Here is a 60,948-nt window from a genome sequence, read left to right as displayed (position 1 = left end):
CACACACACACACACACACACACAGACACACACACACACACACACACATAGCAGGTGTTTCCCAACCAGAAGCCCAGGATGAATTAGAATTTACAATTTACTAAGGACAAGGGTATCTAAGGCCAGGGATCAGGATCTTTACAAGAAGTCCAAGCACAACCTGCAGAAGGCCATCTAGAGGAAAATAGAGACAGATGTATGCCAGCCGTGAGAGGGAGTGCAGGCTATTACAGTGAGGGCGAACACTATAGATGGCCGTGATACATCATTACTCGATGAGCTGAGCACCTTCTATGCCTGTTTTGAGAAGAAAAATCAAACAGTCCTTACTAGAACCCCTGAAAAGGCTGAGAACCCTGTGATATCTGTCTCTGAGGGTAACATCTGAACATCATTCAAGAGGGTGAACCCTCGCAAAGCATCAGACTCTAACAGGTACCTGGCAGGGTACTGAAAATCTGCGCCAACCAACTCGCCAGAGTCTTCACGAACATTTTCAACCTCTCATTGGTTCAGTCAGAAGTTCCCACCTGCTTCAAAAGAGTATCAATCATCCTGGTAGCCAAGAAGAGCAGTGTGAGCTGCCTCAATGACTACAGCCCAGTAGCACTAACGTCCACTGTGATGAAATGCTTTGAGAGGCGGTCATGGCCAGAATTAACACAGACCTAAACAAAGATCTGGACCCACTGCAACTCGCTTATTGTCACAATGACTCCACAGCAAATGAAATATCTCCACTCAGCTTTGGATCACCTTGAAAACAGCAATTCATACATACAGTTGCTCTATCATCGACTATTGCTTAGCCTTCAATACTATTATTCCCTCAGTGCTAGCCAAGAAGCTACAAACTCTAGGCCTCTGTACCCCCTTTTGCAACTGGATCCTTGACTTCTTCATCAGAAGACCACAGTCAGTACAAATTGGAAACAACATCCCCTCCTCACTGATTATAAACACAGGCCCATCCCATGGATGCATGCTTAGCCTGCTGCTCTACTCGTTATGCACCCATGACTGTGTGGCCAAGCACAATTCCAATGCTATCTACAAGTTTGTTGATGACATCACAGTTGTTAGTAGAATCACAAGCGACAATGAGGAAGGGTAAAGAAAGGAGATGGATCAGCTCTTTGAGTGGTGTCATATCAACAACATTGCGCTCAACGTTAGCAAAACGAAGGAGATGATTGTGGACTTCAGGAGGAAGTCGGGGGAACATATCGAGGAATCAGTAGTGGAGAGGGTCAAGAACTTAACATCTCTGAGGATCTGTCCTGGAATCTCCATGTTGATGCAATCACAAAGAAGGCTCACCAGTGGCTATACTTTGTGAAGTGTCTGAGGAGATTTGGTATGTCATCGAAGGGTCTCAGAAACTTCTACAGGTGTACAGGAGAGCATTCTGGCTGGTGGCATCACTGCCTGCTATGGACTTGCCAACTCTCAGGACAAGAATACATTCCAGAGGGTTGTTAACTCAGCCCTGCGACGTCACAGACACCAAACTTCACTCCATCATGGATGATGACATGAGGTGGTATCTTAAAAAAGAAGCCTCTGTCCTCAAAGACCCCCACCACCCAGACCATGCCTTCTTTAATCAGTTACCATCAGGAGGGGAGGTAAAGGAGCCTAAAGACGAGCCCTCAGCAACACAAAGCCAGGTTCTTCCCCTCCGCCATCAGATTCCTGAATATTCAATGAACCGAAGACACTGCCTTACTTTTCCTGCACTATATGTTTTTGATAGGAATGTTGTAAGATGGTTATAATAGGAATGTTTGCACAATGATGCTACTGCAAAATGCCAAATTTCATGACTTGTTCATGACAATAAATCTTGATATTGATGTCATGTGCGTCTTCTGACAATAAATCTGAACTTAGAACTTTATTTTCTTTGAGAAACGGCCATCAGGCCCTACAACCTTCCCAATCATGGGCTGTCACCACAAGGGAATGAGCTGTTCTCTGAACAATTCTTCTTACATTATGATAACTGTGAATATTAATTATCTGCATAACATTTGTATTTTTAAAACAAATGCATAGTTTTTCATTGTATCTGGGTTTTTTTTAGCTCCAGCAAATAATATGAATTTAAACGCACAAGGTATAGGGACCTTATCGTCGTCCTCCAGCAACTCGCCTCGGGTGGGGGGGGCCATCCCAGCCGCGCCTGCGCACTCTGCGTTGTTTTTCAGCGGCAAGTGCGACAGAGAGGGAAAAAAATAATTCCGGCCCCGCGAGCTGGCGACCGTTTTATTTGAAAACGCAAACCCGTTCGCCGCGCTTGCGCACCGTGGCGTCCTGCCGCCTGAGGGCACGGCAAGGACGGGGAGATCGGCTCGCTGCGCCTGCGCAGTGCGGAGAAAATAGGTCGCGAGGACCGGGTCTTTCCTCCCTCCAGCTCGTCTCTGTCGGCACGGAAGAGGCGTTTTTGGGAGAGAATTCTCCATCAGACCAAACGCAGCACGGTGAGAGCGCAGTTGAGGAGTCCTTGGGGAGGAGAGCGCCGCCCTCGGGATTGTCAAACGGCCGTGTGAAATTTTAAGTTTCAGTTAAAGGCGCCTCGCCGTCGAGGCCCAGGGACTCCGGCCTGCCTTCTGTGGGTGACGCAGACAGAAACGATCGCAGTTTTATTGCCGCTCACGGTCGCCGCGTGGCCCATAACCTTGGCGGAGAATTCTTGGTCAACTCGGGAATGTTTGTTGGGGAGGATGGGCCGCCTCTGCCCGCCTGCTTCATGAAATGGCGGCCGGCCGCTAAGATGGCGGCGGGCATCCTCCTCCTCCTCCCCCCCGGCCTGAGGCGGCTGCACCACTGACCGTCCCCCGTCTTCTCGGGCACCTTTGTTTCACCCCGTTGAGCTCTTCTCTCTCCCCCCTCCTCCAAAAAAAAAGGCCTGACTTTGTTCGATTAAGGATTTGGGGCTTCAGACTTGACGAAGGGCGCAGGCCCGAAACGCTGCAGACACCTTTGATTGAAGTAAAAACGCCAAGCTGGAGAAAGTCAGCATGTCAGACAGTGGACCATTTACGGAGCGGAAACAGGCCATGTTGGCCTTTCGAGTCCGCACAGGTTCACTAGCAAAGATTAAGGTACATAACCAACGATTCGAGCTTGAGGCCTCCCTTCACCAAGTTGTCTGAAGGCATCTGATGTTCGGGCACCTGCCTACGACTTGCTCGTACCTTGGTGAAGACCCCCAAGCCCGAAATGGTGGCTGTGTTTCTTTAATACTTAACGTCCACAAACCGTAAGCAGACGAGTGTGCACTTTGACTGTGATGCTATCTGTAAACACAGTTTTACATTTGCGATCGATTTACCCAGTTCTTTTTGTGCTGTGTACTTTTTTTTGCATAATCAATTAGTGATAATTCTGCTGCGTCCAAAGGGAAAAGGAATCTCGGTTGTATGTGATATTTCTGACAATAAATCCGAATCTGTATTATCTGGAAACATACCCGATTGTTTGGCTTTGCAGGGCTTTGAACTTGGCACAGTTCGTCAACGATCAGGACTTCGAATCCTGTGCTGTCTGTCAGCAGTTAGTGCACTCTCCCCGTGTCAGCATGGGTTTTCCCCGGGGTTCTGGTTTCTGTTTGAAATGTGGTGGGTTAATTGGTGTAAATTGGGCAGCTTGGACTTTAGGCCAAAATAGCCTGTTACTGTGCTGTATGTCTCAATTGAAGTTAAATTAAAATAATTAACATTGAGTTGCTGGAGGAACTGGCGGGTAAGATACAGATGCAGGGTCCTGAAATGGCAACTGTCTATTTTTCCCATGTTCTTCAACCTGCTGAGTTCATCTAATTTGCTGTAGATTCCATCATCTGCAATCTCTTGGTTCTTTCCACTCACAATCCACTTTAAGTAATCTCTATGCCATTGGTGCTCAGTGATTAGTAAGGGATTGCCTAAGGTGAGATGTGAGTGGGAAGGGAAGGTTGAGAATCACTGCTCTGGACCCAATTGTTTTTGCTTGAGGAAAAATTGTCATTGGCCCATTTCCTGTGGAGTTGTGAAACTACACATAACGAGTCAATTAGGTACAATTAAAACAGTGGTTTTCGAACTTTTTCTTTCCACCCACACCCCACCTTAAGCAGTTCCTTACTAATCACCGAGCACCTATGACATAGGGAATGCTTAGTGGTATGTGAATGGAAAGTAAAAGGTTGAGAACGCTGAGGTAGAAATAATTAGCTATCCTTCCTTGATATTAGCTATTTGTATCTGCCCTGATCCTTTTTGCCTTTTGGCTTTTAATGATTGATGGTCTGTGAGTTTTTGTCACAACTTGAGATAATTTGGATCCACTGAAAAATAGCTATGTTAATTTGATTTGAATTGAAATCATAAAAGTAAAGAGAAACAGCTTACTTGCAGAATTCTTTAAATTAAGGTCAGTAATCATATTCAGCTGAATGGCATTGGACTGCTTATTTATACAACCATGGTATAAAGATGAGGGGTTAGTTGGGAAACTGCAAAGATGTTGATATCCAGCCTGAAGCAATATTCAACTGTTTCCACATAACCAAGCACAAAAGCTGAAGACCAGCTAACCATGACCAGGATACTGATGTTGCCCAACAAAATGGATCAATATCAGTTAACACATTAAAAGTATCAAAAACTTAATAGCACTTATTTCCTTAACTTGTTTAATTGAAAATGACATGTATTTCAATAATTTTGGTTCTTGAATTGGTTTTTAATGTTTGTTATATAACTGTTTAATTCTATCTAAGCCAATTTAAAACTGCAATTAAAAAGTATATTAATATGCAATTATTTCTCATTTTGTTCTCAAATCTTTTTATAGACTGCAAAGCAGTGAAATGTATTTTAAAATGGGGATAGAGTATGCAATTGATTTTAATATTTGATTGTTTTCCTAAGCAGCCATTTTGAAAATTTTGTTAAATCATTTAAACTGGAAAGTACTACTGTTCTAAAATGAAAATCAGTTTAACCTGTTGACAAACCCAAACACAGATAGTTTACCTGCAGTTGTTTTATTTACTGGTATTACCTGGTATGATTTGCAGTTGCATAAGTATTTGCAGGAATTGAAACCCATCACTGTTAAGTTTTAAAAATAACAAGCTTATTTATGGTACACAATTTTTATTAGTCCTATTGGTGAAATAAAGTAGGTTAAATGGAGCAGTAATAAACTTTTTTTTGTTTTGATTGCATTTTAATGGTTATAGTTGGCATTTTTTGAACTGAACTTTAAAATGTATTTATCCAGATTTTTGTCTTCCTCTCCAGAAAAAATGTCTGATGAAGGGAAACTTTTTGTTGGTGGGCTAAACTTTGACACAGATGAACAATCTTTGGAACAGCTATTTTCCAAGTATGGTGAAGTTCGTGATGGTAAGGTTTTTTGTTTTTCTTGGACAGTTTTAATGTAACCATTCCCTTGGGGTGGGGGGTGCAGAGAGAGCAAATATTAGCTACCAGGAATTGGGATTCTCAATGAATTTGGCATTTAGATGTAAACTGCTTGCGATAGCAAGGTTGGTCGCTAGATAGCAATTGTTGTCTTTAAATAAACCCCCAAATCAGCAAAGTATTTTCTTAGTAGTTACTTTTGGATTTAACATCCAAATACTTGGTTAATGGGTCTTCTCCAAAATGACCAAGTCCTAGCACCAAGTAACATAACATAATACAGAAAAGATTAATATCTGTGTTCTGAATATTCAAAGCCCCATAATAATGAGCATTGGTACTTGGCCTGTTGATTGCATATCCACTGGGTAGCATGGCAGGAAGTAGAAATAATTAGCTATTCTTGCTACATTGTACTTGAATCCTGAATCAAGTGTATGCATGGTGGGCTGGGAGATGCAAATACAAAAAAAATTGAAAGCAATTGCTGGAGCATAATGTGTACTTAAGAGGTGACTGAAATCATGATTAGTGAAAGAAAGGGAGAGAAATAACCCCAAGTTTTAAGCCAACAAGGCTGAAGCACCTGTAATTAATTAACTGACAAATAAGATGGCTTGGGACAAGCCTCAAAAATTTTGTTTTTAATTGAATGGATTGTGGCTAGGACAGATGAAACTGAATCAGTGGATGAGCATATTTACTGTGGACCTAACTATCGTAGGACAGAATTGGGATATCCCACACTTGCTGGCTAGTTTGAGGACTTGTATATGTTGCATAGCTTCAATAGAAGTGATTGTCAATTTTCAAAGCAGCAGATTTAACTGGCCTCCTATGATGAAACTGGCAGCCTGCCTTCCTATGGGACAGTGACAGCACATTATTGCAGGCAGGGTACATTTTAGTTTTTTGCAAGACTAATTGTTTGAATTGAAAATTTACAGTAGCTCATTTGTTTGTCCATGTGCCCATAAGATGGGCATTCATCACCTGCAGTTGAATTTTGAATTTGAAAATTATGATGGATGCTGCATTGTAAAGAAGTGCACGAGGGATACTGTGCTGGGTAATATTAGAAATGAGTGGCTTTGATGACTATAAAAAAGGCATCTGTGCAATGTGTTATTGTTCTCCTTTAGCAAGTGGCCAGATTAATGATTGAAATATCTTAAATATTGTTCTGATGGAAGGTTATTTTCTTCTAATGGGAGATTGTTGAATTGTCAAACCATAAATTGTATCCAGGGTATGCTCCTTTTTAATTGCAGTGCTAGTCTAAAATCACTTAATAAATTCCGTACTATGTTGCTCAGTTTAGCAATTTTAATTTCATGTCTTGAAAGGTAAATTCTAATGTTGTTTTCTTTTCTCCTGGAACATATTCAGTGCTTGTGATCAAAGATAAAGACACACACAAATCTAGAGGATTTGGTTTTATAACTTTTGAAAATCCTGATGATGCAAGGGATGCCATGGCCATGAATGGAAAGGTATATATATATTTCCAGCTAAGGGTCAGTTAAAGAATAGGTAGTAGATGCAAGTTACTCAAATTGAAATGTTCTAAATATTGAAAAATTAACGTGAAAGAATTTGCATAGTAAAATGGTGCCTTGTACACTATTACATCAATCTATCAAATTATATGTATTCCAAATTTCTTTATTGCTGTAGTCTTTCACATTGTGAAATAAATGGTCCACTTATCTGCCTTCTGGTGTTTCCATATCTTCATTATTTTCTACTCCACTTTCTTGCATCTATTAGCAGATGATGCAAAGTAATACTTATTTTTCATTGTAAACCGTGAAAAAACATTTAATTCTTGGGTGTTATTATTGAAAGTGCTATATTCTGAAGATGATTCTTAATTCTTTTGATGTATGTCAGTCGGTTGACGGTCGGCAAATTCGTGTGGACCAGGCAGGAAAAGGCTCAGGGGGTCGATCTCGGAATTACCAAAGTGGCCAGTCACGAAGTTACGGATTCCGTGGAGGAAGAGGTGGCCGTGGATTTTACAGAGGTGATTTACTGTGATGTAGACTGCTGGTCTGTGACACTAGTTTTGCAGTCTAAAAGGCATGAATTCAATATTGCTGTTAGTTTGAAATTGAAATTGGTTATCTTGTAACTTGTACCTGCTATAAGGTGTTGTAAAAGTCCAACATACCTGCCAGACCATAGACAACTCAGTTTTGCAACACATTTTCACCTCCATATCCTTGAGTCGCTCAGTTTCAAGGTAATAATTACATTATCAATGTAAAACATGATTCCTTAAATAGAAAGTGGGTTCTGGCATTGAGCACTCTGCTCTACAGAATTCTGAGAAGAATTTTGTGGTTCTGCTTATCAGATTGTTATCTTGTGGATGGATCATTGTGTATTACAATTTGATAATCTGGTTTAATTAATCCAGATGTTAAATTTCTCCCACTTAATTGAAAACCACTAACTTGATCAATTTTCCATAGATGGTGACAGAAGTGGACGAAACAATTACAGAAATGACTACTATAGTAGGTAAGTATTTACTTCAGACTCATTTTAAGGCTTGTTAGTTTTGCAAATGCTGAATAAGATTTTGTTTAAATTCTAGAAGTCAAAGCTCTGGCATGTATGGCTATAATAGTTCGTCTGGAAGGTCCTACCGGGATGATTATGATAGTTATGGTAAGTATATTTATAACATCTCAAAAAGTAGGTTACTGTTATCTGCCACCAGACGAATGAATGCCTGATCAAAGTTTCTTTGCATGATGTTTGCATTATAGTAATAGGCTATATCCATGAGCTTCCAGTGCGGTTGGAATTTAGCACTGAAATTATTTTAAGTTAGTAAAGTATAATGGCAGTGGTGTTCCTTGACTATTAAATCATCTATTTAAGATCATTGGCAATTTTCCTGTCATGCCTGTTTCCTTGTTGGAACTCTATTGAACTTTGTTTTGCATGTCCCATTCTGTTCACTGTCTGTACAAACTACAATAAGATGATGGAAGTCTTTTTCAATGTTCTTTTGCCTTTTTCCAAAAGTACTTTGACATCAAGTTGTAAATGCAACAACTTTTTCCTTTGTCTGACCTGGATAATTGTATGCATTGAAGCCATTCTATTTGAATTGTAAATTTGCTATTGGAAGGAGTTACCATGGAAGCTTCCGTTGCTAATTTAGTGACAGTGCTGTCAGTGCTAATATTCTTTCATTGGAAATTCAACAGCTGTACTAGTCAGATTTCCAATTATGTGTGATTCCACTTCATGCAATCACACTTGGGTTTTTGGAAATGCATCCCTCTAAACTGTAATTGGAAGTTTAAGAAAGATAAAATACATCATTCCTTAAGGGCTGCTCAGGTTTGATTAAAAATAAATCATCGTACGAAGAGGAGTTGAGAATTCTAGCGGCCAAACCATATTTAGGATTGCTACACATGATTTGGTTTTTAAAGAATGGAAGAGCCAATATTTTGTAAAATAAAAATCTCAGCTCAAGTTATTTATAATTTTTAAATATTTTTTAAAAAGGTACAATAGAAAGTACTAAATCTAAAATGTAAAATTCAGACATAGGGTATCTTTATCTACACTTTTAACTTGTTTTTTCTGCCTCAGAGTTCAATTTTCACAGTTGAATAAATGAGTATGCATGTTTATAGGAAAATACTTTTTTTCCAGTATTTATCACAGGATTCTGCTTTTCTGTAAATGTTCATGAATCCAATTCCATAATATGTAAACATCATATCTAATCAACATAATTGATAATAGAAATTTTATTAAAATAAAATTTTATTGTTTGCCAAAAGCTGAATATTTTGTTCGGTATGCATTTTATTTGTCTTTTAAGGAAAATAAGATCTTAAAAATAAATAAAAAATTTCTACCCCATTATTTTTGACCATAGGTGCTACTTGTAGCTGAATAATTTTTAACTGAAACTTTCTAGATAAATAACAGTATTGGAGTTTTTGAGCCTCATTAACTCACTGAGAGCAACAAAAGTTGAGTGTCAAAAATGATCTTTAACCTCTTCCACTGAATTTATTTCCCAAGTTAGCATGCAATTTTCAAAACTTATTTGATGTATAGTTAAAGTGCTCCAATAAAGCCTTCTATATGTTTTCTATTTTTTGAGTAAAGATTCTTTCACTTTAGCACCTCTTGATCTCTCTTCTACCTTTTTTTTTAAAAAAAAAAGCTTTATCATAGCTGAAGGAAGTTGTCTTATGGATTGTGCTATGTCTTCAATAGCATTTGTCATCTTTGGAGATGGGTGTTTCATCTGCTAGCTGCATTCTATCTCTTTCCATTCTGACCTCAAAGATTGGCAAATTTAACTAAAAAGCTTATGCATTAGACTTCCAATGGAATCTTGTGCCTGCTACCCACTAATTTAAAATGTGCTTGTGTTGGAGCTTTTTCAGTTCTGGCACCTAATGTAGTGTGTAGTTGATTAATGCAGTTGTACACAAAACAAATACCTGTCCATTGCATTTTTTTTATAAATCTTAAAATATGGAGAAGCTAAATTTAAAAATGTATTATGAATTCTTTACTTTGTCCCTGCTTCTCCTCCTCCAGCTACAAATGAATAATCAATCTCCTTGAATCAAGATCATCATCCTTTTGGCTCTTGAGTTTGGAACTACAGAAAGCATTTGTCTTCTGAACTTGTTGTCTGTTTAACATTTATCAAAATTAATGACAGTGATAACTTCTGACTTGAATGTGCATTTACTTTTAGGTCAACAACGACCTTCTGAGCCTATTTATTGCATTTTTTTAAAACTTTCAGGCCTACAGCTATAAAGATAGCCGTGATCATTTTTTTATCCTGTTGAAATCTCAATACATTTTTTCCCTTTTTATCCAGTGACTTTTTTTTAGCTAATTTTTGATGTTTTTTCTTTACCCTCTGCTGCCTATAATCAGTCTGAGCTGCAGAGAATTGAATATTAGTCTGAAATTTAATTATACACCAACTTTCCTGATGGTAAATCAACATTCAGTCGTTGTCATTGAAAATTGCAGTAGAATGTTCAAATCTGCTGGATTTTGAGTACGTTAACATGGAGAGTGTTTAAAGTGTTTAGAAAGAACTTTCAAAAATGCATTCATTTCTAATCAAATAATAGGCTTGTTTTTGGAAAATTATATGCCAATAAAGATGGTCATTTGTTCATGCTGTATTTCATGCTCAAGGATGAAACTTTTTTTTGTATAAATTTGGCTTTTTGGAAACTGATTAAAGAACCTTATGCAAAGATCTTGTTGCTTTGAATCCATAAATTTACAATGAATCCTGATAACTGAAGTCTGTGCAATCTGGATGAATAGTGACAAAGTAAATGAAGTTTCATTGATTCCTAATTTTTGCATATCTAATTGTAGTGAAAATTTATTACTTGGTACATAACAATTTGCCAAAGGTACTGGAAAGCTATGTAAAAATCCCCATAAGGCAGAATCAGAATAGAATCAGAATTTTATCATTAACAAGTCACAAAATTTGGTGTTTTGCAGCAGAACGATAGTGCAAACATTCATATAAACCACCTAAAAACAATAAAAGAAAAGTAAGGCAGTCTCGTTGGTTCATTGATTATTCAGGAATATGAGAGCAGCAGGAAAGAAGCTGTCCTCGTACAGCTGAGTTCTCATCTTTAGGCACCTGTACCTTTTTCCCGATGGTAGCAGAGTGAAGAGGATGTGGTCTGGATTGAGGAGAGGTTGCTTTTTTTTTAAGACATGCTCGATGGAGTGAAGTCTGGTGCCTGTGATGTCACAGGTCGAGTTAACCCTCTGGAGATTTTCCTTGTCCTGGGAGTTGCCAGAATGGTCTCCACAGTACACCTGTAGAAGTTTCTGAGAGCAATTAGGTTATGTTTTAGCTCTTTGCTTAAAATCTTTTTTGGAGAGATTCAGATTTAGAAATGACTAAGTAACCTTCATTTTGAAGCAGCGAGAACATCTGGAGTTGTATATGAGGAGAAGATGAGATCATACTTGTTCACTTTAGAAATTATTTTCTCTAGATCCTACCCTTTCTAGGCTAGAGAGAGAGAGTGAATTAGTGTTTTTTAATTAAAAGCAATCTTAAAATGATACATTAGTGTAGAAAGCCATTTTAGTTTGAACTAAAAATCACTGCTACTTAGAAATGCAGTTTTATAAATTGTGATGTATTTGGAGTATTGTGTGCAGTTTTGGTCCCCCAACTCCAGGAAGGATATCAGTAAGAGAGTGCAGAGATGATTTATTATGATGTTGCCTGGACTTCAGGAACTGAGTTACAGGAAAAGGTTAAACAAGTTGGGACTTTTTCCCCTGGAGCTTAGAAGAATGAGGTGAAATTTGATAGAGGTATTTAAAATCGAGGGGTATAGACAGTAAATGTAGGTAGGCTTTTTTTTCCCACTAAGGGTAGGTAAGATGCAAGCAGAGGACATGGGTTAAGAGTGAAGGGAGAAAGGTTTAGAGGAAACTTCTTCACAGAGTGTGGTGGGAGTGTGGAATGAGCTGCCAGCTGAAGCAAATGCAGGCTAAATATTGACATTTAGGATGAATTTGGAGAGGTTCATGGATGGGAAAGGTATGAAGGGCTATGGACTGGGTGCAGGTCACTGTGTCTAGGCTGAAAAATGGTTCAGCACAGACGAGAAGGACCAAAGAGTCTGTTTCTGAGCTGTAATGTTCTATGCAACTTAATGAATTATTACTGATTAACCATATTACTTTGAAGTAAAATTGGACTTGGTTTGCATAGCTGTCCAAGGAATTATCCTGGAGCAAAAGTAGCCATGTGACATTTGGGCATCTTCCAGCTTGAGGTGAAAATGCTACATCAGTGATTTACTTCAAAATGCTAAGGGTTTTTTTTTAAGTGGTTCTAGTTAATGAGACCTTGAATTCTTCTACGTTCTCTTCCCTTACTAAGTACCTTAGAATCCTATCTGAGGTACTTTCTGCTTGTGTTGACCTTTAAACCTGTGCAACAATGACTAAGATATCAACACATTACCTGTCAAAGATTTTCATATACTTCACAAAATCAAGATTTTTGGCTGGCTCTGATGAAAGTAGGTGGCATTGAAGAATGACGTATTCCTCCTGCAAAGACACTTCAACTGGTTATGACTAATGCACCAATGGATATAATCATAGCCTCGAGGTAACTCCTTTTGCTCTTGCGCTATGTCCACTTTCCCAATTTGTTAAGATGATCCATTTTACATGTTACTGGTTATGTGCTTGGAATAAATGAGTGGTTTTGCTCCTTGGGCCATTTTATAGGGGTGTTCTTCAAACAAAAGTTCTCCTTTTGCATGTAAATAGACTTAAATTAACCGGCTTCCATTGAATAAAGGTCAAAGCAAGATTTGTATGAAATTGATCTTGCTGACGTCCTGAAATTGTGATACTCAATGATATGGATGTTGAGGTCAACTACTGTTCAGTTGAATAAGGAGAATTTGTTGAGACATTTGATTCAAATGTTCCATTTCCTGTGTATAGCATGTTATTGCCAATGTTATACAGCAGAGGTTTCCAGACTGGTTCAAGGCCCTCCAATTTCAATCTGAGGCTGCTTCCCATAAGTGGCTTGTACTGTGTTTTAGAATCTTGTCATTGAATTTGGATTTGTTCTGTAAGTATATTGCTTTTTTTTTTGGCTTACCAATGTTAATTTTAGGAAGTTAGAGTGTGGGGTCTTTAGGGTTGAACATTTGCAAAATGACATCATGATTGAAAGACTGCATACTTGTGAGTTGGGTGCCTGGAGATTTCTTTACTATGCTTAAATTCTCTCCTCTTCTCCCTCCCCCCCCCCCCCCTCCAGTTGTATTTAAAACCACGCTACCTCTGAAGGTATTAATATAGGTTACCTTCTGCTCTCAAATGGACAAAGGTCCATGGGATTTTCAAGAGCAGTGGGGTTGTCCTTTTTTGCATATTCAACATTCATTGTTGCAACCCTGCTTGAGCAAGGTTGCTGTGTGTAGCAGGCTCCTACACTATACTGCTCTTTTTCAAAACTAAGTCCTAATGTGTTTTGGGGCATCCTTAGGTTGTGAAGTGTGCTGTATAAATAGAACGATTTTTAAAAAAATTGGAGGTAACTCTTTAATAAGCTGTACATCACTCCGAATTTGTAATATTTTTTAAAAATTGCATGAGAACTTGATTTTTTTTGTAACTTTGTAGTACATTAGTTCTTGTGCAAAAATTATTTTGCTTGTTTGAATACTGATGCACTTAAAATTTAAGATTAACACCACTTGTTCTGTTTTTAGAATGAAATAACCTGATGAAAGAAGACTTGTTTTAGTTTTTGGGAGTAATGAGGTCTCATTAAATTAATGTAAGTATTTCATAGTCTTAACATTTTTAATTGTAGTTTGAATTTAAACATTAACCTGGGTTTTGTAATTTATTTAACTGTATAATTTTCCATACTTCATATTAAAACTTCATATAAAGCATCAGAACTTCAATCTTTTCTATGCCATCAATCTACTCGTTTATAGATGACACTGTCAGCACAGTCAAGCAATTGTGCTTTTGGGTGCTGATCTAATTGTACATCAAAGAAAGTCAAATCTGTAGAACTTATTTTTAACATGGCAATTGATCCCTGAATTTTCTGTATTAATTCCATCAGCATAATTGGTTGGAATTTGGGAAGAGGACAATTTTGCTTTTGGGGAAAATTTCCCAAGTTACTAAACATTGATTACTATTACAAAATTTGATTGGTTTCTTTAAGTTGAGTCTTGCTCCAGGTTGGCACAAAGGTTCTGACGAGAGCAATAGTGCATGTAGTAAACTCCTTCAGTGATCTGTGTTCCATTCTTGTTTCTGGAGTTGGCTTGAGTTTGAACATTATTTCTGCAACTGGGTTTTGTCAAGGTGCTCCAGATTCCTCCCACATTCCAAATGTATGCAAGCTTGTAGGTTAATAAGCCACTGTAAATTGACCCCACTATGTATCTATGGTAGAATCTAGTCACAAATGAGAATGTGGGATAAAATATCAAAAGGTTTGTTTTTGACTGAAAATGGATGTTTTTCCTGTACTGTGTGTATGCCTATTTGTATTGAGTGAGTGAATTGATCTAGGTCAAAATGGGAACATTTGAAGCTTTTAATGGTCTATTTACTTATTTCAGGCCGACCCATCTGTTGGGAAGAAAAAGAAGAACATTTGGGGAAAAAAATTAAAATAGTTGATGTTTTTAGATAACTTGCAGAAGACTTTTCAATAAAATTGTGTCCACATAAATTTTCTTGTTATAAATTGAAGTTGGGAAGATTGCAAAACTAATTGTTTTCGCTAAAATGTGTAAGCATTTCCTAGCTTTAAAAAAAAACTTGAACTGTTTGTACAAACTTTGAATGTGATAAATTATTCCTTAATTCTTCGACATCATTCTTTCTCCTGAGATGTTCTCTAGTTGAATGTACCTAACCAAATTCTCATTCTACGTCACTGATTACTTTAGAAAACAAGAAAAATGTACTGTAAATGAAAGTATTCCTTGTTGTTTAAATGTATTTTCATTAAATGTTTTAGTTTATTCAAAGTGGTTAATGTTATCATTAAAATCATTGATATTTTTGATGAAATCTTAATGACAAAAGAAAATAAGGAAAAGTATGGCAGACTATTATAGGAAATCTGCCCAAAGCTCCTTCAGCTGTTCATTATGTATGAACTTGGACATGTTTTTCTTCCAAGCAATCCTTTTGCTACAAAATGAGGCCATTGCAAATTTTGGCTAGTCTAGAAAAATTCAGCAGTTGAGAGAATATGCAGAAGATGGCTACATACATGAGTCCTTCTTTGGCTTGGCTTCACGGACGAAGATTTATGGAGGGGTAAAGTCCACATCAGCTGCAGGCTCATTTGTGGCTGACAAGTCCGATGCGGGACAAGCAGACACGGTTGCAAGGGAAAATTGGTTGGTTGGGGTTGGGTGTTGGGTTTTTCCTCCTTTGTCTTTTGACAGTGAGGTGGGCTCTGCGGTCTTCTTCAAAGGAGGTTGCTGCCCGCCGAACTGTGAGGCGCCAAGATGCACGGTTTGAGGCGAGATCAGCCCACTGGCGGTGGTCAATGTGGCAGGCACCAAGAGCTTTCTTCAGGCAGACCTTGTACCTCTTTGGTGCACCTCTGTCTCGGTGGCCAGTGGAGAGCTCGCCATAGAACACGATCTTGGGAAGGCGATGGTCCTCCATTCTGGAGACGTGACCTACCCAGCGCAGTTTGATCTTCAGCAGCGTGGATTCGATGCTGTCGGCCTCTGCCATCTCGAGTACTTCGATGTTGGAGATGAAGTCGCTCCAGTGAATGTTGAGGATGGAGCGGAGACAACGCTGGTGGAAGCGTTCTAGGAGCCGTAGGTGATGCTGGTAAAGGACCCATGATTCAGAGCTGAACAGGAGTGTGGGTATGACAACGGCTCTGTATTCACTAATCTTTGTGAGGTTTTTCAGTTGGTTGTTTTTCCAGACTTGTGTAGTCTTCCAAAGGCGCTATTTGCCTTGACGAGTCTGTTGTCTATCTCGTTGAACATACATGAGTATTGCATAATCAAATACCTTGGTGGTCTCAATTTAGATAAAAATTAGTATATGTAACAAACTGGTTTTCTGAAAGTGACATTCCTTTGGTATTTGTATTCAAAAAGGCAGTCCTTTTCCTCGGTGACAAATGGGTTGGGTTGCACTCTTAATGTATGTTACATGACTGTTTTGAGATTTTTCTTTTGTCGTATTTCCTTGGTTGCTAATGCAGCCTTTCCATGTTTTCTCAATCTTTTAAAGCTATTTGATCTATTGTCTCTTTCTTGTGTGTCCCATTTCCCTGAATTCTATTATTGTTTACCTGCCAATTAACTCCAATTTCCCAGTTGCTTACCTACTTCATTAATCTGCTGGTATGTCTTGAGAGGTGATCAGAGAATGGGGAATTTTTGATGTTCAGGGAGACTGGAAATTCTATTAATTGTGGGAATGAACTCTGGTTACAGTCTCTATGCAGCTGCCGTAGTAAACTTTCCACCACTGTGTAGTCTTATCATTTAAGATCAATATTTTTAAATGGTGTGCAAGATTGGAGAGCTAGGTGTAATTAAGATTAAATTTGATGAACAAAGAGGGTCTCCATAGATAGAAATGTTCAGTCAAAATTTCTGCTGAGAACCCTTCATTGACAGTAAAGTAAGAAGTGATATCCACGATATCGAAGTGGGGGGCGGGGGGGTGGTGGGAGAAGCTAGGGAGAGACAGGTGATTGAACAGAAAAGGTGGAGAGATGAGAAACCACTGGAAAGTGGGGGGATGTTAGAGATAAAAACAAGAATGGGAATAGGCAAAGCAGTAATAGATTAGTGGAATTTGATTTTCCTTTGTCTCTTGTTTATGCAAGATTTTATAAAGTAACTGTAAGCACAATGTTATTACAGTGCCAGGAACCGGGATTCGAATCCATTGCTGCTTAAGGAGTCTGCATGGGTTTTCCCTGGATGCTTCAGTTTCCTCCCACCCTTCAAAATGTATACAGGTTGTAGGGTATTTGGGAAGGGCCTTTTACTGTGCGGAATGTCTAAATTAAATTGTCAGGTTTGAGTTGTACTGGGATAATTTCCCTTGATGTAATTGATTGGAAGATGTCTTCACTAATGTTAAGGTCCATTATGTTTGTAATTGAACATGGATTTTTATTGATGTGACAGAGTTGAATTTTCTTTAAACCTGTTTCCATGGTAAATGTGGTTTCAAGTTTGATGATTCAAGGAGGTTGCAAATTTTCCTGCCTTGTTTTGCATTTGTTGCTCAGCTATTCCATTGAGGATGGAGATGCTCATCCTGGGTTGCTTAATTCTTTGTTGGTGAACTGGGTTTTTGAAGCTTGAAAATGATAGAAGCAGGATGCACCAACATTTTTTTAAAATCATGGTCTTTCCGTTGAATAGACTTGAGTTGATACTGGAAACAAAAATTTAAATTATCACAAGATAATGTTTCATGTGTGTGCATAGTTCAATAGTTTCAGACCTCATGCATACATGGATAGTTTACAATTGTAAAAATGAATATGAATTTGTAAAATGAAGCATTGGAAGTATGTAACTAGCCTGATACTAATTTACTAGTTAAGGATTTCAGGATGGTTTTAAGATTTTAATGTATAACCCCTAATTAACAAAGTATGGGAAATATTCTGCAAGTGCATAGAATCTTACATGTGCAATGTTTTGGGGTTTTTTTTTCCAAACGGAAAACTAGTTTTTATTTCCTGCAGGGTTTTTGATTTCTGGCACTAAATTGCAAGCTTTTATTTTATCCTGCTGTTTGCCTTGTTAGATTGAAAGGTGACAAGAAAAAAGTTTAAAGCAAAGCTGAAAGAAGCTGGGTTAATGTTTATTCATTCAGGAATAGAGCTATAAAGTGCTCAGTGAATTTTTTTCAGTTGAGTGGTCTTTTGAAATAAATTTGTAATTAAATATTCAATTTTGAATTAAATTTGATTTTAATACTATTGTAGAATTAACGCCCTTGTATGGGTTTTGGTGTTGCTTTTTTAATCAGATCTGCTAGGTATCATAAGCTGAACTGACAAAGGGTTCATTAAGCAACCAACGTCCGTCCTAGACGTTGCAGAAAGAAATCCTAAGAGTAAACAATGATATTTTTTTGGATTGTCATGACAGTCTCAAGATTTGCTTTCTGCGGGTGTCGCAAAGGTTTTCCCAGGTGAGCAATAGTGGTGTGTGATTTGGGGTGAGGAGATGGATGGAGCTGATGGTCTTGAGCAGATGCTCAGTGTTTACCTAATGATGCAAGACTATTGGTTCTTTTCCTTTGGCGGACCTGAACCAGTAACTTGGAATGCATATTTTCCAGTAGAATTTGAACGCATCGTTGAATCCATATCTTAAATTTCTCAATAGCTCTGTGGCTCAAAACTTTAAAATGAAGGACGTTGCCATGCATGCCAATTGTCTTGAGTATCAGAACTGAAATTTAGACGAAAAGGTAGTGATATTTAATGAGCCATTAAAATATCTTGTTGCTAACAATTTTGGAGTACAGGGAACAACAGGCAGGAGTCGCCATCGGACTAATCCGGTGCAATAGAGCCCTGGCCATTTATATTTAGCACGTTCTTGGTGTCAATACCTGCCCACTCTCTTTCCAAGTAAGGTGTCCGCCTCCCTGCTTCCTTATCAAACCCCAGGCGATTTCGGATTGTTTTTGAACAGAACGGGCTTGGGACAAATGTGCGGTGAACCTGACTCCCGTTGCCCCACGTCGAACCTCCGAGCTGCTGCAGGCGGCTCCTGCAGCGGGGGATGTTGCCAGCGGCTGGAGCATGCGCAGAGTGAGGGGGGGAGGAGGAGGGGGCAGCAGCGCCTACAAATAGTGGGCGGTATCGGGGCGCGCTCTCGCATTGCCGAGCTGGAGGTCGCGGTTGACGGTGGTTGCCCGTGTTGTGAGTGACTGGTGCCCCCCTCCCCCATCTTCCCTGTAACGGGCCGACCCCCCACCCGATATCCGTACAAACCCCACGGGCCGGCCTCCGGGGGTGCAGGGGGGGGGGAGGCCAATGCCCCCCCGTGGCGCCGAGACCCGGATCCTGCCGCAGTGCGGCGGAAGCTCGGCAGGGAAAGGGGGGGGGGGGGGGGCGCCTCCCGAGCCTTTGTTCCGCCGCTCATCCGATGCTCTGTCTTCCACCCCTCCCTCCCCACCAACCCAGGTGAAGCAGAATGTCGGACGAAGGCAAGCTTTTTGTTGGGGGGCTCAACTTCGACACGAACGAGCAGTCGCTGGAATCCGTCTTCTCCAAATATGGGCAGATCTCTGAAGGTGGGTGCTTACCGTTAGCCGCCGCAAATAGAAGCAGCCCCCACCTCCTGCTCCCTGCCGCCCCTGTCCTGTTAGCTGGGCTTCACCCCTCCTCCTCCTCCCTGCGGCCCCTGCCCTGTTAGCTGGCTTCAGCCCCCCTTTCTCCCTGCTGCCCCTTCCCTGTTTAGCTGTGCTTCAGCCCCCCCTCCTCCCTGCTGCCCCAGTCCTATTAGCTGGGCTTCAGCCCCCCCTCAGCTGCGGCCCCTGCCCTGTTAGCTGGGCTTCAGTCCCCCTCCTTTTTCCTACTGCCTCTGTCCTATTAGCTGGGCTTCAGCCCCCCTCCTTCTCCCTGCTGCCCATGTCCTGTTAGCTGGGCTTCAGCCCCCCCCTCCCCCTCCTTTCTCCCTGCTGCCCATGTTCTGTTAGCTGTGTTTCAGCCCCCCTCCTTTTCCCTGCTGCCCCTGTCCTGTTAGCTGGGCTTCAGCCCCCCTTCTTCTCCCTGCTGCCCATGACCTGTTAGCTGGGTTTCAGGCCCCCCCCCCCTCCTTTCTCCCTGCTGCCCCTGCCCTGTTAGCTGGGCTTCAGCCCCCCTCCTTCTCCCTGTTGCCCATGTCCTGTTAGCTGGGCTTCAGTCCCCCCTCCTTTTCCCTGCTGCCCCTGTCCTGTTAGCTGGGCTTCAGCCCTCCCTCCTTCTCCCTGCTGCCCATGACCTGTTAGCTGGGTTTCAGGCCCCCCCTCCTCCTTTCTCCCTGCTGCCCCTGACCTGTTAGCTGGGCTTCTCTCCAACCTGACCGTGACATTCCCAGCCCCATTAGCTGTGCTGTAGCTGCATTTTCTCCTGCTGGGAAATGTTGGAAGCGAGTCCTCCTGTAGAAACCTGGCCCACTGATTTCAATGGGACTTCTACATTTGTATGCACTTCAGTCATGCATAAAAGCCCAGGGTGATCTGTTTGGTATGAAAATAAAATGGAGTGAGTTTCCTGTTACTGTAAAACATTTTTGTCTTGTTGGTTTGAGGCAGCTTTTGGTAATCTCTTTTTTTTTGCTTGCCTGCTTTAGTTATTGTAATTAAAGATCGGGAGACACAGAGATCGAGGGGTTTTGGTTTCGTCACCTTTGAAAATCCAGATGATGCTAAGGATGCTATGTTAGCTATGAATGGGAAGGTACGTTTTGTACTGTAAATTTGTTCATCTTTAAGTGTCTCCCTTGAACTGGTCTTGTTTACACAGAAGAAATTCAAGAGGGAAATTCGAGAGAGCTGAGCATGACTAACTGGTGAAGCTTACTGAGAGGTACTGGTCTTTGTATAAAGCAGACCTTGCTGTCTCTTGGGCATAGATGAGGTGTACTGGAACATTTCTGCTTAATTATTGGAATCATTTTTTTTGGCACCAATCACATGAAAGGTAGTTGGGGATCTATCCAGGATCTTCCTGAGGTGATCTCAATTGCACTGCTCTTGAGACATTTTCCAAACCAATATGCACCATTAAAATTGCTTTCTTTAATCTCTGCCTGTACCTCTTCATTTTTTTTTGCAGTTTTAATATGCTTCGGTTTTTATTTGTGGTCACATTAGCCTGAATCTGATTTTGTATCTCCTTCAATTTGTTAATTTACTTCAGATTCCAGTTATGGTGGAAGTTATTAAATCAATTCTCAATGTATAGCTCTGCTATTATGTATGACTCCAGTTCATTGTCTACTGTATCTTCAGTTCTTTGGTCCTGGAATTTGTTTTTCTCTCCATCTTTTGATTTAAGGGGAACTTTTTTTTGTAAATCCCATGAAGCATCTTTGACACTTGATGGTACAGTTTTTGAAATCTAAATTTGAGTTCCATGGTTCACTTCTAATAGCATCCACAATTCAATAGAAATTAAAAATTAGATGTAGCTTATTGGTTGGAATATGATGTGAAGGCTGAATGCTGAACTGTATTTCTAGAATAGAAAATTGTGGCGGGGGGGGCGCAACAGTATACTAGTTGAAGCTTTATATTTAACAATGAAACCAATTCCTAAAACCATAACTTGTGATGTTCTTCAAACTCAGTCTATTGATGGGCGTCAGATTAGGGTGGATCAAGCTGGAAAATCTTCTGGTGACCGTTCCCGAGGTTACAGGGGAGGAAATGCGAGCAGCCGTGGATTTTTCCGTGGTGGGTCTGGACGTAGAGCACGTGGGTTTTCTAGAGGTATGTAACTTGATTTAACGGTTTGTAGAGCATAAGAAATGGGAGTAGGAGTAGGCCATCCAGTCCTTTTGAGCCTGCTTCACTATTCAGTGAGCAGAATGGAATGATCTTCCAGAAGAGATAGTTGCAGCAGGGTCCTTTCTGTCATTTAGAGAAGGTTGGATGTGTACATGGATGTGAGGGGGTTGGAAGGATATGGGTGGAAAGTGGGAGGGGGGAACTAGTGGAGTTGTTCAAGTGAACAGCTGTGGACTCGAAGGGCCAATATGGCCTGTTTCCCAGCTGTAAACTGTTACATTGCTGATTCTATGATGAGCTCATCTCCACCTCCCTGCCTTTTTTCCCCATATCCTGCAATTCCTTTACTATGTAGAAATCTATCCAACCTTATCTTAAGTACAGTACAACTCTGATTGTCTGAAATGGTCAGGGCCGGGCCTATTTCGGATGAACAATGTTTTTGAATAACTGGTCATTTAAAAAAAAATGGCCCAGTAGCAACAGCAAATCATTTGTAACAGTGTTGAAACAATGACAAACAAGGGAAGGCTTTTTAAAGTGTGAAATAATGTTTAATTCTCACCAAAAAAACAACCTGAACAAAAAGATAAATCCAACACCAAAAACTCTAAATTCTATTCGGGGGTTTTTCCAAAAAAATTTTAACCGACGATGTCATTTTGGCTCCAAAAATAAATTTGGACAACTGAGGGTTTCTGATTGTTTCAGATATCCTCATTTATCCAAAATGTTTTGGAGGCAAAATGAAATAATTTCAACCTGAATTTTTCAGATAAATGAGGATTTCTGATTTTTCTGAAATCCCCCATTATCCAAAAACAGATGTCATTTCCGGGTCCAAAAAATTTTGTTTTGGATAACTGAGGATTTTGGACAACAGAAGTTGTACTGTGTACAGTATTTACAGAGGTAGCCTCCACTGCTTCAATGAACAGCAAACTCCATAGATTCACCACCCTCTGGGCAAAGCAGTTCTTCCACATTCTTTGTCCTAAATTTACTATCTTGAATCGAGGCCTATATCCCTTAGTTCTGGTCTCCCCTAGCAATGTAAATAACTTGCTTACCTTTATTTTTATCTATGCCTTTCATAATTCTGTATGCTTCTATACGATCCCCTTTCATTCTTCTAAATTTCAACAAGTACGGTCCTAGACAATTCAATCTCTCATTGGCAAACCCATAATTCCTGGAATCAACTTGTTGAACCTCCTCCAAAGCCAGTACACTCTTAAGTAACGAGACCAGAACTTCACGCAGTACTCCAGATGCGATCGCACCAGAACCCTGTGCAGTTGCTCTTAAATTCAATCTCTCATTTATCCACTTCAATTTCCAGTTCTGGTGGAAGTTAAATTGATTTTCATGATTGCCATTTACTTTTGTTAGATTCAACACTTAAATGATTGGCCACCCTGTTTTCTCCCGGTGCACTGAAAACTTCTAATAGATGATAGCATTTAATGTGTTTGAATTATTCTCGTTCTTTGAATGTACTCACCTATTCAATTGAATTCTTACTCAGGTGGTGGAGACCGAGGGTATGTGGCTCGCTATGATTCAAGAAGTGGTTACTCAGGATCAAGAGATTATTATAACAGAGATAGGTAAAATTGTTTCTTTATCAAATGTCTATATTTATGTTTAGATGATGCATTTTCACGGTTAGTTATGTGCTGTTAAATGATCTGGAAAACACTACAGGGATATTTTTATTCCTAGGAGTCAAGGGAGCTATGGCGGTGGTGGCTCTTACAGAGACAGTTATGACAGTTAAGGTAGGTGCTGTTAAAAATAGAAGTGAACTAGTCACCCGGGGTTGTCTTTAGAATTTTTTGAAAGGGCAGTTAACTTGATTGACTTTAGGGGGAAATTGTAATGTGAAATACCAACAAATAATTCACTTGCATGATCGTATTACCCAAAATAATGGGGGTCATTTATCCTTGACCTGAAAACTGAAAGTCATAAATAATAGACTGCTGTGCATCATTTTTCCTATTATTCCAGTCAACAGTGCATCTCTGGGGACAGAAAGATCTACTATTGGTGGGTTCTGTCCTTGAAGTTCTGTTCAATTTGGTAAAAGAACCAGTTCTTTGTCAGTACTACATCTTTGCTGCCACGTTCTATAGGTGAATGACAGCAGTACACTAAACCGTGATAGCAAACTTGCCCTAACTTAATGCATTTTGTTGCATCAAAATATTGGCAGAGCTTGCCTATTGCTCTGCACGGGATATACTTTTCAGCTATCCAAGTGACAGCAAAGGACTTCCCTGCTGTTTAAGAATCCGTTTTAGTGTCAAACCATTTTGAAATGAAATCAAAGAAGCAGCTGTTTTAAATTTTCAAAGATTTCAAGGCAGATCATTGGACATAATTTATTACAGATTATAATAACCAGTTCCTTGCTGTCTTCCATACATGTTCCATTTACACTGACATGAGTGCAAATGTTTTAATTTTCACTGTTGCATTATGCTTCAGATAATCTAATGTACACCAATAGTACTAAACTGTGATCACCAGTCCATACCACTAATTAAAAGTAGGAAGAAGAGCTATGATTACTGTTGCAGTCTTTAAATTGTACCTGCTTCTTGTTCTCAGCTACACACAACGAATAAATAAATCTTCTTGACTCAAGATCGTCCTTCCTATGGCTGTATTTATAAAGATTTTCGGAGCTTCGTGGAATCGCATTGTGTACTTGTATTCTCATATCTTGTAGTATTTCAGTTTGGCCTTGTTAATCACAGCCTGACAGCTTCTAACATGAGGATGCACACTTAAGTGTTGTCTCAGTAATTTTGGAATTAAACAATCTAACAAACGTCAGCATTCTCAGGCACTTGACATAGCCCTCACTATTTTGTTTTAGCAATAATACAAGGTTTTCATTTTAGTTTAGATCAGTTTATTTAAGTTAACATCACTTGAAACACTTCCCAGAAAGTTTAGCTATTTCTGAAATTGAAGTTGTGGAGTTGACTGCAATTCTGGTGGGCAAAAAAATATTTGCAAAAGGGGTTATCAGTGTGTTCTCAGTCTTCTTTATGGTAAGCAAACTGATGTTTTATAGAAGCTGAACAAGCTGTGGTCTTTATTTCAAAATGAAGGCTTTTATAGCCATTTATTCTTGTAAACGTTGTCATTTGAAACGTTCCTTTAGGGTAGCAAGGTAGGAAAACAGCATGGGAACAGAAGATATTGCCTGCCTCAAACCGCCTTGATACTGCTGAAGAGAAATGGCTTCATTTTTTTTACGTAATTGGACATGTGTGCATCTTTCAGTAGTTTCAAGAGTTCTGTACACTGTAAACAACTTTAATCATGTTCCAGATTCTTCAAAATTAACAAATGAAGTTCTGAGCAATGTATCTTTATAAGATGGACATGTACTGGATGAGATATATTGGAAATGACTTTTTGTGTTGTATGTTCAAGTGGTTTAGAGTTGACCTTTTGTACTGGAATGGGCTTCACGAAGCCTCATTAAAAGAAAAACTTGACTCATAACGCTGATTTTCCTGTAGTTGGATTCTTGCGGAATGGTATATAGTAGAAAGTATAGGAAGGAAGTAACTATTGCACTCTATTGGGAAATGCAGTGGGGGGGAAAGATCATTATAGAATTTAAACTGCAGGGGGGCGTGGGGATTTTAGGAATTGACCCTGGAGTCGGCAGTAATTTCAAGTATTTCTGTTCACTTGCAAATTCAGAGCCATTTCTCCACTTAATCTTGACAACAAAACTAAATGAACAAATTTCCTATCGAGTTCTAGATGCGTCGCCTTGCCTTTCCTGTAGAATATCATAAAGTGTTAAAGTGCAGTATTAAATAATCTATCTGCACTAACCTCTCATCTGTCCCTTCACAACAGTTGCTCACTTTCTCTTCTGTCTTCCATGCACAAGGTCATTGCCAGTTCTGGTGCTTAATGGATCTGTGAATGTTTCTCTTAACTCTTATTCCTGAGCATTTATTTTTAAATGCACATAAGCTTTAAACGTGTTTGCAGTGCTGCACACTTAACTGCTTCATTTTTGGGGGGGGGGGGTTAAATTTTGAAGTGGAGACATGTACTATTGCCAAATTTGTTAATACCATTTGACAAAATTCCAGAAAGAAACTTGCACTTTTTTTTTTTTAAAAGCCTCCCATCTTGTGTTCCTCAAAGGCCTGGTGGCTTTGCATTAACGTTGAGACCCAAGGAGTTAATTGATAACAAAATGGAACATCCCTATCCTGAAATATGCTGCAAGTATAACATGGTAAGACTAGGTACTAAGAGCAAAATGGTCTGCATTAGGTTGAGTATTATCAGAGATACTGTGATGCAACAGTTCAAAAATTTTATTGAGAGAAAACAATTGGGCAATTTAAATTTTGTGCAGTCAGTTGTTCAGGAAGGTGTTCCAAGTCCATTAAAGATCTTTATAACAATTCACAACTTCTAAGGATCTTTGCTAGCATTTGGAAAGAAATGGCCTTGGAGAACGAAGTGCTGTACCACCTTCAATGAAACCTGAGATGAAAACAGTACATGGCTAAATGCAAATGTGGATATAGCCCTAGATTTGAGGTAACTTATTTTAAATCTCATGGGCAGTTTACATTGACTTCATTCAAAACAATTCTGAAATTATGTGCTTGCAAAATTTCATTTATTTATTGGATTAGTTCTCTAGAAGAATCCAACTCTTAAATTGAAAACCACAGCAAAGCTTGTTATAATGCTTCATTTCCTGATCTTTTGTTCATTAAACTGCTTGCTGTATTCTGTAACAAAGGGAGTAATCGAAAACATTACTCTCTTGGGTGGGGGGAAGAAATTGAACATTGCACTGTTAGATGTATCTTTAAATAGGATTGATTTGCTCGTGATTCCGAAAAAATGTTTATTAAAAACATTAATAATTACCATGTTAATGTAATTAGATCCCTGCCTTGGAAAAGGTTGTGTTGCCAAATTGTTGCAATCATCCAAATATATATTTTTTTTTTCATCTTGCAGAATGAAACAAATGACTTCACGAATGTCCAGTGATAGAAGGCGAATACCAGTGTGGTACGTCTGACTTCACATTTGAACTAGTTTGCTCATTAATACTATTAAGTTGATACAAATGTTGCATACCTTTTTGTTGTTGCTAAATGAACTTCTAGCTGAGAACAATTGGCACTTCAGGTACGATGTAATTAATCAAGAAAGTTGCTATACTCTAGTTACCTGCTTTTTTTTGGTAAAAGATAAGTCTGTTCCATTTCACCAGGTACCCTATATGTCAGCGTATGACAACCCCAGATTTCCACCTAAAATGTAGGTTTTGAGCTATACCCTTTGCATAGGACGACCCAGATTAGCACTTATCACTTTCCATTGACCAATGGAGTAATGCTGTCAAAATATTTTAGTATCAAATTACCCTGTAAAGGTTTAAATTTTATTTGTTTATTTTAAAATAAAGCAGTCGGACTGGCCAGATAGACCCTGCGGGGGAGCACTGAGACTTCAGGACATGCGCAGGTTAGCCGCTGAACTGGCAATACCCCTCTACGTGTGCAGAGTTTATTTAAATACAATCCCATACAAAATCTTTGAATTCAAGAGTAGGGAGGTTATGATGAAATTGTACAAGGCATTGGTGAGGCCATATTTGGAGTACTGTGTACAGTTTTGGTCACCAAATTATAGGAAAGATATAAACAAAATAGAGAGAGTACAGAGAAGGTTCACAAGAATGTTGACAGGATTTCAAGGTTTGAGTTGCAGGGAAAGGTTGTGCAGACTGGGGCTTTTTTATCTGGAGCGTAGAAGATTGAGAGGGGACTTGATAGAGGTGTTTAAGATTTTAAAAGGGACAGACAGTAAATGTGGATAGGCTTTTTCAATTAAGAAAGTGGGAGATTCAAACTAGAGGACATGGTTTAAGATTGAAGGGGGAAAATTATAAGGGGAACATGAGGGGAAATTTCTTTACGCAGAGGGTGATGGGGATGTGGAATGAGCTTCCGGCAGACGTGGTCGAGGCGGGATCATTGGTTACATTTAAGGAAAGACTGGATCATTATATGGATAGGAGGGGACTAGAGGGGTATGGATCAGGTGCTGGTCAGTGGGACTAGGAGGGTGGGGATTTGCTGCGGCATGGACTAGTAGGGCCGAACTGGCCTGTTCTGTGCTGTAAGTGGTTATATGGAGTATTTTCATCTCTTCTACAAAATTACATAGAGAAAATTGTAGGCGTCCTTTTCCTTGTCTCCATTTGCATGGAGGTGAGCCATGCTGTCAGCATGAGGAAGTTAGCCTGAACGGGGCAATTGCATTGGAGCTGGAGGGATTGAATATAGATGGGAAGATGGCAGTGGTGTCAAGGTTTGGATTTTAGATCTGGCTTATAAGACAACCCCTGATTTTTGAGGTGACATTTTTAAGTTTTGAGTATTGTCCTATTCGCTGACATATACAGTATATAAAAGATAAAAGAATTACTTTAAAATGCCCCAGAAGCTAAAACTGGTTTTACATGAATTAAATGTGCTTGTAGGTTAATTTCTTTGTAATTGTGATTTGTATTGCAACCCACATGAATGTTGTAAAATAACTTGGATGTACATGCAAGCAGCACTTTTTATGTCTTCTATGTATGTTGTGTTAGTCAAATAATGCATTGTGAATGGTTTTGGATGCTACACTTCCATTATCCATGCTTGTTAAAATTCTGTAGCTTTATTCCATGTTGAGTTATGTACAAATAGCTGATATTTGGAGAAGTATTTTTACATAGTCTATTTAAATATTCTCTCCCAGTTTTTCCACTTACTTTGGATTCTAGTTTTAGTTAATCTTGGTTGATAGTTGCCTTTGGGCTCGCTGTTTGATTTATTGTTATTTGTGTGCAGTAATACTGAATGGAAACTTTTTCTTTGAAGACCGACCTTAGAGCGAAGTTGAATTTCTTTTTCTGTATTGTTTCCAACAGGAATTAGTTAATCGTAGTGGATTTTCGTGTTGATTTTTTTCACTTATGAATTGCTGTGATTTTTAAAAAATTATTTTTGTAGCCTGGGACTTTGTGTATAAAGTGGCAGTAGCAATTCTGACTGCTTGTTTTAAATTAAATTTAGACATGCAGCATTATAACAGGCCCTTCTGACCACCAGCCCGTGCCCCTCCATATGCCAATTAACCTACAACATCTGTGCATGAACGGTGGAAGGAAACCAGAGCACACGGAGGAAAGCACACACACAGGAAGAACATAGAAACTCCTTTCAGACAGTCACACAAACTGTGCCACCCATGGTGGTAAGGGGGGGGGGTAACAGTAACAGCTATTACAGGGTGGCACAGTTGGCGTAGCAGTTAGCGCAACACCTTTACAAAGCCAGCAATCGGGACTTGGGTTCGAATCCTGCCCTATCTGTAAGGAGTTTGTCCCTTCTCCCTGTGTCCACGTGGGTTTTCCCTGGGGCCTCAAGTTTCCTCCACTGTTTGAAATGTACCCGGGGTGTAGGATAATTGGGTGTAAATTGGGCGACACAGACTTATGTGCTGAAGTGGCCTGTTACTGTAGTGTATGTCTAAATTTTTTTTTGAATTGTAAGTAGCCAGCTGGGAACTCTGGTCTAAATGGCTATTTCCTTACTGATTTTGTGAAAACTTGGAATTATTGTTAGGTGTCTGAATATAATTAAAATAGTGTTAGCTGGGAAGTATTAAATAATTTTTGTTTAGGTTCAATGTACTAAAAAGTGGTGCTGATGATGTGGCCTGGCCAGTCTTGTTTTTCCCATCAACATCGGTTTTTTTAAAAAAAAGTATCACACAGAGTGATTTTACAATTGGAATTTAGGATGAGCTTATGAAAAACAAACTTTTTACATTTTGTTTTGAACTTTGTCCACTTGCAGCTTAAGAGACGAACCAACATCCTTGCGAGCGAGAGAGCTTACTGTCTGCAATACTGCTGGCTGAAAAGCAAATCTTTAAAGGAAAAAAAACTTCAGAAAATACAAGATGGAAACGCTGTATGCAAGTGTCAAAATATTAATGAAGTGCTGAACTAAACAAGGAAATGTTGGTGACTGCAGAGAAAGATTCTTTTGGGGTAAGAAATTCCTACATTTTAATTTCTGATTTAAAAAAAAATAATAATAATAATTTTCACCCATAAGCATGGCAATAAATGTAGAAAAACACATCTGACTTAAAATAATTTTATTTGGCATAGATGTCAGGCATGCAGTCAACAAAATGGGAGACATTCTGCATAAAATCAAAGTATTCTGTCTGCATGAAATCAATAATAATAATAATGTTCATTCAATGTAAAGACCTCAAATAACTAGTTTTGTTGCCTCATTCTTTTAAATTGTTGACCAGAGTCAGTTTTAACCGGGCAATGGTCATGGAGAACTGAGAAAAGTGTTTCAGCCAAGATGTTGCTCCAAACCAGCTTTCTATTTGGCTTTTACTCAGTGCAGTTCGTAGGTCCTGTCTTTAAATTTTCTCCCCTTTTTGTTGTGCCTCATGAACACATTTAAAGTGGATCGTTCAACTTTCCTGTTTTTTCTTTGGCATTGTTATTTCAAATATATTCCCACATAACTTTACTTATTTTAATGTGCATTCCACAATTGAAATATATATTTCAAGTGTTTGTAGAAACATTATTTGCAAATAAAAATTTTTAAAGTAGATTTAAAATTAAATTATTTATGACAGTTTTTCAGTTAAGAAGTTCTCTTAATTGTAAAGGTTCTTTTTTTTTCTCATGATGAGTAAATGTATTTTACAGGGACATTCTGCCAGGCCACTGGATTGCAAATTAAAGTTGATGCATTACTTTGGAGAGATGGGCTAAAGATCGTACAAGGATTTCCAGAATACAAATGGAATCAAGTAAATTTTGTAAAGGCAGGGGGAAATTGGATATTTCTACATATGCCGTATGATGCAGATGTACATGTTAAAGCAAAATGTTGAAGCTTTTGCATTTTTAAAAATTATTTATCCTTTGTATACTTGGACTCTTAAATGATGAATAAATAAACCACTTTGCGCATTGATTTGAATCAGTGAACTATATTTTGGACTTTGAACTCCAGCCAGTTCATCAATATTTGAATGATGTGTAGTGCCACTTTCTCTCTGCAAATCCAATTAAACAGTTTTGGAAGTTGGTTTATTGGTGAGAAAAAAACAGGGTTAGTGCCCGCTGCAGTACATTCTGAATGTTTTTTTTAAATAAAGAGCAACTAAATTTTAAATTTAAACACCACAAGGTAACAGGCCTTTCTAGCCCACAGGCTTGTGCCACATCCTCCAATGAACTTTTGAAATTTAGAGTCCAAGGTGAATGTTTCTTCACTCTAGCACCATGTTCTTGGTTCTATAGTTAATTTCACAAAATAAAATAATTGAAGCAGTATCTTTAACATCAATTAAAGAAAATCTTACCATTTTCTATTGCAATCAAATTGGCTCACTGGAACTACTCCTGTAAGTCCAGGTGCGAGTTCCTTTCTTGAGATGTGTGAATAAAATGCAGCTGACATTTTTTCGAATTTGGATTCATTCCAGTGGGAGATGTCTTTCTTGTGAGGAACCAAAATGTTCAGGGCTTCCCAGGCAACATGTCATTCAGTTATTTGAAAAGCCTAGTTTAGAATCCTGGCTAAAAGGCTCCAGTGCATGTCACCAAAGCAGACGATCAGTTTATTTTTAGGATATACTGTGCACACATGGATGAGGGCAATTGCCGAGATAGGAATAGTAACATGCTTGAAATAACTATCAACTGAGACACACTTTATGGTATTCTTGGGCAGAAAAGGTACCAAATTAATGAAAAATAGTCAAAAGTTTGTGCTCAACCAAGGAGCTGGCCCGTGGTTTCTCAACTTTTTTTAAAAACCCATATCTTTAACAACCATGGCCCATCAGGGTGGTGGGAGGTTGCAAGTGAGTTTCAGTCTCTTCCTGCACCATGAGGATTTTTTTGTTTTATTTTCATGGGAACATGATTTTTTTTGTGATCAAATTTGCACCCTTGTTTTACCTATTTGTTGCATTGTTAATGTCTTTGCCATGGATCCCCTTTCACAAACTCATTGACCGTTAGTTGAGAGATATACTAGAGTACGGTGATATTGCTCTGATTGAGAAGAGTGTTGTCAGGAATGAGGACTTATAAGGGCAGATTGTATTGTCTAAATTTATTATTAGAGTGATGAGAGGCAAAGTTACAATCCAAGGGAAAGTGAATCTAGAAATAAGAGAGTGCGGGTTTAAGGTGAGGGGAGAAATTTGTGAAGTGAGTGGTAAGTTGCTGGAGGAAGTAGAGGGAAATAGAATTACAACTTTTAAAAACTTGCTTGGACCTGAACTCCATGCAGAACTGATCTGAATTTTAACTTTTGACCTGGCTTGGTCTTGTACGCCATGTCATCAGTCGATCACCCTCGGGTTGGTAATTTTCAGTGAGAACCTTGTTCCAGCAGATTTTTGAGGGAGGACCAAGATTATTGCACTTTTGTTCCTCAACTGAAGAGCAGCAATCTTGAGCTGCTGTGTTTTAAAAGATTTGTTTTTTTCCCCTTTGTCTCGATACAAGTGCCATTCTACCTGCTTGTGCTCCCACTGGGATTGAGTACAAGATGATGGAAATGGGTCACAAGTGGCTTTGTGCTATAATGGCCTCATTTATCAGGACTTTTAAGTTGTTCTGAATGCTGATTAAAATCCTTTCACTGCCATTTTTGATGGAGCCACAGACATAATGTTGACTCTTCATTATTTTCACACTTGGCTCTGAGTTGAAGGCATTGATAATAATATGTAACCCAAGTCTGTCTTGTTTTTCTCAAAATAATCCTCCATTAACCTAATTAATATAGACTACAGTACAGTAACTGGCCATTTCAGCCAAGGTGTCCATGCCACCCAATTAACCTACAACCCCCTCCCCACCCCGAACAGTGGGAGGAAACTGGGGTCCCCGGGAAAACCTATGCAGATAAGGGGAGAACATGCAAACTCCTCACAGAGAGCATGGGATTTGTTGGTGCTGTATAGGCCACTACAACAACCGTGCTTCCCCTCAACTATGATATTTATACTCAAGTTTAAACTTGCTTTTGCTCTTCTATCTCTTACTACCTGCAGGCTGCAAAAAAATGTAATTGCTGAACTATATATGGGTTGATGAACTGGACATTTGCAAAACAAACTTTCTCATTACCTCAGCACACTTCAAGTTTATTATCTGATTGTACAAGTACAACCCAACGAAAGTATTCTCTGGTCCTCGGTGCAAGCACACAACCAGACAATGATACACATGCAATGCATATATACAGATAAAAATAAATATTGTTCAATAAATAGTGGCATCTAGGAGGGTTGGTATGAGCAAATGAACTAAATTACTTTTTCTCATCCTTAAACTTGGAGGAAATACCTCGTACATATCAGCTTTGCATTTTGCAATCTTTGTTTCTGTTCTTGTCTGAAGCTGTATTCTTTTCTCACTTTAAATATTTGATCTCTAAATTCTTCCTACCTGAATGTAACATGGGTATGGATTTGGATAGTTTTCAGTTGCACTGGATCTCTCTCCTTATTTTGGTGCTGCAAAATTCTGCCAAACATGGTGCTTTCATGCCTTTTGACCCAGTTTTGTGGGCTTTGGATGAGAAAATCAAGTTGGGGTGTGCTGATGGGAGGTACTTGATCTCCTGATGGTACCTTCCCTCTTGTCTCTCTATGGCAAATAAACAGGATTATGCAAGGGCTTGACCAGACTTTCAGGACTCACTATTGTTTCAAGTTTGGGTTTCTGAGAGTGGGTATAGAAAGGCAGTCAAAAAGCAGGAACCATAGAAAACTACTGCACAGAAAACAAACCATTCACCCCTTCTAAATTGCTGAAATGGTTCTCTAGTCCCACTGAGCTGCACCCATTCCATAACCCTCCAGACCACTCATTTTCATGTATCTATCCAATTTATTCATAAAATTCAAAAGTAAGTCTGTATTTACCACGTCAGATGGCAGCTCATTCCAAACTCCCACCAGTGAGTGTTCCCCTTAAAGCTCTCCCCTTTCACCATAAAGCCACGTCCTCTTGTATTTATCTCTCTCAATCTAAGTGGAAAGAGCCTACTCGTATTTACTGTTTATTCTCCCCATAATTTTGTAAACCTCTATCAAATCTCCCCTCATTCTACTCTCTAAGGAATAAAGTTCCAACCTGTTTAATTTTTCCCTGTAACTCAACTCCTGAAGACCAGCAACATTCTGCTCTGCACCCTTTTGATCTTACTGAAATAATTTCTATTGTTTGGGGACCAAAACTGCACACAATACTCCAAATATGGCCTCCAATGGATTTTTTACAAAACAAACATCCCAACTCCTGTACTCAGTACTTTGATTTATACAAGGCCAAGATGCCAAAAGCTTTCTTCACAACCCAGTCTACCTGTGATGCCACTTTCAGGGAATTATGTATCTGTATTCCCAGATCCCTTGGTTCCTCTGCACTCTTCACTGCCCTACCATTTACTGTGTATGTCCTACCTTGGTTTGTCCTTCCAAAATGCATCACTTGTCTGCATTAAATTCCATCTGCCATTTTCTGTCCCATCTTTATAGTTGGTCCAGATCCCTCTGAAAGCTTTGAAAGCCATCCTCATTATCCACAACGCCTCCAATCTTAGAGTCATCAATAAACTTGCTGATCCAATTTCCAACATTATCATCCAGATCATTGATATGGACAACAAACAACAATGGTCCCAGCACCGATCACTGAAGCACAGCACTATTTACAAGGCTCCAGTCTGAGAAGCAATCATCCACTACCACTTGATCTTTTCCCATTCAACTAATTTCAAATCCATTTTACAACCTTTCCATGGATACTTAGTGTCTGAACTAACCTCCCATGTGGGACTTCGTCTGAAAGTTTTACCAAAGTCCATGTAGACAACATCCACAGTCTTTTCTCTGTCTACTTTCCTGGTAACCTCCTCGAAAAACTAAGATTCATTAAACACTGTCTACCACTCCCAAAGCCACGCACAAAATTGGCCATCGACCATTACAGCACAGAAAACGCCCCTCAGTTCTAGTCTGTGCTGAACTATTATAAATCTAGACCTACAGCATGTTAACGGGCCCTTCCAGCCCATGAGCCAGTGCTGCCCAAATACACCAATTGACCTACAACCTGTGTATGCTTTGAAGGGTGGGAGGAAATTGGAGCACCCATGGGAAACCCACAGAGACACGAGAATGTAAAGATTCAAACCCACTTTGCTGGAGCTGTAACAGACTTGTGCTGACCTTGCTGCCCTTCGGCCTAGTCCCAATGACCTGCACCTAGTCCATAACCCACTTCTCCTTCATCCATGTACCTGTCCAAATTCATAAATGTTAAAATTGAACCCACATTCAACATTTCAGTTGGGAGCTCGTTCCACACTCTCATCACTCTCTGAATAAATTCCTCCTGATGTTTCCCGCTTTAACCTACATCCTCTGGTTTGTATCTCACCTAACCTCAGTAGAAAAAGCCCACTTGCATTTACTCTATCTGTACCCTTCATAATTTTGTATACCTCAAATCTCACCTTACTCCAGGGAATAAATTGCTTGTACAGTTGGATGATAATAAATAATAATATTAATAATAGAGTTACAGTGAGAAAGTTGGTTTTGCAAAAAAATCCAGCATGTTAACCGATACATAGTTCAACAATTAAAAAAACTTTACAGCCTGCAGGTGAAGAGTTAGAACAGAGCAATATCAAGTTTAAACTTGACTATAAAATCCCAAGGTGTTTAACCTTTCCCTGTAACCCAGTTCCTGAAGTCCTGGCAACATCCTGGTAAATCTCTGCACTCTTTCAATTTTATTGTTCCTGTCCTTTTCCAGTTTCCTTTAGAGAGGAGTTGAGTCGCATTTTGGCCAGATGAAATAATGATTTCTTTCTCCTTCAACACTGACACAGCTATTTTATTAAAGGTTGATTTAATTAAATTTAAATTCTCCAGCTCCCACTGTGAAATTCAAATTTATCTGCATTGTCCAGATGCTTGCACTATGTTAAGATTTTCCGGCAATCGACGTTGCTCCCAGCCACCACTGTCAGAGGAAATAAAAGTGATAATGAGCTTAATAACATTGTACATTTGCATTGAAATTCTTGAAGCTGGGTGGGTACTTTTAAATTTTTAATATTTTATTTTAAATTTAGTCAAAAAATACACTAACCTACAACCTTTATACAGTTTTTGAATGGTGGGAGGAAACCAGACGGAGCTCCTGGAGGAAACCCATGCAGACACAGGGAGAACGTGCAAACTCCTTTCAGTCAGTGCTGGATTTGAACACAGGTTGCTGGCGCTGTAATAGCATGCTAATTGCATCACCTTACAAAACAACTGCAGTAGTGTTCTTAATTGAATGATAACAAAAAAAATATAAATGGTTAGTGAATCTGACAAAATATATAAGCACCTTATGTCCCCAAATTAGGCCACATCAGGGGTGTCCACACTATGGCCTTTGGAGTCTATATGGCTGCTGATCCACCACATTAGACTGGTACCATCATGCCCACCAGTTAAAGGATCCATGACTTTAAAGGACAAGAAACAAGATTACCCTGGTGTTTGTAGTAGAGTCAGCAATCCATTTATTGATCAGGCCTAATTTCTACATTCCAGATACAATCCCCATTAAGTATAACAAAAATCTGCAGACCCCGCGCTTGACATAAAAAAAATGCTGGAGAAGTTCAGCTGGTCAAACAGTGTCCTTTCGTAATGGTGGAAATACATAAGGGCTTGAGCCCTTCATCAGGTGTGAGAGAATGGCAGCAGGCATCTGAACAAAAGGGGGGGGGGGTGTGGCAAAGCCAGGAGATGATAGGTGAATGAGGAGAGGGGACAGCAGCCATGGGGGGGGGGGGGGGAGGAGGGGAAAGACAAGGTGAGGAAATTAGCAGAGGTGGAGAAATCAATGTTCGTGCCATTTGACTGGAGAATGCCCTGTTGGAAAAGAAGGTTTCAGGCTCGAAACACCCGTAATATACATTTTCCACCTATGGACGCTGCGTGACCAGTTGACCTTCTTCCAGCATCTCTGTTTTTACTACAATCACAGCATCGGCAGAATATTGTGATTCAAGGTTTTCAAAGTATGTTGAATGGGGTAACTCAGTGTTATTGAAATTTTAATATTTTGTTGAAAAAGCGCGTAACGTATTTGGGTTGGGCTATTGAGAAGCACAGAGCTAGTACCTTTATCACTTCACTGGTTGAGTTAGAATTGGGGTAATGCATTTTACTTTCAATGGAGTCTTGAGTTCTTTTGAAATCAAAAAGAAATCCCTATTCTTTCCACCAGCTGGCACCAAAAGACCATGTTTTTAAAACAGGGAATGTAAATAATTGCCCTCCTTGAAAAAGTAAAACTACAAAGTGCTGGAGAAGCTCAGCAGGTCAAACAGTATCCTTTGTGTAGCAAAGGGAAAGAGCCCTTCATCGAGGTATGAGAAAATGACCGGTGGGGGGTGAAGGGGGTGGCAGAGGCAGGAGATGATGGGTGGAGGAAGGAGGGAGGGAACAGCAGCAATGAGGGGGAGGGGGGAATGGCCTGGTGGGTGAACTGGAAAGACAGGAAAAGACGATGAAAACACAATGCTGGAGAAACTCCATAGGTCAAACAATGAACTTTATATCGCAAAGATAAAAATATCTAGCCAACATTTCAGGCTCGAACCCTTAGCTGGGAAGGTAACTTGGCTGTGGAAGTGAGTCTGGGTGAGAACATGGTCATATAGAGCTTAAGTGCAGCAGGGATTACAGATGGGGAGCAGTGAGCAAGAACTCTCTTCGGAGAGCAAAGGAGAACTTTCTCAGGATCACCATCGCTTGGACTTGAGCCCGAAACTTTGTTATGTATCTTTCTCTTTGCTATATAAAATACGTTATTTGACCTGCTGAGTTTCTCCAGCATTGTGTTTTTGCATGGGTGAAATACATTTTGGATATTTTGGTTTCATGCTTTCCAGTACCTGGTACATGGCCTCTGTTGTAAAAAATGTTCATACCTTCCTCCTGAACGAAATGGTGGGGAGAAAGGCAGGGGGACGAGCACAGTCCCACAGACAGAAGGTAATAAGGGATAAGGGAGGTAATAGATGGATAAGGGAGGGAGATCATTCCAGCAAATGGGGGGGGGGGGGGGGAGGGAATGGCTCTGTGAATGGATAGGGAAGGGTTTGGAAGAAAGGAGTTAAAGGGTTAGGGAAGAGAGGGAGAACAGGGAATCGTCCAGTAGAATCTGGAGAATTCGATGTAACTGCCATCATTTTAGAGAGGGCCAAGACAGAATATTATTGCTCCTCCCATTTAGGGGTACCTTGGTTTGGCAGCACATGAGGCTTTTATGTTAGCAATTCCACTTATCGAGATTCATTGTAATGAACAGCAGCAAGGGGAGCATCCACTCTGTGTATTCTTGGAGTATGCAGTAGGTCACGGAGGGACCTACTGCATACTCAACATCCAGCAGAGGTTCTATAGCTTAACTTGCTCTTCCCTCAGAAACCAACCAGGCCAGTAAATAAATCGAAATTCCAATAGGTCCGGAAGTAGCATTGATTTCTGAAGTCTTTTCGTCTGTGCTTTAAGTGATACAGAGCCGATTGTTTTGACTGTCAAATGATTAATCCAGAGAGGAAGGTGGGAGCATGGGTTGGAAAAGATTGCTTATCAGGTAGTGAATAGATTTTGTACGTCATCATTACAAAGTTGCTACAGAGTGTCTCTTTGATCTAGATTTTTTGCTGAAGTATCTTCCTTGAACTTGTGCCAAAATTAGAGAAAATAGAGCTTTTGTTGTATTTATGCTTTTGGAAGGGAATTAAATCCATGGGATCTCAAATTTCCTTTTTTAGTCACAGTCATAGAAGCAACGACATGCAACAGGGTCCATCAGGCCCAACTCTTCCACGCCAGTCAAGTTGGCAATTAGGGTTAGACCCATTTACTTGCATTTGGCCCATATCTCTCTAAACCAGTGGTTCTCAACCTTTTTCTTACCATTCACATACCACCTTAAGTGATCCCTTACTAACCACAGAACACCTATGGCAAGTATGCGAGTGGGAAAAAAGGTTGAGAACCACTGTTCCAAACCCTTCCTTTTTTTCTTTTTCAATCTTTTTATTATTATTATAATTTATAAACACATACAGTTCAAAGAGATATAAAAAAAATACATAGTAAGTAATGAATTAATACGGAGATATTAAACAATAATATTACAGAATAAAAATATATCATAAAAAAAATTTTTTTGATCAGTTTAGGGTGTGAACTATCTCTAAAAAAAAGATATAATTAATAACAATATATGAAAAAAGAGAAAAAAAACCCAAAAAAGAAGAAAAAACAAATCTGAATTAAAAAAAACTTAAATAAAAACCCTACAGATATAGCTAAACCACTCCGATCTCATCTTACAGCCCAATTATCATACATAATCATAGAAAGAAAACAGAGCCAGATCAACTCACCACAAATGAAAATATTGAATAAATGGTCGCCAGGTTAACTCAAACTTAGAAGGGGATTCATAGACAGAGTTTCTAATTTTCTCTAAATTTAAACATAGTATAGTTTGGTTAAACCATTGGAAAACAGTGGGAGGATTTACCTCTTTCCAATTTAATAGTATAGATCTTCTAGCCATTAGTGTAAGAAAAGCAATCATACGATCCGCAGGAAGAGATAAATAAGTCAAATCTATCATAGGTAATCCAAAAATTGCAGTAATGGGATGTGGTTGTAAATCAATATTCAAAACAGTAGATATAATGGAAAAGATTTCCTTCCAATAATTCTGTAAAGAGGGACAGGACCAAAACATATGTGTAAGGGAAGCTATTTCCAATTGACATTTATCACATATAGGATCGATATGAGAATAAAAGCGATGGAGTTTATCTTTAGACATATGAGCTCTATGAACAACTTTAAACTGTATTAGTGAATGTTTTGCACATAGAGAAGAAGAGTTTACCAGTCGCAGAATTTTATTCCAATTTTCATTAGAAATATGAAGGTTGAGTTCTCTTTCCCAATCATTTTTAAACTTTTCAAAAGTCCCAGAATTTATTTTTGTAATTATATTATATAATTTAGATATCACACCTTTTGGAGGGAATTTTGAATATAGTATATCCTCTAAAACAGTCGTAGTCTCCCGATTGGGAAAAGAGGGTAAAGTCGAAACTAAGAAACTCCTAATCTGCAAATATCGAAAGAAATGAGATCGAGGTAAATCATATTTCATGGATAATTGTTCAAATGACATGAAAGAGTTATCCAAGAATCCAAACCCTTCCTATTGACATAACTGACAAAGTGTCTTTTGAACACTGAAATCCACCTGCATCTTGAGATTCCTGTGACAACTCATTCCATGTCTGCTCAGCTGTTTAATGGAACTGCCCTCTCAAAGAAAAACTGGCCCTGTAGTCCCTCTTGAATCTCTCCACTTATACCTTAAACCTGTGCCCTCTATTTCTGGAATCATCTACGCGGGGGAAATGACTGGGTATTCACTTTATTCATGCCCCTCGTGATTTTATATACCTCTATAAGGCCACCTCTCAGTCTCCCATGGAATCAAAATCTAATCTCATTAGCCACACTGTAACTCAAGTCCCTGGAACATCCTGGTGAATCTCTCCTGCACCCTTTTCAACTTAATAGCATCCCTCGTATGATTAGGCAACGGGAACTGCACTCTCTACTCCAAGTATGATCTCATCAACAACTTGTACAGCTAGATCAAGGTTTCTCAACCTTTCTATTCAAATCCCTGCTCACTTAGATGCCTCTTCATCACTGTGTCCACCTAAGCTGTCACTCTCAGGGGATCATGCGATGTTGTCCTCTTTTCTACAACACCCTCCGGACTGCTCCATTTATTGTGCAAGTCCTTTCCTGGTGGGGCTTACCAAAGTGAAATGCCTTCCATTGTCAGAGTTAAATTCCATTCGCCACCTGATCAGCTGATCTAAAGAAATCCCATTTTAAACTTAAATCTCCTTCTTCACTTTCCACTATACCATTGATTTTGGAGTCATCAACAAATTTATTAATTATTATCCAAATCGTTAATGTAAGCAGCAAATATCAGTGGATCAAGAGAGGAGGAGAAGTTCTTCAGGGTAGGCATCCCTCGCAGTGGAGCAGTGGACCCAGTAGTGACCCCTGTGGCACCCCACTGGTCACAGGCCTCGAATCACAGAAACATCTTTCACTAAGCTAGTTTTTAATTCAATGGGCCAGTGCCCGCCCCCCCACACCACAATCCCCTTGGATCCCCAATGAACTAATCTTCTAGACTGGCTTGCCATGTGGGACCTTGTCAAAATCTAATGCTGGATTAGGTTAAATGGGAGAGCACAGATTTGGTTTATCTTATTGCATCTCTCCACGACTCTCATGTTCGATATTCAGTATTTTTGTATTCACCAGTGAACAGTAAGAACCCAGTTTAGCCTCTCTCCGAAGGACAATGTCACCAACAGCGAAGCATGCTGTTTGTGGACTCAGCATTACATTTTCTGTAATTGGGCTTTCACCAACAACTATGTTTTGTCACTGGGCAATGTGAGTATCACTGTTTGTGAACAGTTATGTTGACCCAATGAGAATGTACAATCAGTATTTCCCTCTTTCCATTCAGAACAGACGTCAGCTATCATCATATATTGGTTCAGTGACGGGATACTGTGTCTTCCATTCAATTCTTACTTCCTCCTGTCCTCTTACGTTTTAAGATATTTGGGAAAAGAAAGGGAGGAAAGCAATTCTGTGCCAACAGTTTGTTAGGATTTGGGTTGATTGAAAAAAAAATTGATTGATTCTCCAGAATCAGAATTTATTGTCATGAACATGAGTCATGAAATTTGTTGTATTGCAGCAGTACCACATTGCAAAATTGCTATAAATTACAGTTTTAAAAATAGTGCAAAAGAAGAGGAAAAAGTGAGGTCGTGTCTGTGGTTCATTGTCCATTTTAAAAATCTGATGGCGAAGGGGAAGAAGGTATTTTTGTTTCGTTGAATGTTTGTCTTCAGGCTCCTGTACCTCCTTCCTGATGGCGGCAGTATGAAGAGGGAGGTCATGGTCTGGGGGTGGGGGTGGGTGAGGGTCCTTGAGGTTAGAGGCTGCTTTCCTTGAGACGCCACCTCTTGTGGATGTCCTTGAAGACGAGTGAAGGTGAATGCCCACGCTGACCGAGTTCACAACTCTTTAGCCTTGTCCTGTGCATTGGCACCTCCGTACCAGACAGTGATGCAACCAGTCTGAATGCTCTCCATGGTGCATCAAGATGGAGTCTCTCACTCCCACCAATGTTCTGTGCATTGGGTTAAACTTTCAATTCAATCACTATTCCCACCACCCCTTAAAAAATTAACTGCCACTTTTATAGTGTGAAAAATAAAAAATTTAAAAAAAATAAACTGCCACCAACACAATGCCACTTTTTACCCTGAATATTTTACACTGAAGGTAGAAAATTTCCCTTAAATAACGGAAAAAATAACATTTTCACAGTTCTTCTATAAATTCCCACCAGAGCTTCAGTGGGTAGTTTGTGAGATGCTTGAGAATTGATTAAATTTGCTGTGGTCCTGATCACTTAAACTTGTTGAAATTCTTCATTAGAAAAGTGGATAGGCAAGCTTCAGGAAGCATTCATTTGCTACACTTAGCCAATGAGATTTTCTGTATTAATGAAGATTGGTTAAAACTCTCAACATGTAGCATTAAATAGTAGTAGCTTTTTCCACTGCATAGGAATTTGTCAGCCACACAAATCCTAGCTACACAAAGCTGATTATGCAGCTAACGTATCGCATTGCAGACCAATCCTTTAAGCATTTTCTTTGGAAAATAGTTTCCATCCATTACCAACATACTTAACTGTGGGGGCAGACAATTTCTTTGTGGTGACTGGTGTAAATGGTTTTATTTACATCATGGGTGGCCAAACCTTTTTTGGTTGTGGGCCATGTACAGAAAAATATAAGGGGTTTCGAGCCAAACAATGTTAAGCCCAACGGTTTTCAACCAGTTACCCTGCAAGAAAAATGGAGCACGCAGCTGGAGCACGCCGACTCTTTAGTAGGGCAACAGGCTCCGGAGTGCTGACCTTTTCCGCAGAAAAGGCACTCTCTGGCCCGAGAAACATCAGCCGTTAGAGCATGGGCGCCTAGTGGGAGCAGCCAGTCCTTGGAGGTGCTCACCTGAGAGCGCAAATTTGCTGGCTTTGACATTGTCATTTTCGAGCTTGGCCTGTTCCAGTGATTTGGCCAGTTTGACGTGACTAGCAAGGTCCTTCTTCCCCAACTCGAGTAGTCACTGCCTCACATACCTCGAGCAGAGTCCTGCAATCAGTGTGTCCCAAACGCGGCCTGAAGCCGCTTCATACATGCAAGTGTCCGCAGATCTAGCAGGTAGTCGTCGATTAACTCTCCAGGCCATTGCCAACATTGAGCAAGCTGGTGCCCACTAGGACCTCAATCAGGGCCTTCATGTAGCGAGTCTTCACCGTCTCAATGGTAGCTTCATATGTCTGGCAGTCTCTGACAAGTGGGTACCCCTTCATTCCTACCCTGGAGAGGAGCGCTGACCTCCAAAGTTTGTCTGTGTGGAAGACGTTCCTGGTCGCGTTCATTTAGGCCTGGAAGCAGTCTAGCCAATATGCAAATCTATTAGCAGCAAACTGGGCTTGAAAAACATCTCCATCCTTGTTTTGAAAGCCAATAAAAGCTCTCATCCAACTGAATGGAGAACAAATGCTTTTATTAGCTTTCAACAATGGGCAGGGTTCACTAGTAGGCTTCAGATGGGATCTGGGTTTAGGCGGGAAACCAGGGTGATATACGGGTAAACGGGTGAAGCCGGGAGGCGGGGTCAGTCCACAATATAGCACTCTCCCAATGAATCCCAGTTCACCGCAGTGGGTTATTTACTGCCTCATTGCCTGTTCCTGAAGGTCTTCGAGAAGGTCTTGGTGGACTGCTGCATTGTTGTCAGGGACAATGTCCCGAGATTCTGATTTAGCAGTGGCGAAGGAATTTCCAGTCTGGCCCTTCTGTCCTCAGCCTCAGCCAGAGCCAGGGTGATGCCAAATGTAAACTCATGGAACAACACGTCGAATTCCTCCTGGACAGTCTTAAACCCAATTATATGATAATTGGCAATGATTATGGCATCAATGAAGAAAACACTTCATCGCCTCCACTTCCTCAGGAGTTTGCAGAGGTTTGGTGTGAAATCGGAAACCCTGACAAACTCCTACAGATATGTGGTGGAAAGTGTTTTGACCAGCTGCATCATGGTCTGATATGGGGGACACCAATGCACCTGAGCTTGCAGCCCTGCACAATGTGTGGACGCAGCCTAAGACATCACAGGCAAATCCTTCCCCACCATCGAGAACATCTACAGGGAACACTGCAGTCGGAGAGCAGCAGCAATCATCAAGGATCGTCAACAACAAACTCAATCAGGGACTCTTTAAGGACTTGTGAACTTTATTGATTTTTTTTTCTCTCTGTATTGTTTACATTTCTTTATTTGTTTATTTTTGTACATTGAATACAGTGTTTTTGCATTGAAGGTAAAAGAATTATAGGGTTGAATGTGACAATAAATCTGAACTTTGAACTTTGATTTTTCTATTTTTCATTAATTCTGCTCTTCCCATCTCTTCTTTACCTACTCCTGTTCTTACTTCTCTCTAACTTTCTCCCCTCCCCCACCTTGTCCAATACCCTATAACCTTTAAGCCCCTCTCTCCCCTGCTTTTCCCCTTGACCCCCTTCCATCTTTAATCTTGATAAAGGACCTCAACCCAAAATGTTGGCTGACCATTTCTACCTGTTGAGTTTCAGCAGCTCAAGATTCCAGCCTATACAATCGTTGTGTTTTTCTTGTTGGTGGTGAAGGGATAATGATCCATTTTCAAGGTAGGAAATGTGTTAATGTGGCATTTGAAGATTCTGCGACTGGTAAACTCTTCTTCTCTATGTGCAAAACATTCACTAACACAGTTTAAAGTTGTTCATAGAGCTCATATGTCTAAAGATAAACTCCATCGCTTTTATTCTCATATCGATCCTATATGTGATAAATGTCAATTGGAAATAGCTTCCCTTACACATATGTTTTGGTCCTGTCCCTCTTTACAGAATTATTGGAAGGATTTTTTTTCCATTATATCTACTGTTTTGAATATTGATTTACAACCACATCCCATTACTGCAATTTTTGGATTACCTATGATAGATTTGACTTATTTATCTCTTCCTGCGGATCGTATGATTGCTTTTCTTACACTAATGGCTAGAAGATCTATACTATTGAATTGGAAAGAGGTTAATCCTCCCACTGTTTTCCAATGGTTTACCCAAACTATACTATGTTTAAATTTAGAGAAAATTAGAAACTCTGTCTATGAATCCCCTTCTAAGTTTGAGTTAACCTGGCGACCATTTATTCAATATTTTCATTTGTGGTGAGTTGATCTGGTTCTGTTTTCTTTCTATGATTATGTATGATAATTGGGCTGTAAGATGAGATCGGAGTGATCGGCGTGGTTTAGCTATATCTGTAGGTTTTTTTAAAAGTCTTTTTTAATTCAGATTTGTTTTTTCTTCTTTTTTGGGTTTTTTTTTTCTCTTTTTTCATATATTGTTATTAATTATATCTTTTTTTTTACAGATAGTTCACACCCTAAACTGATCTAAATTTTTTTTTTTATGATATATTTTTATTCTGTAATATTATTGTTTAATATCTCTGTATTAATTCATTACTTACTATGTATTTTTTATATCTCTTTGAACTGTATGTGTTTATAAATTATAATAATAATAAAAAGATTGAAAAAGAAAAGATTGTCTTGGCCTTGTTTTCGAGATGGCTGTAGGTTTGGGAGTTACATTATGTAGAATTTGTGTATTGATTGTGGAAGGATTGAATTATTTACTCTTATTTCTGGCACAGGTTTCCAGAGGAAACTATGGAAGCGGGTATATTTATAATGTTGAAATGATTTTTGGACTGATACATGAAAAGGTCTAGAAGGCTGTGGACTGAATGTAGGCAAATGCAACTAGTCCAGAATGCCAATTTGGTCAGCATGACAAGTTGGACTAAATGGCCTGTTCTGTCCTGTGACTCCTACATTTGCATTTAAGTTGGGGTTGATCTCATGCAGAGAAGTGGACAGTACTCAAGCATATTCTTGATGTGTCTTGTGGAAATTGGAAAGAACCAAAAGGTCAGTCACCTTCTGCTGTATACTAAGCTTCTGACCTGCTCCTGTACCTAGAGTGTTTATTAGGCTGGTTCAGTTATGTTTCTAATTTTGTTTTTTTTGGAATCAACCTTGTTAAATTTCATGCATTTTCTCCATTTGCATAACATGAAGACCTGTGGAGTTTGGCCGTTTAGGATTTATTGGGGGCAAGTCGTGAGGCCTGGTTGGAGCTTGCTTTGGTGGGGTTTGAGTCTTTGATTGAGTTTGTCGTTGAGGATCCTGATGGTGGAGAGGTAGCAACTGTTCCTGAATCTGGTGGTGCGAGCCTTGTGGCACCTATATCTCTTTCCTGATGGCAGTAGCGAGAACGGAGCGTGTGCTGGGTGGAGTGGATTCTCGATGATTGCTGCTGCTTTATGACGGTAGTGTTCTATGTAGATTTTCTCGATGGTGGGGATTGATTTGCCTATGATGTTCTGGACTGCATCTTACAGGCCTTTCTACTCAGAGGTATTGGTGACCCCATACCAGGCTGTGATGTAGCCAGTCATCACACTTTCCTCTACACATCTGTCGAATTTTGCCAAAGTTTTAAATGTAATATCAAATCTCTGATGAAGTAAAGGTGCTGACGTGCTTTCTTCATGATGATATTAGTGTGTTGGGTCCAGGAAAGATCCTCCAAGATATTGACTCTCAGGAATTTAAATTTGCTCACCCTCTCCACAACAGGTGCCACTGCTCCATTCACGGTGTGCCGTGCTATGCTTCCAACACATGAATGTGCCTGACAAACTCAGCACATCACATAGCATTCTTGGACATGATTCCTGATGAAGGGCTCAGGCACGAAACACTGGTTACCCTTCGCTTCCTACAGACACTGCATGACCTGCTGAGTTTCTCCAGCACATTTGTGTGTTGCACTCGGCCCCAGCATCTGCAGATTGTTTTGGTTACCTGGTGCTGTGTCTTTCTGTTTCCTATATATAGAGCCATAGTGTTTTCCAATAAAGTGGATCCTCAAATTTGTCCACTGAATGTCCTTCTGTCTCCCCAGAGATGAAACTTTCCATGCCTCAAATATAGAATCAGTAAAGACAATAGGCATTTATGTAGGAGAGTTAGAATGGAGTTATGACTTAAACATCTGTTGCAGCATAAGGCAAAAACTCAAGCTCAGCTTGTTATCATATAATAATGATGGAAGTAGGAATAATTTTGAAAATATGACCTGTGGAAAAAGATCTCGTGGCCGCAATGAAATGTGAGCCCTCCACCTCATTGTCTGACAGTGGAGTGCTGTTGGTTAGTAAGATTGACCCTCTGCATCCAGGCTAGGTAAATCTGGGCAGTGAAGACCTCCATTGTTACTTTTGAGCAGGTCCAGCAAGATCTGACTCCTTGTACCATAATTTATAATAGTGTATAGCTATTACAGCTCCAGCGACTGGGGTTCAGATGTGGAGCTGTCTGTAAGGAGTTTGTATGTTCTCTTCATGTCTGCATGGGTTTTCTTCAGGTGGTCCAGTTTCCTCTCTCCCTTCAAAATGTTCTGGGGTTGTAGGTCAGTTGGGTATAATTGGACAGCTTGGGCTCGTGGGCCAAAATGGGCTGTTACCGTGCTATAGGTCTACATTTAAAATTTAAATGCTGAGGTTTCTAAATTTATGACAAGGTGAAACTCCTCTATCTCACAACTGCTAACTTTTAGTTTCCAGTATTGTTCAATCTTCTCTCTCCTCCTACAGCCTTCCACAAGAGATTTTATGTAAGTTCTCAGTCTTCAGAACTATTTCAAAATGCCTTCCAGATTTTTTTTTAGTGTTTCCAATCTTCCTATTCATTTACATCTCGTTCACCAATTCCTACCCTAATCATAACCAAGGGGCGGGGGGGGGGGGGGCCGCACAGTTAGTATAGCGGTCAGCACAACACTGTTATTGTGCCAGTGACCGAGGGCCTGTTACCCTGCTGTATGTCTAAATTTAAATTCAATCCAACCTTAAAATGTGCATGATTGAACATGTGAGACTTGCGAGGATGATTTATAACCAACAAATTAAGTCTGAGTAGGTAATTCACCCAGAATGATGATATGAAGTAATTACGGGCAATCTATTTAATGATAATTCTGGGCATTGTTCACAATTTTATTTATTTTATTCTGTTATCCTGAAGATATTATAGCATATACATAGCATTTCAACATCTGAAAATGATGTGGTTAACTCATAAAGCCAAGAAGCTATTCTTTACATGTGTTTTTTGGATTGTAAAAACAAGAAAAAGATTGTTAAATGGTAATTACTATCAGATATTCCTCAGTGAAAGCAGCGTGTGTGTATTAGAAGCAAGACCTGAAACGATGAAAGATTCCAAATTGGTTTTCGTGGAATGTCTGCTTGAATGACATGGACAGAAAACAATGTGATGCAATAGTCAATTATGAAGCAATTTTATTTCCAAAATGTATTATCAAAGTGATATGTTTGTAAAATCAACATCATCCATTATCTTAATGTCTTAATGCCTTTTGTTCTAACCACAGGTGAGAGGATGTTGTCAATAGAATTTAAGAAAATAATTTTGCAAATTCCAAATTATTTTGTTAGCTTTTATTCATCCCAGGAGTGAAGTGCACAGATGAGGTCTGTTTTTTAACTGTTATCTGTCATTTGACTGACCTGCTGGGTTTCAGTTCAATATGACATGTGCATGGTCTTTTTGTGGCCTTGTCCAGAAGTGGTAGACTTTAGAAAGGAGGAAGAAACTGCATAGGGGATTACACAAGTCAAATCAGTCTTGGGCAAAACTGGATAAGAATCAAAGAGATCGGATGAGAGGAGATTGGGCTGTGCGCCCACAATTGCCTGCCAGGTGGTAAATACGTTTGGTAAGCTGAAGACATTAATTGTCACCTGCCAGAATAATATTACAGTAAATATAAAGATCTAGCCTAATTAAGGAGAAGTAATTAAGGAGATTTAAGTGTCAGAGCCAACACCTAATTGACTCAGTAAGTGCACAGTTTCAGAACTCCAAAGGAAATGGGCCATTGACAATTTTTCTCAAGCAAAATATTTTGTAACAATTGGGTCTAGAGCAGTGATTCTCAACCTTCCCTTCCCATTCACATCCCTCCTTAAGCAATCCTTTACTAATCACAGAGCACCGATGGCATAGGGATTACTTAAAGTGGGATGTGAGTGGAAAGAAAAAGGATGAGAACCACTGCCCTACAGAGAGTTGTGAATTCGGCCAGCACCATCATGGGTATCAGTCTTTATCGAGGACATCTACAAGAGGCGGTGTCTCAAGAAAGCAGCCTCTATCTTCAAGGACCTTCACCACCCAGACCATGCCCTCTTCTCACTGCTACTATCAGAAAGATGGTGCAGGAGCCTGAAGACAAGCACCCAATGGTACAGAAACAACTTCTTCCCTTCTGCCATCAATTTCTGAATGGATAATAAACTACAGACACTACCTCACTTTTTCTTTTCTTAAAAAGTGTAATTTAAAGCAAATTTTGCACCTGTAACACTGCCACAAAACAATAAACTTTGCGACGTGCACATAACAATAAATTCTGATTCTGCAGTGAGCCTATGGATCATACTCCCAAGAACACAGGAAGTTTGGCCTTTGTATGCGACCAGGCTGAACTTTCTGGAAAGTGGGGATAGAATGAATGGAATAAAATAATACAGTTGTGAATGCAAGTGGGAGGCTATGTTGTTTGTTTATATTCCCAACTTCCTTTTATCCTGTGGTCGAAGCCATCACTTTGATCTTGTTAGTAAATCTGGCTTTTTGATTGGTTAATTGTGTTTGTCACTGATTAACCCATGATTTCCAATAGTGGCAATTGGCACAACTGTGAAAAATTGATTACCTGACTGAGAAATTCTATTCAAAAAGGTTTCAGGTTTGAACCACAAGCAGCAGTAAGTGAATTCAGCTTGGATTTAATGGAAATTTCCCCAACAGCCTTTACTGTTGAATTTCTCAGCTTCAGTTCAATATCTAAGTGATTGATTAATCTGCTCGTGCCAATTTAACATGTAAAAAATGGATATTTGGGGGAGACTTCTGTGTAGAACGCTTACCTTCAGGAAAAGCCTGGAAGTGAGGACAAATTATAGGCAAAAAAACTTGCATTGGAATTTAAAGAGAACACAAAGTATGCCTGATGCCTGCATTTTATAAAGACTGTGGAATGCAAGCTGACTAATCTATTGATCAGTTGTCCAAACATTTGAGGGAGATTGTAAATTGGACTATAAGAATGCAAGGTTAAAATAAATGGCATCTATACTTCATGAAGAGAGCCTTATCTAAACATTACCTAATCTAAGCAACTAATGCTCACAGTAACTAAGCATCCAGAGGGCAGAGGTTTTGTGTATAGTTCTGAGCTGGGATAGACTTCTGAGCAAATGCGGACATCGTCTCAGCATCCCTAGCAGATGCACAGTGGTTGTCATGGCAGCAAGGCCCCATAGCCATATGCAGAATCAAACATTTTCGCCAGATATGACTTGTGGGAAGGTGACAGGATGGACCTCCTTTAAGTTTCATGTTCAGCAGGTGAAGTTAAAATGACTCTCAATATGTCGTTTATTACTGTATCATCTGATCCTCTGGTCCTCAGCGCAAAACACACAGACACACATCCAGATGTACAGACAAATAAGTATTCATATTATACAAATAAATTTTAAAAATATTATTTTGTGAATATGAAAGTCTCAGATGGTTCATGTAAGCAGTGGTCAACATAGAGATTCTGAATTCTGAGGACTGAGAGGAACCTGATCCTCTCTCTGAGATCTTATCAAAATGCCTGTCGTGACAGTTGATCGAAGTTTGACAGCAAATGTCAGAGGGTGAATTAAAAGATTATGCAACAACCATGTCTATAAACTTTTTTTTTTACAAATTTTAAGCAGCTGGATGAAAAATGAGAGATTATTGTCATATACACAAGTACAATGTACAACACAAGATACACCAACTACAGAGATATAAATGGCTACAACATGTCAACACAGAAAAGGACATGATAAATGTGGAAAAGATAGATAAATATTCACAATTGATGCAAGAATAAAAGTGATGTTTTCCTTGTGCAGACAGGCCTTTAATGGTTAGGGCTAGTTAATGGTTAGAGCTAGTGCAGTACAGGAACGTTCAAGATCCTCATAGTTGTGGGAGAGGGGGAAGACATTGTTCTTGAACTTCAGAGGTTCTAGTCTTCAGTCTCTGTACCTTCTGCCTGAAGGAAGAAGCAAGAAGAGATTTTCACCAGGGCTATGCTATTGGCTACATGTTAATACTCTAATCCTACTGCCAAACCCTTTACTCCCTGTTCTCCTCTGGGCTGCCTGCATAATATCTGGGAGCTGCTGTACCAGCTGTGAGCTTCAGTTACAAAACAACTCAAACCAAGGCTTTTGCTACAGATTCATCATTGAGGTGAAATTACAGAGTTTAACTCCCAGAACCATACAATCAATTTTGGAACTTGGGCAATCATGTCCCCATTGAATATTTCCCCCTTCTAAATGGGAAGAAATGCATTTAATCAATATTAGTAACCATTGCCATTGTAAACTAATTAGCACCTGAAAAATATCAGCTGAAATTCCCCCCATGGTGGGGTTTAAACTCTGTTTGCTGGTGGGACCCCCATGGTGGGGTTTAAACTCTGATTCCTCGATTGGGATCCCCATGGTGGCGTTTAAACTTTGATTCCTGGAGTGGGACCCCCATGGTGGGTTTAAACTCTGTTTCCTGAAGTACCCCTCCAGGTGACCTAATTGTTGTTTTACCACCTTTTCAACATCCACCAATTCCACTCCACATTGATTTGATTAAAACTGAACGGAATATTGTAATGTTGTAGTTTTTTTTTAATCAACAGCACTTTAACAGGGCCTGATTTTGAAATGTATATCAAGTGCAGCTCATTTATGGGGTAATATTTAAAACAATAGCAGTAATTACTTTTAAATCACTTTTAACTGAAAAGACTTACAAAACTAGGCATCATCCAGATAGGAGGGAGTTAGTGCCTGTTACTTAAAGCATGGTGAAAAGTTAAGGGTTATTAACCCTTTGGTCTCCATGTCCCAGTTTTCAAGGGCTATCAACAAGCACGTGTCCCCATTTTCCTGGACTTTTGATCCCCAACTATCAGATGGTTTGTATTGGTGTTGCTACTGTAGTTTACCCACAGACCAGTCTGGAGTATTTATTATGAAAGGAATGGCTAGAGAGCAAAGGGTCAATGAAGAGAACATTTGGTGAAAAAGTTCTACGTGGTGTTTAGGAATGGAAGTTTCAAGGCTGTTGGACAAGACGTCAAAGATAATGGATGAATGGCAGAGGTCAGGCCCAAAGGAGTGAAGCCTCGTGGATGAGGAGAATCTGAAAGTTTGAAGAGAAGAATGAAGAGTTTTGAAGTCTGTGTTAAGGAAGGGAAATCTGAGGATGGTACTTTATCCAGGATGAAGGGAGGTGGAGAGATTATGGAAGGGTTCAACCCAGAAAGATGGAGATGCGGTCAGAGAATAGGTCAGCAACATTAACAGAAAGCTGAGATGTGAACTTGTTCACCAGGAAATCAGAAACACCAACTTATTCCAATCTTTTCTAATACAGTAAAGTACCTGCTGTCTGCCACCTATGGGGATTGGTAGAAATCAGATAAGTGTATTTTCCGTTTGCTTGAGACTTACAATGCTTAACTAATACATCTGCATTAAGAATAAACAGTTTAAAAGACGAAATACTACATTGCACTTACGGAGAACAAACTTCTCTTAGATGAAATACATAAACCTTAAATAATTTTGCTTTATTTTCAATCACATTCTTTGAAAACATTTAACCGTCAGTGCATCTGCAGGTTCCTCCCCCTCCACGGAGTTACCTGAAAGACGAACAATAACATTATAGATTAACCCCCCACCTTCCCCAAGTTTACAGATAAAACCTCTGAATGGAGAAACTCTTACTAAGCTGGATTAAGGAGACATTTTAAGAGAGTCACCCCAACAGCAAGCGACATCATCCAGATCTTTATCCTGGGCGATGCCATTTTATTCAAACAACTGCTATGTGGAAACCATGACCAAGGCCCTCTATTGGCTGAATATTTGCTCCCTTCACCAAAGGTTTATGTGTTTTCAGAGAACATTAACTTTTACAATTTTAAACACATTTTTTTACCTATTATTTTTAAAAATTTATTTTACTCTTCTTTGCCATTTACTTGAATTCCAGACACCAGAACTTTTACTGTATTAGTTTTAGATACATGTTTGGTTGTTACACACAAGTAAGCGGCAAAAATACATTCTAGTTTTGACAATGATGTTTTTTTGATAAGGAAATTAATTAGGATAAACACGTTATTGTTTAGCTATAACTGTTCTGATTATAGTGGTCAACAAGGCAGCCGGCCCAGTGTCAAGATGTATTCTATTTATTTCCAATGATCTGCCAAGTTCTCCAGAACCATTACACAATATTTTCATGTTGAAGGAGATCACAGCCAAACAGTTTGACCACCCAGAATCTCATCTTAAAGCTGCTGTTCGGTAAATGAAGTGCAGGGGTAACTAGTTGAAAGCTTTTATTTTGATTGTTGATTTTAGAATTATTCAATAGTTCAAACGGTGTTTTGATGTAATTGTGAAGTAACGTTTTATGAAGTGGTGGCTCACAGATCATTCCTTGCCTCAGTTACTTTTGGCAATCCCTCTATTTTTGCTGTTTTTGAGTTAATGCAGAATGTTTCTTCTAATAGAAGCGCACATGGCTGATGTGCCAAAGGTCTGAGCAACTTTGAACTGGCATGTGCCTTGTGTCTTGTCCAATGTAACAACAAAAATTCACTGGAACTTAAGTTTAAAACAGTTCCCCATATCAAAAGGATTAACCTCCTGTCATAGAATGCAAAACTGTGGTAGGTAAATTAGATGCACAGATCTCTTGCGTTACTAAAAACAGACATTTGATACAAACCACATATTGAATTGTGGTAAAAGGAAATAAATCTTTCAGAAAGGCAACTTCCCATATGAAATCTCTAGTATCAGACAAGTAAAAGCACATTGTGATAAAGCTGTTGTTCACTGTCTGATATAATATTTGGTACAGGATTTATCCCTTATTTGGATGATTTCCCCAATTCCAAAATAACAGGCTCATAGAATATTTTTTGCTACAGACTGGGATTCAGATATCAGATTTATGATCGGAGTACATACATGACATCATGTAAAACCCCAAGAGCCTTTTTCCTGTGGCCAGGCAGAATTACCATTTATTGGTACTGCAAAAAGACTGTACACATGTGAACAAATAAAGAACTGCAAACAGAAAACAAATGTAAACAAACTGCGCAATTAAAAGATTTTTAAAAAATCAAAAAAGTGCATATAATAGTCCTTTAATGAGTCTCTGATTGAGTTTGTCATGGAGGAGTCTGATAGGAGTAGCAGTTGTTCCTGAACCTGTGGTGTGAGTCTTGTAGTACCTATACTTCTTTCCTGATGGTAGCAGTGAGAGCAGAGCATGTGCTGGGTGGTGTGGATCCTTGATGATTGTTGCTGCTCTGACGCCAGAGTTCCCTGTAGATGTTCTGAATAGTGGGGAGGGTTTTGCCTGTGATGTCCTGGTCAGCACACTTTCCACAACACATCTGTAGAAACTTGCCAGGGTTTCTGGTGTCAAACCAAACCTCCACAAACTCCTGAGGAAGTGGAGGTGCTGACGTGCTTTCTTCATGATGCCATTAGTGTTCTGGGTGCAGGAAAGATCCTCCAAAATAGTGACTCCCAAGAATTTTAATTTGCTCATTGTCTCCACCTCTGATCCCCGCAATGATCACTGGACTGTTTACTTCTGGCTTTCATTTCCTAAAGTCAACAATCCGCTCCTTAGTTTTGGTGACATCGACTGCAAGGTTGTTGTTGGTGCACCATTGACCCAAGTTTTCAATTCCATCCTGTCCTGCTGACTCATCCCCTTCCTTTATACAACCCACTTCCGTGGTATCGTTGGCAAATTTGTAGATGGTGTTGTTGTTGTGTTGAGTTCCAGGTTTTGAAGTTTACTGATCTGTTTTGAGGCGACAATGATGTTAAATGTAGTCAATAAAGAGCATCCTGATGAAAACCCAAGTGTTTCAGGGCTTTGTGTTGAGCCAGTGAAATGGCTCCACTGTAGACCTGTTGCTATGATAGATGAACTGGAATGTAACCAAGTTGAAGCATATCAGACAGGAGCTGATCTGCTTCATCACCAGCCTTTCAAAACATTTCATCACTGGAGATGTAAGTGCTACTGGTCGATAGTCACTAAGGCAGGTTACAACACTCTTCTTGGGCACCGGTATGATTAATGCCTGTTTGAAACAAGTGAGATATTGAAGATATCTGTGAATACATTGGTATGTTGGTCAGCACAGATTTTAAATATTTGGCCAGGTACTCCATCCAGGCCAGATGCTTTCCTTGGATTCACTCTCCTGAAGGCAGCACACACGTCATCCTCAGATATGGAGAGGATGGGGTCATCAGAAGACCTTGGGATGTGGTAGGATGGTTTTTTGCTGTTACTGCATTCAAATTGGGTGTAGAAGGCATTGAGTTCATTTGGGAGTGAAGTGTTGCCATCTGCTACTTCACCAGATTTGGTTTCATAACAGGTTATGGCATTTAGGCCCTGCCACAGCTGTTGGGTGTCTTGTGTTATTTCCGTTTTCATCCAATCTCCACTTCACTCAGGAGATAACTTTTTGCAAGTCCTACCTGCTCCTTCTGGATCTCCAGACTTCATAGTTCATCCAATGCTTCTGGTTGGGAAAAACATTGAACTTGTACAAGTTCTCCAGTGATTTTTTTCATCAAATTCTATTCTTCATTAGCTTAAAGGAGAAATTCACCTTGGTCAAAACTGGTCCAGTTATTGCATTCATAATAATAGCATCCATTTTTAATTGACCAAGTAAATGCTGTTAAACTGCATGCAGTTCAAGTTCAATTTCTGTATACATAAGATTCTAGATCTTGTTATTGTGGGAGCTAAAGAATGGGAGATTCTTAAACCAGTGACTGAGATACTGGATGTTCTTAAAACATCCAGGAAACAAAAAGCTTGTGATTACTCAAAGTGGAGAAAGAGCATCTTGGATGGCACTGACACCCTCGGGTCCATGTGACAAGAGCACATGGAAGTCTGAAAGAAAATGATGGAAGGAAGTCCACCTCACAAACTACTCACTAGGTGATCACATCAGCTACCTCCTGCCTTGACTGTGCAAGGGTCCACAGTTCCCACATTGACTTCATTAGTTATCCTTGACCATGAAGGACACCCAAAGAACAAAGGAGGAAGAGGGAATGCATCGATCATTCTAAATAAAAGCCACAAGTATAAAGGTGCCATCTCAGCTTGGAGATTTAGTCACAGCTGGTTGTAATGCGCGTCGAAAGAACCAAAGACTTGTTGATCCAAACCAAGGCTTTTATTAACTAAAAGACGAGCATATCACAAGTAGACCGACCAGTCCAGAATGACCTGGTCTGGCTAGGAGCAATCCTTGAAGACCTGCCAGTAGGTGTGGTATAGAAGGTACTGCCGCAGCTCCGCGCTCATAAACGAGGACCCCCTTTCACTGTGAATGTAACTGGGATACCCGAAGATGCTATGCAGGGCCTCTATAACTGAGGAGGCAGTCATGTCCGAGCAGGGCACAGCGAACGGGAAGCGGCAGTACTCGTCGATGGCCTTAAGGATGTAAGTGTTACAGTTGGTCGACGGTAGGGGCCCCTTGAAGTCTACGCTGAGACGCTCAAAGGGGCGGGTGGCTTTGATGATGTGGGTGTTCTCCGGACGAAAGAAGTGGGGCTTGCACTCAGCGCACACTGGACAGTGTCTTTTGGAGCATGGTACTGCTTCAAGGAGGACCACCAGCTATAACCCACGCAGTAATTGGCAAGTCGAAAGGGAGAATGCCATCGTCAGGAAAGCGTTTACGCTTGCCCGGTCCAAAGGTCTCCCCACTTCTCGCTGGCAGGATGTGCTCACTAGTGCCCTACACTCCATCCGCTCCCTCCTATGCATCACGATCAATGCCACCCCCCATGAAAGGATGTTCTCTTTCCCGAGGAAATCCGAGTCGGGAATGACCATACTGGGATGGCTCACGATTCCTGGTCCAGTCCTTTCACGACGCCACGAACGGTACTCTAAGAACGACCCCTTGGTTGACCAAGTGACTCTGCTCCATGCAAACCCGCATTATGCCTATGTTGAGTACCCAGACGGACAGGAGGATACAGTCTCGGTAAGGGACCTAGCCCAAGCCGGATCAGATGCAGCAGTGCCTTTAACCCAACCTCCCCTATTCCTTCTCCCCCAGGTCATGTGCTTGAACAGAGGGACCAGTAACACCCCACCAGCTCAGGCTAGACCATCGACAAAGGCGTTGGGGAATTGAGCAAAGCAGTGGCCGCACCCTACAGGCCTGCTGGCAACACCAATCCCGGCGCCACGGCGGCCACGCCGGATGGTCAGGCCCCCTGACCGGTACAGCCCCTAACCTCCATTCACCCTGGGGTGAATGTGATAGTACAGATTCTATCACCAATGTGTATATGTACAGATGGTAGTGTAGGATGACTCTGATTGGCTGAGAGTGTAGCCACACCTACTGGTAGGTCTTAAAGGATTGCTCCTAGCCAGACCAGGTCATTCTACACTACCATCTGTACATATCTACATATACACATTGGTGATAGAATCTGTACTATCACACTGGTCAGCTGACTTTAAATTCTACAATTATCTTCATATGAGGCAGTCTCCATGTTTCAACTAATTAATAGTTTTGCCATTGAAATTTGTATTGGATCCCAAGTATGAAGATGTTACTCCTGAATATCTGCAGTGAATTGGAACAAAGTCATAGAGTCAAAAATATTGTGCCAAGTGTTGCTATACTTTTCTCTGAACAATTGCCTTTCAATTCTATGTATGAACATAAGAAGATTTTTTAAAATTAAGAGCAGAATTGGGCATTTGCCCTTTTAACAGATAAAGATGCTGGAGGAACTCAGAATCTATGGGTAAAAATGATCAGCAATGTTTCAGATCTTGGCCTTTTATCAACACTCATCAGACTCTTTGCTCAAGATTCTAGCATATTCATCTTCTGTGTTTCTTTATTCAACCCTTTAAGCCTGTTTCACCGCTCAGTGAGTTCTCAGCTAAATTCCGCTTAACTCCATCCTTGTATCTTTATTCCAAATCACACCTGATTTCCTTGGAAATCAAGTATCAATCAACACCAGCCTTAATGAGCCTCAATGACAGAGCAACTGCAGTCATTTGGAGTGCAGTATTCCAAAGAAGACATTCTTTGTCATTTCATATCTAAATGCCTGCCCCATGTCCAAGTTCCCTGACTCAGTGTTACCTCCTGTTGTCTCTGTGATTCTGCCAGCATTTCTTTATTTTGAGCTCCCTGACTCCTCCAGTTCTAGATTTCCCACCATTTACAAACTTGTTTCTGATATTGAGTAGGTATCAGATGAATATTTACAGCTATTGAACAGAAAAAATGCAGAAAATACTTTTAATGTGAAAAAATAATGCCCTTGTCGGCCGCGGGCCAACACAGCAAACAACCGTTGAATATGATGATTGGGTAGACAGCACGCGGGATGAGATGCCTGCTCCTATAGGTGCAGGAATAATGGTTGAATCAACCAATTACCACCAGCAGTTCGCAAGGGATCCAATCCGGTCCTGCACATCCAGGACACCCAATCAGCAACTGGCCACACCCCAGTGGTGACTGCACTGACAATAACCACACCAGCAGTGCGAGTATAAGACAGCTTTAATAAACTAATATGTACATTAAGAGGTCTTATCTCTCTCCAAGATGAACCTGGAAGGCTAGACTGTAGCTCTGGACTGCTTTATATACAAGGTCACCGGGATGACCTCTGGTGACCTAATGGTGTAATTATATGTCACCACATTCACCCCCCCACTTAAAAATTGTTATTCCCCCCCCCCGCCCCCTTTCCCTTGTTTGTAAGTTCATTCGTCCAAAATTTTTCGTGGCTTCTGTTGCATTCTGGACCTCCTCTGTAGTGATATAGGGGTGGGGAGTGCGGTCTGCCTTTTGGCCTTTCTTGGTGGAGGTGTGGGAGTGGGAAGTACTAAATGGCCATGTGGGCTGGGGATCCTCTTGTATGGGATTAGGTCCTGCCATCAAGTCTAGGGTGGTGATATTTTGTGGGGCGGGTGTGCCCAGGGTCCTGATTTCCGGGGTGGGTGGTCTAGTCCTCTGGGGTGACTCGATGGACGACTGTTCTGGTGATTGCTGCTGCGCTCCTTGTTGATCCGTAGACATCTGTGTTTCCTCCGCGTTGTTCACACATCCGGCTGGCACGAGATCCCTGGTGGCCACCGAGTCTTCTCTTCCATCTGGGAATGTGACCAAGGTGTACTGAGGGTTCACGTGCCTCAACTCCACTTTATCCACCAGTGGGTCCACTTTGTGGGTCTGCAGTGCTTCTGGAGGAGAACAAGTCCCGGTGTCATCATCCATTTAGGCAGCACTGTGTCCGTCGTGGCTTTCCTTGTGAAAGAAAAGATACATTCATGTGGGGTCATGTTAGTGGCAGTACACTACAAAGAACATATAGCGTGTAGGGCTTCTGGCAACACTTCTTACCATCTAGTAACAGGCAGGTCTTTTGCTTTTAAAGTCAAGAGGACCGTTTTCTAGATAGTGGCATTTTCTCTTTCGACTTGTCCATTCCCCCTGGGATTTTAACTTGTCGTGCAGCTGGTAGCAATCCCTCTCTCATGCAGGTACTGCTGTACTTCTGCGCTCATGAATGCAGCACCCCTGTCTGTGTGTATGTAGTTCGGGTACCCAAATATGCTGAAGATGGGTTGGAGGCATTTTATAACAGTGGCTGTTGATCCATCGGAACACGGGATTGCGAAAGGGAAATGGGGATATTCATCTATTACGTTTAGGAAATAGACATTTCTATTATTGGATGGGAGCGGGCCTTTAAAATCGAGGCTGAGGCGCTCAAAATGTTTGGTAGCTTTTATCAAGGTGGCTTTGTCTGGCCGGTAAAATTCCGCACAGATGGGGCAGCTCTTGTTCACTGACCTCACTTCCTTTACCGAAAATGGGAGGTTTTGGGTTTTAATGAAGTGAAACAGTCCAGCGACTCCCGGGTGGCCCAGCTCATTGTGCAAGCTCTGCAACTGGGATGTGTGGTTAAAGTTGCTCTGGGGGCTCGTTGAGTCTCCTGGGGCAGTATAGAATGTCATAGTTAAATGTAGACAATTCTATCCGCCAGCACAGGATTTTGTCATTCTTAATTCTCCCCCTGTTCTGGTTATCGAACATAAAAGCCACAGACCATTGGTCCATGATGAGTGTGAAATGTTTGCACACCAGATAATGTCGCCAGTGTCTTACTCCTTCCACAATGGCTAGGGCCTCCTTCTCTACTGCTGAGTGTCATTCCTCTGACCCCTGTAGGGTTCATGAGGAAAAAGCCACTGGTCGTCCGACTTGGTTTAGGGTGGCTGCCAGAGCCTCATCGGATGCATCTGTTTCTACTTGAAACGGGATCGACTCATCTATGGACCACATGGCAGCTTTAGCGATATGGTCCCTAATGTCCCTGAATGCTCTGGTGGCTGCTGGGCACAGTGGGAAAACTGAGGCTTTTATAAGTGGGCAGGCCCTGTCGGCATAGTTGGGGACCCATTGGGCATAGTAAGCGAACAGTCCCAAACACCTTTTTAGTGTCTTCAGCATGTGTGGCACTGGGAGGTCTAGGAGAGGGCGCATATGGGCTGGGTCTGGGCTGATTTCTCCATTTTGCACTATGTATCCCAGGATTGGCAACTTCCTGGCGCTAAAAGACGCATTTGTCCCTGTTGTATGTTAGGTTTCTTTCCTCAGCTGTCTGGAAGAAGCATTTTAAATTCGTGTCATGATCCTCCTAAGTGTGG

General features: G+C 40.2%; 2 protein-coding genes across 6 annotated transcripts; both read left to right on the top strand.

The window, feature by feature from the left end:
* The first annotated feature begins 2,331 nt into the window (after nt 1-2,331).
* On the top strand, nt 2,332-15,004 carry LOC138758790 (cold-inducible RNA-binding protein-like). 2 transcript variants are annotated; one of them, XM_069928179.1, is made up of 8 exons: nt 2,332-2,483; nt 5,292-5,396; nt 6,804-6,907; nt 7,308-7,440; nt 7,892-7,940; nt 8,017-8,090; nt 13,715-13,782; nt 14,591-15,004. In XM_069928179.1, exons 2-7 carry the CDS (start codon nt 5,297-5,299, stop codon nt 13,717-13,719), a joined length of 465 nt encoding a protein of 154 aa, XP_069784280.1. In that variant the 5' UTR covers nt 2,332-2,483; nt 5,292-5,296; the 3' UTR covers nt 13,720-13,782; nt 14,591-15,004. The 2 variants fall into 2 exon arrangements, with proteins under 2 accessions (XP_069784280.1, XP_069784279.1); XM_069928178.1 differs by lacking the exons at nt 13,715-13,782; nt 14,591-15,004 and adding an exon at nt 10,002-10,687 and having other exon boundaries at nt 2,333-2,483.
* Nucleotides 15,005-18,816: 3,812 nt separating this feature from the next.
* LOC138758789 (cold-inducible RNA-binding protein-like) lies at nt 18,817-25,740 on the top strand. Of its 4 annotated transcripts, none has more exons than XM_069928177.1 (7): nt 18,817-18,915; nt 19,180-19,289; nt 20,330-20,436; nt 21,329-21,470; nt 23,017-23,098; nt 23,217-23,269; nt 25,653-25,740. In XM_069928177.1, the coding sequence occupies exons 2-6, from the start codon at nt 19,190-19,192 to the stop codon at nt 23,266-23,268; spliced, it is 483 nt and encodes a 160-aa protein (XP_069784278.1). In that variant the 5' UTR covers nt 18,817-18,915; nt 19,180-19,189; the 3' UTR covers nt 23,269; nt 25,653-25,740. The 4 variants fall into 4 exon arrangements, with proteins under 4 accessions (XP_069784278.1, XP_069784276.1, XP_069784277.1 ...); XM_069928175.1 differs by having other exon boundaries at nt 23,214-23,269; XM_069928176.1 differs by lacking the exon at nt 25,653-25,740 and adding an exon at nt 24,105-25,013.
* Nucleotides 25,741-60,948: the final 35,208 nt, after the last annotated feature.

Source organism: Narcine bancroftii, chromosome 3 (genome assembly GCF_036971445.1).
Source record: "Narcine bancroftii isolate sNarBan1 chromosome 3, sNarBan1.hap1, whole genome shotgun sequence".
Classification (NCBI taxonomy): Eukaryota; Metazoa; Chordata; class Chondrichthyes; order Torpediniformes; family Narcinidae; genus Narcine; species Narcine bancroftii.
Note: the sequence above shows the minus strand (reverse complement) of the source record. Positions and strands in the feature narration are given on the sequence as shown.

Bases quoted from the DNA above. Each gene is read 5' to 3' on its own strand.
- LOC138758789 (XM_069928175.1), top strand. From the start codon at position 19,190: ATGTCGGACGAAGGCAAGCTTTTTGTTGGGGGGCTCAACTTCGACACG. The intron at 19,290-20,329 runs GTGGGTGCTTAC...TGCCTGCTTTAG, and splicing joins ATATGGGCAGATCTCTGAAG to TTATTGTAATTAAAGATCGG. The intron at 23,099-23,213 runs GTAAAATTGTTT...TTTTATTCCTAG, and splicing joins GATTATTATAACAGAGATAG to GAGTCAAGGGAGCTATGGCG.
- LOC138758790 (XM_069928178.1), top strand. From the start codon at position 5,297: ATGTCTGATGAAGGGAAACTTTTTGTTGGTGGGCTAAACTTTGACACA. The intron at 5,397-6,803 runs GTAAGGTTTTTT...GAACATATTCAG, and splicing joins GTATGGTGAAGTTCGTGATG to TGCTTGTGATCAAAGATAAA. The intron at 7,441-7,891 runs GTGATTTACTGT...AATTTTCCATAG, and splicing joins TGGCCGTGGATTTTACAGAG to ATGGTGACAGAAGTGGACGA.